At 32.2% G+C, this 72,089-nt stretch overlaps 2 protein-coding genes and 2 pseudogenes across 2 annotated transcripts; 2 read left to right on the plus strand and 2 right to left on the minus strand.

Annotated features, from left to right (window-relative positions):
* Positions 1 to 22,218: 22,218 nt before the first annotated feature.
* Positions 22,219 to 22,778, plus strand: LOC114367377 (annotated as a pseudogene).
* Positions 22,779 to 24,572: 1,794 nt separating this feature from the next.
* Positions 24,573 to 27,076, minus strand: LOC114367323 (cytochrome P450 71A26-like). The gene is made up of 2 exons (XM_028324483.1): positions 26,048 to 27,076; positions 24,573 to 25,353 (listed from the first exon to the last, which is right to left on the minus strand). The coding sequence occupies exons 1-2, from the start codon at positions 26,996 to 26,998 to the stop codon at positions 24,742 to 24,744; spliced, it is 1,563 nt and encodes a 520-aa protein (XP_028180284.1). The 5' UTR covers positions 26,999 to 27,076; the 3' UTR covers positions 24,573 to 24,741.
* Positions 27,077 to 36,988: 9,912 nt separating this feature from the next.
* Positions 36,989 to 39,301, plus strand: LOC114367058. Its single transcript, XM_028324145.1, has 3 exons — positions 36,989 to 37,336; positions 38,688 to 38,764; positions 39,112 to 39,301. Exons 1-3 carry the CDS (start codon positions 37,093 to 37,095, stop codon positions 39,184 to 39,186), a joined length of 396 nt encoding a protein of 131 aa, XP_028179946.1. The 5' UTR covers positions 36,989 to 37,092; the 3' UTR covers positions 39,187 to 39,301.
* Positions 39,302 to 58,072: 18,771 nt separating this feature from the next.
* LOC114368384 lies at positions 58,073 to 60,006 on the minus strand (annotated as a pseudogene).
* Between the last annotated feature and the right edge of the window lie 12,083 nt (positions 60,007 to 72,089).

Here is a 72,089-nt window from a genome sequence, read left to right on the forward strand (position 1 = left end):
AGGTATTTTGTCCACGACTGCAACATGCCTCGACTTACATACGGGAACTCCATGCTATTACCTCGACAGTTCGCAAATGGCGGCACTACCTTCTCGGGTATCCCTTTGTCATTATTACTGACCACAAAAGCCTCAAAGACCTCATGTCTCAGGTGATCCAGATGCCAGAGCAACAACATTACCTCTCCAAGCTTCTTGGTTTTGATTACTCCATTCAATACAAGCCTGGCTCCGATAATGTGGCTGCTGATGCCTTGTCACGCATCCACACCTTGGAGAATCAGCATTTTGTCTTATCCATGGAAAATTTCAAATTCCTTGAACAATTACGACTCTCATTGCAGGATACCCAAGAGTTTTGTGACTTTTTGCATCGGATTCAGGATAACCCCAGCGAACACACTAACTTCTCCGTCAGTCGCGGGTTAATCTTCTGTAAAAGAAAAATTTGGCTTCCTCAGTCATACTCTTTCATCCCTCTGCTTCTGAATGAATTTCATTCAACCCCGTTGGGCGGTCACTTAGGTGTTGCAAAGACTCTGCGCAGGCTAAAGATAATTTCTTTTGGGCATCTATGAGGGGGGTTGTTCGAGACTTTGTCTCTCGATGTCTCGTCTGTCAACAGGTCAAATACGAGACTCTGAAGCCCGCCAACCTTCTTCAACCTCTCCCTATTCCCTGCACTATTTGGGAAGATTTGTCAATGGACTTTATCACCGGTCTCCCTCCTTCCCACGGGCTCTTCGTTATCCTAGTCGTGGTGGACCGCTTCACAAAAGGGGCACATTTTGGTGCTCTACCGGTGACATACACCGCCCACAAGGTTGCCCTACTATTCATTGATATCGTCTGTAAATTACATGGCTTTCCAAGAAGCATTGTCTCTGATCATGACCCGATACTTATCAGTCGCTTTTGGCGCGAATTATTCTGCATTTTTGATACCAAACTGCGCATAAGCACCTCATACCACCCTGAGATGGACGGCCAAACAGAGGTGCTCAACTAGGTCCTTGAACAATATCTCCTAGCTTTCGTTCATGATAAGCCCTCGCAGTAGTTTTTCTTTCTATCTCTCGCGGAGTGGTCGTATAACACGGCTTGCCACTTAGCTACTGGCATCTCCCCATTTGAAGCTACTTATTGTAAGGCCCCTCCTTCACTTTCACAGTACTTAGCAGGTACCTCCCTCATCGAGGTCGTGGACTCTTTCATGGCGTCAAGAACCCAACTACACTCTTCCCTTCAACATCGCCTCGCCAAGGCACAAGCCGCAATGGAAAGGACAACAAATTCTCACAGTCGGGACGTCCACTTTGATGTCGGAGATTAGGTTTTCGTTCGGCTCCAGCCTTACCGCCAAACTTCCCTTCAGCCCGCATACTCCAAACTCTCCAAACGTTTTTACGGGCCTTTTTGTATCTTGGAACGCATTGGCCATGTCGCTTATCGGTTGCAACTTCCCACTTCCTCCAAAATCCATCCGGTGTTCCATGTCTCCCTGTTGAAGCCATATCGGGGAGATACACCCGCTACTTTGGATCCTTTACCTCCTCTCCAGTCTGATAATCATTCCATAGTCGAACCTCTCTCTATCCTGGACTAGAAATGGGATACTAATTACACTTCCCCTGTTCGAAAAGTCTTGGTGCAGTGGACAGGTTTGGCTCCGGAGGACACTACATAGGAAGATTGGGATTCTATTTGCACCTCCTACAACCTTAGGGAAAGGTTGTTCTACCAAAGGAGGGTATTGATAGCAAAAACAACCCACCAAGCAGCAAACCCACAAGAGCACACAAGAAACCAACATTATCTTTTTTATCCTTCTGTTAGTTGTGCCTGTGCCAGCTGTCATTTTTTGTTATCAGCATCTTTTCTGTTAGAAGGCCATGAGTGCCAAATCATCCATACAGAACACTATAAATATACGATTCTAATATGAATAAAGGGCAAGGAAAATATACTTAGCTTAATTCGTAGTCTCTTGGTGGCTTAGTTGTTTCCCCTATCATTATTTATGTATATTAAATGATTGTTTATGATTAAAAATATATTTTCTTGTCGTCTAAGAGTCATCTAAGGGTGGGTTATTTATGAGTTGCTTAAAACTCTAAGGGTTGTGAATTTTTAGTTTTTAATTTTCAAATACAATTCTCAAAACAAATGTCTTTGACAAAAATAAAGCTAAACAATTTTTAACTCATTCTCAAAATAATTTTACTTTCATTTCCAAAATCATAAAAAAAGATTTGTGAATTTAGATTTTAGTTTCAAAAAAGCACACACTCCCTACGATGGGTCATGACTCTTCCTTTTGTCGTCGTTGTCATCTTTACTACTGTCATTATCATTGTTATTATCACTAATGTTAATGTCGTCACTATCATAATATTGCTTCCACCATCACCGCCACCTTAAATACCACCATCAACACCATATAAGCACCACCACCAACATCACCAACTACCACCATTGGTATCACCGTCATTGTCATCGTCATCACTCTCCCCCGCCACTAGCAACACTTCTATCTCACCCCATCAACACTATCAATGTCATCATTGATATCATCACTACCATCAACACAACCACTATTATCATGGTCGTCATCGTCGTCATCACACAAAAACACCTTTAAGGTAATTTTAATATTACATGAAACTTAAAACTAAAACTAAATTTTAAAAATTAAAAATTGTTACTTTTTAAACTTTGAAACTCAACTAGTAAAAACTGCTCCAAAAGGGACCCAAAATATGGTTGTTTAAAATTTTTTTACCATTAAAATTGTATGTTATGTTAGGCGGTTTAAAATTAAATAATGTTGTTTCTGTAAGCAATGGTTGTTTATACTTAAAAAAAAAATCTTCTCATTTAAAATATTCATCTAAGGATGGATTATTTAAGAATTACTTAAAATTATAAATGCATATGAGTTGCTTAATTATAATGTAAAATTATAAAGAGGTCATTTAATAGAAGATAAGAAACCCAATCTAATGGGTTACTTAAATTGCATAATTAGAGATACTTGATAAAGAAATTATTTTTCTGCGCAAAATATCGATTGCATCTAGTTCACAAATATTCATGTACATTGTATCAATGAAAAATACTTGTAACTATTAGTAGTTAGAGTATCTGATAAATGTTTCCATTGAGTTGAATAACCACGTGCATTAATGGATTTTTAGCTACTCCAATGGATTAATAGCCTGGTTTGATTTTTTATGATAATAAACACCGTAAAAAAATGTGCCAAACTCTTTACACGTAATTTTCGTTAAGGAAGATATAGAAGCGGCTGCATAATTTAATACGTGTTTTTTACAATTATTTCTTAAAACGTGCCTTTTTATATAAATTTAGTACGTTTTCATAATTTTAAATTTTGAATTGAAATATCATAAGTGATACTAGCTAGTAATCATTCCAGCAAAAAAACAAACAAACCAGCTAGTAATCATGAAAATTTGTGTGAAGGGTCTCTTGTTTTAATTTCTAAAAAGACAGCGCGCATGCACTCTTCGATTCCAAAATATTTTAAAGACTACGCCAAGGATTAATTAATTTCACATGGTTTTGGATATAAAAATAAAACTCTTCAATTCGATTGTTGGTAGAACTCTGTTTTGTTTTTTATATATTAATCTTTTATGCATCAATATCTATTCAACTCCTTTTTTCCACTAAAAAGGTGTTAAAAGAATTAATGAAGTCAAAATTTAATCATTTACCTGCATGAATTTTACGCTGCCGTCCAGCTAGCAGTGATCATCTTATGTTAGTCATCTGATATATATCAGCTATAATATGATACTATCTATTTCTAACTATTATATTTGTATAATCTACGTGTCACTCTTTAGAAGCTTCAATGTTCTTATTTTGATTGGGTCCATTGAAAGCTTGGCTCATCCTGCCGCAACTCGTATGCAACACCAGAAAGCATCTGTTAATAATCGGAGTATGAGTATGTTTTTTTCTCTCACATCACATATACCTCTTTTTAGAGGTAATATTGTTCAAGCTTGTCAAATATACTTATGAATACTTTTCTGAACAGAAATTCAAATTCATCGTGTAATGAGGAATTGGCCTTTTGTATTAAATTTAACCTATATTGGCAATGTTTTTCACTAATGAAAACAAAACAAATAAATAAAATAACAATTTTTTAATCAGTAAAAAGTAGATGTAAATTGGTACAAGGGTAACAAAACCCATATACAAAACTTGTGAAACCACACACCCTACTGTCCACTTCACTGGTTATTTAATATTTTGCTCAACACAGAGAGAAAAAATATTTTCCTTCATAATAAAAAGTTAACGTCTTATTATTATTTATTTGTAATTATTTTTTAAAAAATAAATTAAAAGAAAACGAAAAATAGGATAAAAATCTTTTGATTTTATCCCAGATTCTATCCCGATAATTGTGAAAATCATCTCACCATAACTAAAGAAACAATTTCACAAAGCAAATTCTACAATTCTTTTTCTTTTGTTTGGGAAAACAGTAGTTGATCGTTGTTGTGGCAGCTAACACTTGTTGATATTTGTTGTGGCGGAATACTCTCTTGCTAACTTGATTACAAAAATAGACAAAAAATAATTATTTACTTAAAAGATGTAGTTTAAAAACTATTTGCGTACAATGAGTGATTTTGATTTTTTATGTACGTTGTAATTATAACCGAATTAAAAAGATAATTTTATATTATAATTATTACTGATGTAAAAAAAATAAAATCATTCATGTATCATAAATCATTTTTTTATTTTTACCAATTTTTGTAAAAAAAAAAAATCTCTCCTCTCGCCGGTCATTGTTGCTCTATTGTTGTTCAACGGTTTAAAGTTCTTAGTACTATAAAGCATTTTCCATTTGTAAAAGCGTTTGAGAATATTGAGTTTGGGACTACATGATTCTCGTAAAGGAATCAACAAGTAATCATTCACTAAAAGAAGCGCCACGTGCGTAGATTGAGGGATCTCACGCTTTTTAAGGATTCTCTTGCTACATGAAAATATTGGAACTCCCAGACTTTCCTATAATTGATACCAAAGTTTACCATAATCGTGATGAAAATGGCGTTGAAATTTTGTTATGTTGGTAATGGAAAAAAAAAAAATATATATATATATATATATATATTAAAAAAAAGCCAATCACTACCTTACTTTGTCGAAGAAGCTGAAACTGAAAATAGATGCTTGCATGATCCATTTAACCGAATTAAATCGGTGCAGGGAAGGATATATAATACTTTCAAACTTTCTACGAGGTCAAATTTAAGCATTCACATACAGAGCACAATGATGTATTTAAGTTCTGGATAGGACTGCGCATGCATTAGTTTTATTCTTTCGTCCAAAATGGCTTTCTTAAGAAAAAAATAATTCAATGTCATAAATTAACATTTATCTTCTGCCAGTTATTTGATATCATATCATAAATTTCAAAACGACTTTCTTTAAGAAAAAAAAAAGTTTGAATATGCTATATATATATAATAATCTACGTGTGACTCTTAAAAGTTTCAACGTTCATTTTTTACTTTTCACCATTGAAACCTTAATTAGTCTTAGGATAGATATTATTTTGATTATAGTTAATTCAGGATGATCTTATTGTAAGTATAGTTAATTTAATTATTTTAGTTAGTTACAAGTTAATTATTCTTATAACTAATTATATAAATTATAATAGTCAACACTTTTGCATGCTAATTCTCATTATATGCTAATCAGATTTTCCTCCATTTTTTTGCTCTTCAGCTTTCCCTACAAGTTTTCTTTTCATTCGTGACGGACATGGATTATGTGATGGTATCAGAGCACTTGAAGAGCTTTGCTGCTCATCTTAATATCCTTTTATTCTTCTATATTTGTTTGATTTCTTCCTCTCGCTATCTTTCATTATGAGTAGCAATTAGGAAGATCAGTCATTAAACATTCACATATAGTCCATATTATCTTCATGCAAGAGAAAATCCTCTAACACTACCGGTTTCTCCCGTTCTCGATTCTTCGAACTATAGTTCATGGAGTCAATCGATACTAACAACATTGAGTGCAAAAAACAAAGTTAAATTTGTTGATGGTTTAATTCAAGGATATGAATCAAATCATCCTCTTCATGCAGCTTGAAAAAGAAGTAATAATATGGTGGTTTCGCTACAAAAAATAGTGTTTTTTTTACGGCAAAAATCGGTCGATAACACTATAAATCTGTCACTAATTTTTGTTTCAGACGGATTTTCGACGAAAATTCGTTAAAAAAATGGTCGTAGGAGATAAAAATCAACTGAATTTTTCATCCGTGGAAAATTTCCAACAGACAAATTCTGTTGAAAATTTCAGAGTGATATTTTCCGTCAAAAATTTTCCACGGATTATTTTTGACGAAAATTCCGTCAAAAATTTCCCATGGCTCATTTCAAACGGATGTTTTTGGTCGCAAATTTTCCACGTATAGTTTCCGTCGGAATTTCCGTCAAAAAAATCCCATGGTTTATTTCCGACGGATTTTTTTGTCGCAAATTTCCATCGAAAAATATTTTTTTATAAATATTTTATTATTTCTATTATTTTTGTTTTTTTATCATCAACATGTGGCATGTGTTCACCATCATCAGTCCAAATCCAATAATTAGGCTTGAACCCATTTTTGTAAAGGTGAACCTTTACAACCCTATCTTCTAAAATCCTAGTGCAATCACATTTAACACAAGGACATCTAATCCCCCCATCATTGTCATAACAATCATGCTGACTAACTTTGCTTACAAACTCTTCAACCCCCTCAACAAAAGATTTTTTCAAACTGCTTCTACCACTATAACATCTATCGTACATCCAACGTTGATTCCAAAGAATATTGTTCATATTTTGGATATTTAATCAAAAAATTAGGAACCTTGATGTTTAGTCATGCATACTCTTAGAGTGATCTCTATTATATATTAGTAGCAAGAATTATGATCATACTTTAGGTAGAAAAAAATGACATACATATAATGTTTGATTTTTTAAACTCACAAAGTATGGAATATAAATAACATAACCACAATCAGATACATACTTAACACATTATTTAGTATAAAAAATTTCAAACAGGTACAATAAAAAATTTCAACTAACCTAAATAATAGAACGTAAGTGAAGCGATCACCCAAGAGAGACTAACTATGAACCTAACAGTAACAAAGAAAAAAAAAGTTTAAAAACTAATGTCTATATATTTTTAACACTTTATAATTGGTAAAGATTGATTGAAATGAAACATTGTAGTAAATATTTGGCCTTTTTCAATTATAAATCAACACAGCATCATATATGTTAGTTAGCATATACAAAATGAAAAATAAAATAAAAGTATAAATACAATAGATGATATGAGGTAATTAAAAAAAGACCATAAAAAGTGAGAAGTTTTAATTATGTGTTTACAATAATAGTATTTAACTATCTATTATTGTAAAAATGTCTCAATGCAACTCTAATCTTCCAAATATATAGTTATTAGTTAAAAAAAACTTCAAAGCTAGAGTTGGCAATTTTAGGATACAAACTAAAAAATCCATGAATAGAAAAAACTCAAAAATCCAAATATTGAAAGCTAGAGGTTGTGGCCATTAGGGTCGCACCCATGATTGTGTTCCTAAGTGATTGAACAACCAGAATGTTCTTTTTGTCATTGTCCTGCCAAAAAAAAAAACATCATTCTTGAATTATTATATATGGTACGTATCATGTGCTCTTTCTTTTTTTTTTTTTCCAATATTGAAAACTACTTTGTGTCACAATTTCGTGTACCGCAAAATTAGTGGAAGAAAACATTGTGTCATGTGATGACCCTTTAGTTTGAGGTTAAATAGTACAAAGTAATATTGAAAAGTGCAATGCACTTCTTCGTGCAGTAAGCTGGATCGTGATCTACTTATATAGCCTACGCGATTAATTGAAGACCACTTAGAAAACAGAAAACTCAGACATGAGATAAGACAAATTTAGAAAAAGTCAAGAGTCTATAACTTTGTGCCTTGATTATCTGGCAACCATTTAACAATGAGATAATATTTTTTAATAGTATATGGACATCATGCATGTGAAGTGTGAACATGTCTAATTTCCATCTTTTTTTATATAATACTATTAAATAATTATTTTTCATTTAATTAATAATTTTATACTTATTCTATAACTTTGTGCCTTAACTATCTACCAGAACCTAATAACACAGGTATGGATCAGATTAGCACACAAGGTTCTTTGGATCAGATTACTTATTTCTCTTGGCACTTTGTTTTAGAAAATATAATTCATAAATTCAAGAAGTAGGTCAAGTTACGTTAAAAAGGATTTTACTTTAACAGTTTTTAGTTTCAAAATAAGTGTTATATTACTTTACATAAACTCAAAAAAATTAATAAATAGATAAAAAGAATAATAATTTTAAAATTTTAACCTTAATAAATCATAAAAAAATAAAATTAATATTAATATTACATTAAAAAATTAAAATCACACTTATCTGAGAAATATTATAAAAATAATAATTAACATTATATTAATAAGTTAATATTACACTTATTTTAAAATAATTTTTGTTTTCAAATACGATATTTATTTTGGAACGCATGAAATAAGTTGTAACCTCACATCTTCACCTACATTTTTAGAGTTAAATAGATGTTAATTCTTTAAATGAGGTAAATATAATCTCTTTTGTAAGTATTTTTTGAATTATGAGACTTTTTCCTAAGTTGGATTAGAATTTCATTCTCTCCTCCAAAATTTTATTGTTCCAAAAATAAAAGAATATAAAACTAATTAAGATTCAGTTATGGCCTAGGAGGACAAAGAATGAAGTTCTAAATTCTAAAATTCTTATTCTATTATTCTACCATTTTACAGCTCAAACATGCTTGATGCTATTTCTCATGGCTTTTGATATTTTTTAAGATATGCATATTACATTGAATAATAGATAACTAATAAGGTGATCAAATGCTAATAATTAATCCTAAGAAAAATAAAGAGAAGTTAAATTTCAAATTACATGATTATATATTATAATTAAAATTGACAGAAGTCTATAAAACAATTTTCATAAACATATAGTAATTGAAATTCACTCTGACACTCCCAAATTTTTTGAAATTTTAAATTAGGTAATCAAAGTTTATGTGTATATACGTGTGTCTGTGTGATATCACACTTGTGTAAGACCAACTTTAATCTTGCAGAAGAACTTTATTGGCAGCTTCTATGGTTTTAACTATAATTGATCTGGCCAAAGCTATATGTGTATCCAGACCCCTTATTCACAAGTTAAATAGTTAGTAACAGCATTAATTTCACATTCATCTACCTGCAGTTCTTTACTGATAGCTGATTGCAACAAATACAAACCCTACCTATTGTTTGAATTGAAATATATAAAGGCTATTATATATATCCCACTCGACTTGTTAATTCATATTGATTAATACTCCATATTGTGTCAGATAATGCTCGTGTCAGAGTCTTATTAAATGATGGCAACGCTTCTCCCAACAGCTTTTGCTCCCTCATTTAATGCAATGACACAATCACCACCACTCATGCACCTTCTCCTCCTCCACTACATGGACTATTATTTTTACTTGCATGTGTTTAACCATTTAATTGCTATTACTTTTACCATAAACACTTAATTGAGAAATATAATCAAAATATTCTTTTTCTGGTTCACCGTTATATTACCTTGCCTGCCAACCACCTGCGAGCCAAAGCATCGGCACCACAACCAACCAAAGCACCGGCACCATCATCAACCAAAGTGTAGAAGCATACGAAATTTTGATGATATCAAAGATAAAAGTTATTCAAGTTTGATCAAAGTCAAGATCACAAGAATTCAAGAGAAACGATGAATAATTAGTCCATAATATATTAAAAGAATTCCTTAAAAGAGATTGCACAGGTTTGGCTTTAGGTTAGTTTTTCAAAACATCTTATAAAAGTTTTTAAGCAAAACTCTTTTTGTGAAAATCTGATTTTCTCTCTGGAAATCAATTATCAGAGTCTGTAATCGATTATCAGAACCTAAAATAAGTTTTAAACAGTTTTACAAACTTTTGAATTTGAATTCTAAATTGTGTAATCGATTACACAAAAATTGTAATCGATTACCAGAGAAAAAACTGTTTTAAACAACTTTTAGAAATTTTGAATTTAAATTTTAAAGTCTAATCGATTACAACAGGTGTGTAATCGATTATCAGACACAAAATTTTGAATTTTAAATCTGAAGAGTCATAACTTCTCAAAACCAACTGTGTAATCGATTATCAATGAGGAAATTTTAAAATAACTCCCAAAAGTGACAATTGTTCACAAGATTTTGGAAGGCCATCAAAGGCCTATAAATAGGTGACTTAGGTTCGAATTTCCTGAGAGTTTTTCAGAAAAAATTGTTTTATCCTCTCAAAAGAAAGCCTTGACCAAACACTTGCAAAATCTATAAGGATTCTTATATGATCTTCAACTTGTAATATTCTTCTCTTCAAGAGAGAAATAATGTTCTTACTCAAAGCAAACGATTGTTGTGAAGAGACTGTGAGTCTCTTGAGTTGTAAAGAATTCTAAACACAAGGGAATGGTATCCTTGTGTGGCTCAGACTTTGTAAAAGGATTTTACAAGATAGTGAAAATCTCAAGTGGGTTGCTTGGGGACTGGACGTAGGCACAGGGCGTGACCCAACCAGTATAAAAACTGAATTTGCATTCTCTCTTCCCTCAAACTTCTTTAATTTATTGCATTTTATTTTTGCTTCTTTAATTTGTTGCATTTTATTTTTTCTTTGAAGAAGTTTTATTTGAATCATTCTTTACTTAATTTATATTAAGTGTGCATATTATAATTCAAGAGAGAATTAAAATTTAATTAGGGGTAGTGTTTTAAACTTAATTCACCCTCCCTCTTAAGTTATTGAGGCTACTTGTTTAACACAAAGCACCAACAACCACTCACGAGCCAAACCACCCAAGACAAATCAAACAACCACCTGCGAGCCAAACCACCCAAGACAAACCAAAGCACCAGCACCATCACCAACCAAACTGACATCAACCAAACCACCAACACACCATTTTTTTAGATAACAAATTCAGAACAAAAATAAGCAAAATGTCTTCATCTTTATGCACAAATAAATCATCCAAGCAATCAACACCAAGCATGAGCTCTCATGTTCGACTAAATGACATAAAATCATCCAAGCGCGCAACATTTTGAAAGCAACACAAAGGGCTATGGGCTTACCTATTGGCGGCATGGGCTGACAGTGAAGGCGCAATGGAGGCACGACTGTCGCAGTAGTAAGACTGAGGCACGGAGAGGAATATCACAAAGTGAAAAAATAGAGGTCTAGGGTTGGGGTCTTTTAATTGGGGATAATGGAAATTTTCGACAGATCTGATTCCTTCGGTAAAATCCGTCGAAATTCAAAACTTTCCGACAAAATTTATTCTTTCGAAAAAATCCGTCGGAAAGTCCAATATTTCTGACGAAATTTTATCCATGGGAATTAGTCCATCAGAAATATCTTTTTTTTTTTTTTGTAGTGTTCTTGGATAGTCCTTTCAGTTTCACCTTTAATCAAACAAAGAATTCTCTAGATGGATGATGCAGGCACGAGACATATGGAAAGATCTAAAGTCTAGATATTCACAAGATGATTTGTTAAGAATCTAAGAATTGTGGCAGGACATAGCATCTATCAGACAAGTTGATAAAGCAATAACTGATTATTTAACAAGATTGTGTATTATTTGGGATAAATTAGAGAGTTATTGGCCTAATCCTTTTTGTACATGCAATCTAAAGTGCACATGTGATGCTCTTGTTAGTGTTATGGAAAGAAAGAAGCAAGATCGAGTTATGCAATTCCTTAGAGGATTGAATGATCAATTCAACACTCTCAGATCCAATGTATTGATGATGGAGCAAGAAAGACAATTTAATAACAATGATATGATAGGAAATAATAGCTTGATCAATGCAACAAGCACAACTTCATCGAATTCAGAACTTCAAGTACTTACTATGGCAAAGACAATTATACAGTTGATAGGTATTTCAAGAAGAATGGTTTCCCTGAAAACTATGGTTCTAGAGGAGGAAAAAGTAACCAGAGTGGCTTTGGCAGAGAAAATTCCAGTGGGAAAGGAAACAAGCTTTGTAAATACCGTGGTTTCATTAACCACACAGTTGATGAATGTTACAAGAAGCATGGTTATCCTCCCAGGCATAAATACCATAAGTCTCAAAGCTCAAACATCAATAATATGAATGTGTTGAAAGAAGAAGGAGATGGTTATACTTCAAAACAAAATCAAGATGAACAGAATACTTAAATGAAGTTGACTTCTCGACAATATAAGGCTCTAATGGCCTTACTGCAGCCACAGAGCTCAAGTCACAACAATTCACACGTGAATCAAATTAGTACAATCACTTGTTCCAACAATGCACATAAAGGTAATGTCTTATCCATTACTTGTAGTGTAAGCAAGACAGATCCAGATGAATGGATACTCGACTTAGGAGTCACTAATCATGTCACAGCTTTTCCTCATTTAGTTTCTTCTTGTAAGAAGATAAATCCCATAATTGTTAAGCTTCCCACTGGCCAAATAGTCACTACAACTCATGCAAGCACAGTGGAATTTTCTCAGTTTTTATACTTAAAGGATGTTCTATCCATACCTAGCTTTCAATTCAATTTGATCTCTATATCTAAGTTTCTTTCTTCATTGCCTTGCAAGCTAATTTTCATGAATCATAAATTTTTTATCCATGATATGCAAAACTTGAAGAGGATTGGTACAATTGATATGGTGGAAGGTCTTTATAGGTTAAAGATGTTTCCTCTCAAGCCTCTTAAGGAGTATACTCTTAGTTCTATCACGTCTTATGCTCTTGTTGTTTCTGCTAGTGTTTTAGCTTTTTCATGTAATAAAATACCTATGGACTTGTGGCACTTTAGGCTTGGCCATCCATCTTCTAAAAGGATGTTATTGTTAAAACAATTTTACCCTTTTCTCACAACTGATAAATAGTTTGTATGTCATACTTGGCATTACTCAAAACAAAAAAAAAAGCAATTTTTTCCTTCTAGTGTATCTCATTATTTGTGTGCTTTTGTTCTTATACATGTTGATATTTGGGGTCCTTGTAATGTAACATCTTTAAATGGTTACAAATATATCCTCACTATAGTAGATGATCATTCGAGATTTGTTTGGATTTTTCTTATGCACTCAAAGGCTGAAACACAAAAACACTTACAAAACTTTGTTGTCACAGTTGAGAGCCAGTTTGATATAAAGGTGAAAATGATTAGATCAAATAATTGATCAAAATCATTCTAAGATAATTATATGATGAAACTGGAATTATACACCAAACTTCTTGTGTTGAAACTCCTCAACAAAATGGAATTGTAGAAAGAAACCATCAACACTTGCTTAATGTTACTAGATCCTTGTTGTTTCAATCTAATTTACTTTCCATTTTTTGGTCTTATACTTTAATTCACTTTGTTGTTCTTATTCATTGCATACCCACTCCTTTTCTTGGTAATAAAACACCCTATGAGATACTCTATGGAACCCACTATGATATTACTTCTTTAAGAGTGTTTTGGTTGTTTATGCTTCTGTAGTACTATAATTGCCAACAAAAAGAAGCTTGATCTGAGGGCTTTCACTTTTTTTTTCTAAGATTTAAGCCTAACATAAAAGGAAATGTCACCCTTGACCTTAAGATCATAAATGTCATTTTTTATGAAGATTGCTTTCCTTTCACCGTCCAAAATAAACCTAATCCCATTACTGTCTTACCTGTGTCACCTTCTTCTCTTAATATTGATTAGCTTGGTGACTTTCCCTCAGAATCACCAACTGATCATCATATTCCTAAACCTGCTACCATTGTTTCTAATCCTGATACTTCACAAAGAGACACTCAGGCACTTAGAAGGTCAATGAGATAGATACAAATGCCAATCAAGTATAAAGACTTTCACATCACATATCCATCATCAATTGTTACCCAATCTCTCAACAGGTACTACTCTTTATCCTCTTAGTTTTATCCTTTCTTATAATAAACTATTTACTTCCTATCAAAAGGTTATCTTGTTTGCTACACAACAAGTTGAACCTCAATCATACAATGTAGCCTTTAAAGATCCTAATTGGATTGAAGTTATGAATGCAGAGATTAAAGTAATAGAGGTTAATAATACTTGGATCCTTACTAATCAACCACAACATAAGACCGCCATTGGATGTAAATGGGTCTACAAAATTAAGCATAGGTTTGATGGTTTCATAGAAAGATATAAAGCAAGGCTGGTAGCCATAGGCTACCCTCAAATAGAGGGCCAGGACTATTTGGATGTTTATTCTCTAGTGGCCAAGTTGATTACTGTCAGGATTTTATTGGCTCTAGCTATTGTAAATCGATGGTATTTGAAACAACTAGATGTAAACAATGCCTTTCTACATGGTGATTTGAATGAGGAAATGTATATGGTTCTTCCTCCAGGTATACAGTCAGATAAGCCAGGATAGGTTTGTAAACTTCAAAGATCTTTATATAGTCTAAGGCTAGTCAGTAGGTAATGGTTTGCCAGATTTTCTTCATTTCTAATCTCACATGGGTACAATCGTTGTACATCTAATTATTCTCTGTTTCTCAAGCATGAATCTAAACCCATTACTTCTCTATTGGTTTATGTTGATGACATTGTTTTTTCTGGTAATGATTTGATTGAAATCTAAAATATCACATAATTATGAGACATTGCTTTCAAAATAAAGGATCTAGGTGATTTGAAGTTTTTCTAAGCTTTGAACTAGTTAGAACTCCTGCTGGTATCAATCTCTATTAGAAGAAATATGCTCTAGACATCCTCAATGACACAGACATGCTTGGTTCTAAACCAATGTCTACTCCCTTTGATTATACAACTAGGCTCCATCAGCTTTTGGGTTCCTCTCTTTTAGCTAAGGATGCTTCTTCTTACAAGAGATTAATTGGGAGACTGATTTATCTAACTAACACAAGACTAGATATTACTGATGTTGTGCAACATTTAAGTCAGTTTATTGCTGAACCTACCTCAGCTTATCAACAAGCAGCTTTCAGGATTCTTTGATATATCAAAGGGTCCCCAGGTGCATGGATTTTTCTTTTTGCAGATAGTAGCATTCATCTGAAAGATTTTAGTGATTCAGATTAGGCTGGTTGTATAGATACAAGAAGATCCATTACTAGTTATGCAATATATCTTGGTAATTCTTTGATTTCTTGAAAATCTAACAAACAGGCTACCGTATTTAAAAGCTCCTCAGAGGTTGGGTATAGAGCATTCACTAGTGCCACTTGTGAGCTACAATGGCTTACTTTCTGATAATTGGTATGTATAGGTATATTTTGGGATTAAATTATATAGGAATTGATAATTTTTCTATCTTATTTCTTCGTTTTTACGTGAATAATTGGAAATTTAACATCAATTAAGTTTTTGTGCAAAAAGTGTAAAAAGTTGGTGAATTTATGGTGTTTGATGAATAATTGGCGCAGAAAAACAAAGTAAAGCCCAAGAAGTAAGTTGAAGATCTGGAGTTGCTCACTTAGCCAGTCTTAGGCCCTCCGCATGATAGGCTCAATGGGCAAAGCACACTTAGTAACATGGCTCCATGTAGAGGTTGTAGGCCTTGGATATTCTTCATTACTGGAGTCCTTTGCTTCTTGAAGATCAATGACAGTAGAATGGAGAAGGAGAAAAGGTGATTGGAGACGCCACTTCAAAGAGAATATGAGTCAAGAACAAGCTCACCACTATAGGAAGCCATGTATAAGAGCTTGAAGGTAGGAGAAGATGAGTGGAGGGAGAGGGAGAGAAGGGAACAAAATTTTGAGAGATAGAAGAGGCGGAATGAGGTCTGAACTTTGAAGTCTAATTTCTCAAATGATCAAATTTGCAAAAATGCACACACAGGGCCTCAATTTTAGCCTAAGTGTCACACAAAATTGGAGGAAAATTTGACTTTCTATTCAAATTTCACTTGAATTTGAATTTGAATTTGTGGAGCCAAATTTGAAGTCAAAATTTCACTAATTATGATTAGTGAATTTTAGCTATGGTTCAGCCTATTAATCCAAGATCAAATACAAGATTCTCTACTAAGTGTGCTTAAGTGTCATGAAACATGTAGAGCATGAAGGACATGCACAAAGTGTGACTATATGATGTGACAATGAGGTGTAGCAAGCAAATGTTCACCTCTCCCTTAGGCTAGTTTGAAATTTTATTGGATTGGACTTCTCTCAATTCAATTAAATTTCTCTCCCAATACACGCATCAAATAATGCACTTAATGCATGTGGAATTACAAAATTACCCCTGATACAAAACTAGCCTAGGTGCCCTAAAATACAGGAGCTGAAAAATCCTACATTACTAGGTACCCTAAACTTGTGTAGGACCCTTCCTATACTATGGAATCCTAAATACAAAACCCAAAAAGTAATGAAACCCTAATCTAATATGTATAAAGATTAGTGGACTCATACTTAGCCCATGGGTCCAAAATCTACCCTAAAGCCTTCTCTTGCATCCTTGACCCAATCTTCCTGGAGTCTCTTAGCCATGGCTTAGGTGATGGGTTCGTTCCTTGGGAGGATTGCATCACTTAACACGAGGAAGTATGGAGAAGTCTGAAACGTGAAGGCGCACTTAGTGCGAGACACGCGCTGAGCGCGACAATACGGTCATACTCGCCAAGTGCACTTAGCGCGAAGGTTGCGTAAAAATTAAGTTGATCTGCACTTATAAAAAAATGAGAGAGAAGAAGGAAAAAAAACACACAAAAATTTTAAGAGAATACAATTCCTTATAGAAGACAAAGGCTAGAAGAAGAAGAACAAGCAATCATTAGGATTCATTTCATTCCTCTATTCATTTTCTTATCTATCCCCTTTCCTATTCACTATTCTCTTACAATTGTAAAGTCTCCTATGACAATGAGATGTTAAAACCCCTTTGTTGGAAGCTTAGCAGCCAATTGTTCTTGATGTAATTTCTCTTTCTATCTATTATGAATATTACGTTTTCATTATCCTTTCATGAGCTTAATTTTATTGTTTATGGTTTAATCACCCATTTGCATGGTAAGTTTTAGGGGTAGCATTGGGAAGTGTTATTCTCTAAAAGAACTAGGAGAGGATATCTAAATAATTCATCACTAGGGATATGTTGATTTTATTTAACTTGTTTATACATCTCTATTCTTAATGAAATTTAACTATTTTATCTCTTAAAGAAATTTGGGCGAGAAGATAGATAAATTAGACTCTTTCATTTGAGAGATCTTGGTCAGAGTATATGAGTAGATGCAGGTGAAAATTAAAATAATCACTAAGAGAAAAAAATACTAATATTACATTAAGAGTAGCTTTGGTAGACTATGTTTTCAATATTCTCATCTTTTGAATCAACTTCTGCAATAATATTGATTTCTCTAATTTTTTTCTATTTTTAATTAATTAATTTACTTTTATGTTTATTTTTCTCTCTTGTTTATTTTAAATTAATTTTATGCCAATTTAATTTACTTTTCTACCACCCTTTTCAAATCAATTTATTAATTAAATATTCATCTACCTAAGTACAAACAAAGTTCCTGTGAGCTCGATCCTTGATCTTCCATTTTAATTTTACTACTTGGGACAATTTGGTGCATTGTCCAATCATTCAACACTTTCCTACTTGAAGAGTTCAAAATAGTTTTTCATCAAGTTTTGTATTGTGATAATCGATATGCTCTTCACATAGCCGCAAATCTAATTTTCCATGAGAGAACAAAGTACATTGAGATTGATTGTCATCTAGTTCGGGAGAAGATGCAGAAAGGAACTGTGAAATTGCTTCGTGTCACCTCTGCTAATTAACTTGCAAACATATATACTAAGGTTTTGCTGCTTGGTGATTTTCAATTTTTGTATTCCAAGCTAGGAATGTCCAATATTCATTCCTAACTTGAGGGGGGAGGGGGATCCTAACATAGATATTATTTTTTATCATAATTAATTCAGGTTGATCACATTGTAACTAGAGTTAACTTAGTTAGTTACAAGTTAACTACTCCTGTAACCAACTATATAAATTGTAATAGTCAACACTCTTGTAAGATAATTCTCATTCTATGCTAATCAGATTTTTCTCTATTTTCTTTTCTCTTTAGCTTCCTTTGTAAGTTTTCTTTTCATCCATGATAGACATGAATTCTATGACTTAGCTCACATCCAACTAACAAAGCTTGATCCAATAAATAATGATGAGATTCATATCACATAATGATCCATGAATCATGCTGTCAATAAGAATCTTATTAGTGAGAGATTTATACATGTTTTCGTAAGCCTTTGACGAGTTTTAAGACATACTCTAACCTTAATAAACCCTCAAAACATAACTCGTCACCTAAACTTTCATGCAGAAAAGAAAAGAAAAAAAAAAAAACCAACTTGAATAGTTTTCATGCGGAGAGATCGACAATGAATTTCAGTTGTTTGATGATGCGATGACTCAGGCTGTGTTGTGTAGTGTTTCTTTTCTTTAGTTTGCTACTTAACGTTGGATTGAAGTCCTCACCAGCTACCTTTGTTTGTGGAAAATATGTATATGTACACTAGCTGACTGTGCAATATCATTAATATTTTCTTATTGTTGAATAGTACGAGCTATTTTTCTTTTCACACCCTTTTGGATGTGGACAATCTAGAAGTAAGTAATGATTAAATATCACCATCTATCAATGACAGCTGCATAAATTTCGTAAAGGAATGATATACTATCAAATATCAATTAGTCCAAAAAATAAAATAAAAACAGAAAGAAAAGAGTCGCGTAATGAAATTTTCTATACGCTTATTTCTTAATGCATTCTTTCAGTAGTTGATGATGACAGTGTCTCGACCCAAAACTAAAATGATTAAAGTTCAAATTTTAACTTTATCGTAAAAAAAAATTCTATTAAGCTCTTATAGCAAGAAACGTGACACGTGTTGGTTAAAAAATCTCGCATATTATTGTTTTTTTTTAAATAAAAAGGATATCTATTAATTTTTATTTTAAATCTAATTTTTTTATTGGCCGACATAGGCGATGGCTTGCTAACAGTCACTGCTATTCAAAGGGGGACTAGACTAGGCTAGGGAAAGTAGTTCTTTGACTGCAACAGGAAGTCAACAGAAAAGGGTATGAGCTGGGGTAGGCAAAATAAGTCATATATGGATGCTGTAATGTATGGTGTGAATCTCTGAAGATATTACTGTTTGATCCTGGATTGTTTTTTTGGTAATGTCTTCAGTAGGTAGCCCTTATTGATGGGTCTCTGATTTTTTAATCTGGTGTAAGGGGGATCCTGCTTTGATCTTTTTACAAAATCTATGCATGATGTACTAATTGATGATCTTTTTAATTGAAATATCATAGGTGATAATCATGATAATTTGTGTGAAGGCTTTCCTGTTTTAATTGATGATATATTCATGAATATATAATACTTGCAAGCTGCGACTATTAGCAGTTAGAGTATCAGGTAAACGTTAATCATGGGCTCTTCCAAGAGAGGTGTTGGGAGGTAATTAACAATCTTTCATAGTAGTTTGGAGTAGAATATTAAGAATTTTGATCGTTTCTTGTTATTTGAGTTTATTTGATTTTATCTCAATATCTTTAGCTTTTGATGTATATCTTACTGTGCCTTTCATATATATTCAATTACTTGTGGTTGAACTGATGGATTAAAAATTAAGGAATATTTTTTTAATAAATATTTAATTTATTTATTTATTAATTAATTTTTTGTTTTGTGTTGAATTTTTAATAAAATAATAATTTCATTTTTATTTTTAATATTTTTTTAGTCATGATAAATTTGTGAATTTTTTTTGTGCTAAATAAATTTCATTGCTTATTATTAATCGGGATTAAAATAAAATTTATTAATTTATCAAGGATTAAAATAAAATATTAATAAAATAATTATTATTTTATTAAAAATTTAATGTAAAAAAATATTAAACACCAAATACAAAAATTAAATATTTATTATAGATTAAAAAATTACTTAAAGCCAAAAATTAATTGTAACATGACCTTCGGATTTGCAGTGGAGTAGATTGACGTGCGTGGAAGTTGGATCTAATACATAAGTAATACTTGTTGCTTTTTTTAGTAAACCTACAAAAATGTTAAATAAGAAGGATTGTCAACAACTTTGAATTTTCATGTGTCACGTTTCTGGAAGTTCTTGTGATATAGATTCTCTATTAGGAGTAATACTCCTAGTGTATTAATTTTGACCTTATTAATAATTATTAACAATGATAAAAAATATTAAAATTTAAGAATATTATGCATAAATATTAATAAAAAATAAATACTTACAATATTTAATAATATTTAATAAGAATAAATAAAAATAATAATGAAATATTTCACAGAAATTATAAAATATCTTATAAAAAACGAATAATTTATTTTAAATTATGCCTTGTATTAAGAATAAGAGGGAGTAATAAATATAAGCTATAAAATTCAAAGTTTCAAAAATAATAGAAATATGGCAAAAGTTTATAACTGAGTAAATTAAGAATATTAAAGTTATTAGTTATCAATGACGTTTTTTATTTGTAAAAATCAACAAGATTTCAAAAATGAAAAAAAAAAGTTTCATGAATACTAAAATTAAATAATAATATTTTTTAATATATATATATATATATATATATATATATATATATATAAGTGAATAAAAAATTAAGAAATAAATAAAGTTAATTCTATATAATATGATTTTTAGTGTTAGTATTTTAATATTCAAATAATATTATTTATTAAATTTTTATCACTTGAAAAAAATTATTTAATAATTTAACTTTCTCTTTTTTTCTTATCAAACACTTAAAATTAAAATCTTATCTTCTGCTCCACTCTCTCCCTTTTTTTTTCTTCCCAAACCAACTATATACTCGAGTTTCAAACCCTTGGCCGGTGGAGTAGCAAAATAGGACGTTTGATTTAACGATAATCATTGAGAAAACCATGTACAAAAATTAATTGCTTTGAGTTGAACATGCCACCAATCCAAACAAGCTAATAATACACTACAACATACAATTTATTTGTTTTAAATGCGCCATATTTATTATATATATAACAAAATTATATACTGATGATGAGTGAAGGAAGAAGTTGTGTTAATGATAGAGAAAGTTAGGCAGAGTTGTTCTGCTTCCATGCAAGTAAACTTAACAAGTTTGTTATGTGAAGTTACTAATGTTGTGTGTAGGTGTGTTATTGGAAGGAGATATGGTGGGAGTGAGCTTAGGGAGCCAATGAGTCAGATGGAAGAGTTGTATGGGGTTTCAGTTATAGGGGACTATTTACCTTGGTTTGATTGGTTGGGAAGGGTTAATGGGGTGTATGGTAGAGCAGAGAGAGTGGCAAAACGGCTTGATGAATTTTATGATGAGGTTGTTGAGGAGCATGTTAGTAAGAGAGGCCTTGATGGGCATGGGGATGTTGATAGTGAAGACCAGAATGATTTTATGGGCATTTTGCTGTCGATTCAAGAGAGTATCACCACAGATTTCCAGATTGATAGGACATTCGTCAAGACTTTGGTCATGGTAAGAAGATATAGTTCAGTGTTTGTACCTGTGAAATGGTTGATGTACTTATTGGTCATGGTAAGAAGATCTATCTTAGTAATGTATTCTTTAAAACCCATTTTTTTAACATTTTTTATTGATTAAAATTAATGTGGATTTCACTAGTTAGAGGTGAAATTTCATCTAATACAAAACGTTTGTAAAGAGAATTAGTGAACTAAAGAATGTGTTGATAACATTGTTCCATCTATATTATCTCCGCCACTTTGGCATAAAAATTAAAGTATCAAAGGACTAGAAAATTAAGTCTCGTGGCAATTACATCTCCCTATAATACAATGTATTATTCTATTTTTATGTTTTGTTTTTATTTGTATTAATCCAGTTATTATTTGCAAATTGTAACTATGAAGCCAGGTTTCTCCACCCTGAATTGTAGTATATTCCGAATTCTGATGGGAGCTAGTTCAAAAATTATGGTGATAATGGCATATATTAACAATTGATGTTAGTTTCTTTCAATTCAGCATGTTTGTTGCAGGAAGTGATACTACCCTTGGAGTCCTAGAGTGGGCTATGACAGAACTCTTGAGGCACCAAAATGTGATGCAAAAACTACAAGATGAGGTGAGAACTGTAGCTGGTTGCGACAAGAGTTACCAAAGTGATGGGTTATGACATTGCAGCTGGCACACAAGCATTAGTTAATGCTTGGGCAATTTCAACAGACCCTTCATATTGGGACCAACCTCTAGGGTTTCAACCAGAGAGATTCTCAAAGAGTTCAATGAATATCAAAGGACATGATTTCCAATTGATCCCATTTGGAGCAGGAAGAAGGGGTTGTTCAGGAATAGGCTTTGTCATGGCTTTGAATGAGTTGGTCCTTGCAAACATTGTGCACCAATTTGATTGGTCAGTGCCAAGTGGAGTGGTTGGGGACCAGACACTTGATATGTCTCAAACTACTGGATTGACTGTTCACAAAAAGTTATCTCTCGTGACTCTTGCATCACCTAATGTGTAACAATAATTTTTTTATTTATAAGAATCGAATTCAATATTAGAAGGTTTATAATAAATGATGCACATTATTCAATTAACTGAACTCTTTAACTCATGTGTAACAAATTAAGAAGGGTAATGTTTTCAAAATCTTTCTGTTATCTATGAATTATGTCAAACTTTATCAATCTTGTTATTAGAGATGTTTAACTATTTTTTTTCTACTCTAGTAAAATATATGTGGAGTATTATTCTCAAAATCTTTTCTATTTAACTTTAGCTCAGTGGGAGACAATTTGAATTTTAGACACATCTTTTGCCTAGTTTAATTGCTATATTTGGCACAAACAAAGCAGCATCAAATATATTGCATTTTAAAGTTATCATCCAGGAAGCATGCAACATGAATGAATAATGTGAGTGGATCTTTATAAAAGAATGCAACAAAATTTCTTTTTTGGGTTGAAGATTGGAGGAGGATCTATATAGTAACAAGATTTTTAAAAGCAATCTGTGGGAAAACTTGCATAATTAATAGATTCAGAACACTGAGATTAAAAAAACAGTAAGCTCTAGCCACCATTCCAGGGATCATAAATCAGTTCAAACCATGTTTAATTTGCATATGCTTCACCTATCTCTTCAAGAAGAGCAGACAAACGCATAAAAGCCTTTTTGTGAATTTCGAAGGTTAATTAATACTGCTATTTAGTGGGGCGAAAATAATAATTTTGATGCAAATTCCTATGATCGATGATAAGTTGGTCAAACTTGGTAGCTTAAATTCTTAAATTAGAAATGTTTAGAAAAGAAAAACGCTCCTACTATGGAACAGAAATGATTACCCCATGTGTAAGGATCCCCTGATTCTTAATGACCACCACCATATATAGTTTGTTTGTTAATTATGTGTATGTGTATAAAAACGTTGAGAAGAATCCACTTCAATAATTCTCATGCTTAAAAAATGTAATCTATTCATTTACCAGTTTCCTGTTGAGTGATACTTTTGTACACAAAAGAAAATTTCTAAAAGTGTTTTTTGTTTTAAATTTTTTTATAAATTAATCTTTAATAACAAAATTTATCATCAGTGAAATATATCCATTAAGGTCATATAAATGAGTTCAATTTTGATGTACTTTAGGTATATACATATTAAGTTCAAAATTAATTTTCACATCACTCTCTATGTATTTATCTTTTTTTTAAAGGACTCTGTGTTTATCTTAAAATAGCAACAATAATTCAAAAATATTTATTTGATCTTTTTTCATGAAAAATAAAAATATTAAATAAAAACATTTATAACCAAAAATAAAAGAAGTTCTATGCAATGATAAATCTCTAATTATGATTGACGCGGTATATTAATCCACCCATAAACCTAAAATTGAGCTAAATAGCCCATTCTCTTCAGAGACAAATAAGAACCGCAAATAATTTTTCCTGTTTCATTTCATGAGCATGATGATATAATTAAATATATACATTTCCATCCACAAACCCCACAGCAATCGCAACCGTTATGCAAAGAGAGTAGTACTGATAAACTCAGTCGCCAATGGAAAAGATAAACTATACACTGTATTTTCTTAGAGTATATGGTAAAATATACGGGTGGAAAAATGAATGAAAAACAAAAAAAAAAAATTGAAGAGAGATGGAAAGAACAATCGGGGTAAATCATTGATTTTATTTTTAGTTTTTTGTTTATTCTGATAATGCAATATTACTAATTAATAACACAAACAGCTACTTATTTTCTATTGTTTATGTTATGTTTGAAAGTTTCACATGTGTTCTCAAGATATAATTCATATATTTTTTAAACAATTTCCTTAATATCAATTAGTTTTAAACTAAAATCTAACATGATATAAGATACAACTTATTCATCGATTGTACCACTTCACTTTTGATGTCAATTGAAATCTAACATATTGTTGGTGATTTTATTTGTAATATTTCACTTGTATATTTTGTCACATATGAAGTGATGCAAGTGCCACAAGAGGCAACCTTTTGTGAACAGTCAATCCAGTAGTTTCAGACATATCCAATGTGTGATCCCCCACCACTCCACCAGGCACAGTCCAATCAAATTGGTGCACAATATTTGCAAGGACCAACTCATTCACAACCATGGTAAACCCTATTCCTGGGCAACCCCTCCTTCCAGCTCCAAATGGGATCAATTCAAAATCATGTCCTTTGACATCTATTGAACTCTTCAAGAATCTCTCTGGTTGAAATTCTAGTGGTTGGTCCCAGTACAAAGGGTCTGTTGAAATTGCCCAATTGTTAACTATTACTTGTGTGCCAATTGCAATGTCATAGCCCATCAATTTCGTATCTTGCATGGATTCCCTTGGAATCAATATGGGAGATGGAGGGTGCAATCTAAGAATTTCTTTAATGACTGCTTTCAAGTAACGCATGACATTCAAATCCTCCTCAGTTATGTGAGTCCTGCCCCCAGCCACACTTCTTACCTCGTCTTGTAGTTTCTGCATCACATTTGGGTGCCTCAATAGTTCTGTCATAGCCCACTCTAGGACTGCAAGAGTGGTATCAGTTCCTGCACCAAACATATCCTGAATTGGAAGATAAAAACACCAATAGTTAATAATTTAAAATATGCCAATATTATCACGATATCGAAAATGCTGGACATGTAGTACGTAGACCTATAACGTGATTGGCGTATTAGTTTTCTGTCTTTCCTATCCAATCAAGTCCAACACTTACCATGAAAGGCCAATGCTAGCTATCCTTTTATTGGTTAAAGATTTTTTTCGTACAAATTCTGCTAAAACTTTTCATGACATTTCTTATCTTAATTTTGTGCAAGAAAGTGGGGCCCATAACATAATACATAAGAGAAATATCAGCCACACAATTACATTTAGAGTAATGACAAGTTGATTCGAAAAATGTAGTAAAGTTGGGAGATTCTACTGTATATTGTAAAAAAGTTTTCTTTTACAAATATTAGTCATTAACTTATCATAAAAAATGATAAATATTTTACAGTAATATAACTCAAAAGATTTAAAGAACATTATATAAGAATTATCACTTATTTATGGTCTCAATCAATTTCTACTTAACATGTATTCAAAAAATTTAAATTATAACCAAAATTAATAATACCTAATTACACATTGTATACCAATTAATAACAACCATGCATGTAATCTAGGGAAACCAATAATTTTCGTGTTAAGGAGTATAATACACTCGTCTTATACTAGTATAGTAGGCACAAACAATGATAGATCTTCTTACCATGATCAAAGCCTTCATGATTGTCCTATCAACCTGGAAATCGGTGGTGCTGCTTGTTTTCTGAATCGACAGCAAGATGTCCACAAAATCATTCTGGCCATAACCATCAACATCATCATCACCACAACCATCATCATGGTCTCTCTTACAAACATGCTCATCAACAACTTCATCCAAAAACTCATCAAGTTTTTTAGCCGCTCTCTCTGCCTTACCATACACCCCATTAACTCTCCCCAACCAATCAAGCCAAGGTATATAGTCTCCCAAAACCGAAGCCCCCAACAACTCTTCCAACTCGCTCATTGGCCCTCTAAGCTCACTCCCCTCATACCTCCTCCCAATAACACACCTACACACTATATCATTAGTAACATCAGAAAACAAATCAGTTAAGTTCACTGGCATTATGAAATCAGAACAAAAACTCTTTTTAACTTTCCCTATCAATAAAACAACTTCCTCTTCCCTCACTCTACGAAAAGATAGAACCTTTTTGGCACTCAGAAGATGCAAGACGCAGATACTCTTCACCTGCCTCCAGTAGTGGCCATATGGAGCAGATGCTACGTCTCTGGAACCATACCAGAAGATGTCAAACATCTTACGATGTGGTCTGTTGCAGAAAACGTGGTCCTGGGTTTTCAGAACCTCACGCGCCGCTTCGGCGGTTGAGACCACGAGAACCGGTACCTTCCCGAAGTGAAGTAGCATTAAAGGGCCATAGGACTGAGCTAGAGATTGGAGTGTGCGGTGATGTGACATGCCAAGTTGATGGAGGTTTCCTAGGATTGGGAGTTTTGGAGGAGATGGGGGTGAGTTTTTTGCTGATTTGGAATAATTCAGCTTTGATAAGAGATTGAATATGGTGGGAAAGGCTAGGAAGATGAACAATGATAGCATAGATAGGAAGAACCAGAAGGAGGATGTTGCATTCAGAAAATTCGACATTGGATTCTGCTTCAAGGTTATGATGATAAGTGGACTTAGTAAGATGGTAATAGTATGTGTTGGTTCATGTATATATATTGCAGATTTTTGTACACTCAATTTAGTTCAAATATTCTATTCAACTTTTTTTTTTCTTCTCACTTATATATAATATCTTGAATTATAAAAATTATTTATCTCTTTTCTTTTTATATTTCTAAGTATCTAACGAGAAATTATTAGATTGTCCTAAACTACCGGTTACTTGTATGTGATTCCAACTAATAACTATACAACATAACAAATTTTAAAATTTACAAAAGAAAAAAAAACATTTATATAGCACTTGATTCAATGTTATAAGACTCAGAAGAATTATCAATTCGGTTGAAGCACTAGATTATTCGATTAGGATTGACGTAATGAGTCACAAGTGAATTTGCATGACTTGATTTATATTTAAAATATATAAATAATTTTATGACATGTAACTTTGTATACTTAAAGTTTAATAAAAAAAATTAACATATATAACTTTGTATACTTAAGATTTAAAGTTTAATAAAAAAAATTAACATATTTAAAAGCATAATTATGAAATTGTTTAAAATTTTCAACATGAAACATATTTTTTGAGAATTTAGTATAAACAACCTTAAGTTAAAAGTTAAATTATATATCATTGTTATATAATGACAAACATAATCTAATACACACACAAATTAGTTAAGAAAAAAAATAATAAATTTATCATCTCAAATTTTAAGATGCAGTTATGCATGATAAAAAAAAGTAAATATATAAACAACATATATAAGTGTAAGATATAAATTGAACTTTTTTTAATGAGTGATGTTGTTTTATTGTAAAAAAAATAATCAAAAATGCATCAGCTGCCAAGTTATTGGTTCAAGGTCAGGTCACATCCAGTCGAAACAGGTCACATTTGTAACTAATCCATAAGTGATCTAGACTGGTTGGATGACTGGTTCTCAGACCAATAGATCAATCTGACCAATCCAAACCAAGTCCAATAACTATGATGATTTAACATCACCTAATAATTTTTGGTATCTCACACACTTAAAATGTTCAAGATCTTTCTCTATGTACATAAACTAATATTCTATTCACATCCAATCTATTCTATCTTTTTTCCCTTGATATTTCTCTTTTTATTTTTCATCGGATCATTTATCATACTATTATTTGTTTTTCTTTACTCCTTTCCTATCTTCTTATTTTTCTAAATTTCACCCAAATGCATCCAAAATATGGTTGATGACCGACAATTGACATGCAACGCGTGTTGGGAACTTGTACGTATTTGCAAAAGTCATGATGTATAGGGACGTGTGTAGCATTGCCAAAACATCGAGGACCATAATAATTTGAAACGTGAAAAGTGTTTCTTCTACATTGAATAATCTAGACTCTGGAGAAAAAAAAAAAATCGTGAAAAGTGGACATTCGGTTCGGACAATATAATACGTACAGTAATGCTTTTAGATACAATACTTGAAGGTTAATTAATTCACTCAGCACTTTTGATAATTTTGTAGTCATTAACTGCAACTATCAAACACACGAAAAGTTGATACTACGTCAGTGTCATTTTTTCCTAACATAAACCATTATTGGGGTTACTGTTCAGGATACACATGCACCTATCAATGCCAAATGAGTCGTGTATATTGTTTCGTTAGACTTTTTCAAGGATTTATAACAGGTTTAACGTTCAAACAATCACACTGGCTAGGCTGGGATAGCCACTCATATCTCCCACAATAATGAAAAAGGGATTGTACACAATATACTATTGTTTTTAGTAAATGATTAATTTTTTTTTCTTTTTTGAAATAAAAAATGTGTAATGGGAATGGTTAAAATTGTAGTTCCTTTAAAGTTGGCTTCTGTAATATGAAATTGTTCCTTATTTTGATTGAATTTACTGGGTGTGATATTGCATATTTGTAATGGATGAAAAATTGCTCCTTGATTTTTGATGAGTTGAACCGATAGAAGGGTAACCGGGGAAATTATTCTGAAAATTAACCACTAATAATCAGAGTGTTTCAGACATGAGACATGTAATTCCTTGAGATTGGTGTGATAATTGATGCATCTTCGTTTGTTAAGAAATTGGTCCATGGGTGCGTGAGTCCTGAGTGAAGAAGGGAGTATGTGACTTGTGAGACTACAAATTTTGAGCAATCTCAAGGAACAATCGCAACGTACTATTTGGAGATCAATCCCAAAGGGAGTATTGTGCTCGTTGGGTCCTGTTCACTGTTGGGCTATGTTGAAATTTGGGCTTAAGGAAATACACTCTCCTTTCCTTTTTTATTTAAATTTTACTATTTACACTACCGCAGTTACTAAATACACTCTCCTTTCCTTTTTTATTTAAATTTACCTAAATAAACTTCTATTTATTCTCTTTTTTGAAATATCACCTCTGCCTAAAATTCTAGGACAAACTTATCTACTACTTTGATGAATACACTAAGCCAAGAATCCCATGTCTTGGCCAGGAAAATGGTCATGAAGGTGACGATCGATGCAAACCCTCATTTTCTACTAATTGTATGTTTTATTTTTGAGTTGGGGGTTGAACCTTTTTTCACCCTAAGTATAAATAGTCATTTTAAGGATTTTGAAAAGGACACAAAACCTTAGGGAGTGATGGCTTTAAGCTCAAGATTACTCAAGTTTCTTCTATTATTATTTGATTTTCTCCATGGTCATGCTTGAGTAGTAATCTTGTTTAGGATTGAGCATAGCCTTTTCACATTTTTAATGGATTTGTGTTCTTTATTTTTATATACAAAGTTTGTTTTTCTCCCATTGATTCTTTTCTTATTGTGTTTAATTGAATGAATTGTTTGATTTTCTCTCTTGCATAAGCTTAGATGTTTTAAGAAAGAACTGATGGTGAATCTAAACAATGGATTCATAGGAAAAGAACTTAGACTTAAATTACAAAAGTAATTGTATTCCTTCCATGATCAAATAAATTAATAAAAAAATATAATGAGTCTAATTGAATGTTGTCATCAAGTAAAACTGGATTCATTTAGATACATCGTGTTATGAAATGGAACATGTAATACATAAGGTTAATTCAGCTTCAAAAATAGAATCAATTGAAACATATAAGTAATAAATATTAATTCATTAGTCCTCATTGAGTGAACAAGACACTGAACAATTAATTGTGAACAAGGTTTGCTAGGACCAACTCATTCACAACCATGGCAAACATTATTCTTGGGCAACCTCTCCTTCCTGCTCCAAATGGGATCAATTGAAAACCATGTTCCTTTGATATCTATTAAACTATTTAAGAACCTTTATGGTTGAAACTCTTGAGGTTGATCCCAATATGAAGGATCTCTTGTAATTGTCCAAGCATTAACTGGTATTTGTGTGCCAGTTTCAATGTCATAGTCCATCACTTTGGTATCTTGTATGGATTCCCTTGGAACCAATAAGAGAACTGGGGAATGTAATCGAAAAGTTTCTTTAATAAAGCATGCTACTTATAACTAAATCCTCCTCAATTGTGTGAGTTCTATCACTAACCACGTACTCCTCACCTCGCCTAGCTTGTAGCTTTTGCACAAATTCACAATTGGGTGCCTTAAAAGTTTTGTCATGTCCCACCCTAAGATTACTACCAGCAACAAACATATCCTGAAAGAAATACCAATCTTAAATTACCTTTGAATTTTTATATGATAGAAAATAAACTCAACATGCATAAGGACATGAGTCAAAATTTTTGTTTAGGAAGGTGGTGTAAAAACATACTACAAGTGAAATAGAAGGCATTTATAACTTCTGTTAATCTGGGCTAGAGAAGGTTTTGCAATGTATTCCTTAAACTCTTTTCAATGTACTCTTTTATCATGAAATGAAATTTATATGTAAGATTTATTAAATAAAAAGTAGGACCAATGAAGACTCATAACATTGATTGGATCCAAAGAAATATGTTGAAATTTATATGCTAGTAAATCTCTACTTTAATTCTTAAGTTTGTAAATGTCAATAGATTGTTCACCAAGTATAGCTCCCATTGTGAAGGGTGACAAACTTGCTTTGAGTCAGTGCCCGAAAAATGATTTTGAGCGGGAACACATGAAGAATACTCCATATGCTTCAGCTGTTGGAAGCCTTATTTATGCTCAGATTTGCACCAGACCTGACATTGCATATACTGTTGGAGTTTTGGGAAGATATTAGAGTAATCCAAGTATTGACCATTGGAAAACTGCAAAGAAAGTGACGAGATATCTTCAAGGGACAAAGAATTACATGCTCATGTACAGACGGACAGATTGTCTGGAAGTGATTGGCTACTTCAATTCAGACTTTACTGGTTGCGTTGATTTATGAAGATCAACATCTGGTTATATTTTTATGTTAGCCGATGGAGCTGTATCTTGGAAAAGTGTCAAGCAAACCTTAACTGCTACTTCCATTATGGAGGCTGAGTTCGTTTCCTATTTTGAGGCTACCTCGCATGGTGTATGGTTGAAGAGTTTCATGTCTGGCCTTAGAGTTGTGGACTCTATTTCCAGGCCATTAAAGTTGTATTGTGACAACTCTGTTACGGTGTTTATGGCTAAAAACAACAAAAATGGAAGTCGAAATAAGCACATCGACATCAAGTACTTAACCATAAGAGAACGTGTTAAAGAGAAGAAAGTGATCATTGAATACGTCAACACTGAGTTGATGATTGCTAGTATTGAGAGACTTGATATATTGTGGTACATGAAAGATATTACTCATCATCAGAGGACCTATCGCCATGACTCATATATTATGTTTCTTGTTATGGTTGATGTTGAGTTAAATGGACCAAGTGGGAGAATGATGAAATTTTTGGATGGGTCCACATTCTCTTTCCACTATTTTTTCCAGTTGCAGTTTTTTCGAGAATTTGTTTTCTGAATCTGGTCCATTTTCCTCCCACGTTCAACCCTTATCTCTGTCACATTCAGTAACAAACTCACGTCCCTATCCTCAAACCTACTATCTGATACAAATTAGTTGAGCTTTGAGATGGACACACTCTATAAATAGGATGTGGTGTTCTCAGTTTTGTATTACCAAACTTACTTCTCTATTTAGAAAAATACACCATCTATTTAGAGTGAGTAAGAGTCTGGAAAAACAAAGTTGTCTTCAGGTTCGTACTTGCGTCGCTTTGTGTTTGATCTGCAATGGCTAGAAATACGCTTGTACTCCTTTTTTAGCTTCCGTTGTTTGATCTGAATATGACATTTAAATTCATTTACATGTTTAGATGTTTAGATCAGTATGTATATATTTTTACAAAGACGTCAATCGTGCACCTTAAGTACTCTACAAAACCTTCAGCAGTACCTGATGTATAAAATATCAGTTTATCTTTTGTCACATCCTTTCTATTGGTATTAAGATGAAAATAACTGATGTTTTTATAAAATTAAAGTATATTTATGAAATGAGAAACTAGAACAGTTAGCTAGCGATTTGAATCCAAGGTACCAATCTTGTACGTACCAGGATCAAAGCCTTTATGGTTGTTCTATCAATCTGAAATTCCATGGCGTTTAATTTGTCTTTTGCATCCACAACATGTTCACCAAATCTGAAGGGAACCAAAATCTGGACGTTTATTTCGGAAAGGGGAGGTCGAGTGACCAACACAAAATTTGGGCCATGCTTGAGCTGCATATGCATTTGATGCTTTCTAGGCTATTTTCACCTTCCCTTCTTTTGACATGGGGCCTATGCCTTAATTGGTTGTAATTTGGAGTATAATATAACAACAGAGAGGATAATAAATAACTATAGAATTAGATGAAAAAACATAAAATGATAATAAAACTGAAAATAGAATAATAATAATGATAATAATAATAATAATAATAATAATAATAATATGTGAAACATTTAATTTAAAGAAGAAACCTAAGTCTTGCAATAAAATCCAAAGGGATACTATCAATAATTGTTAAAGAAAGAATTATAATGACCACTAAGAGATACATTAAGTGAAAAACAATTCACCCCAAGGAACAAATCATCTTTTTAGACTAAGTTAAATGCAAGAATAATTAAAACTAGGTTTAAATAATTTTTTAGTTCCTAAAAAATAGGTTTTTTATTTTAGTCATTTGAATATTTTTGTTTTAATTTTAATTCTTGTAAAAAAAAGGTTAAACTTTAATTGTAGTATTTCAATTATATCACCATTGACATGTCTATCCACAACTATATAGTAGTAATAATTAGAAACTAAAAATAAAGGTGATAGTTGTTCATTTACTAATAGTACAATTAACATTAATAAATTTATCATTAAAAGAATATATAGAAATATAATTAGAAAAAATACTAAACTAAAATCAAAATACATGTTAAAATATAATAATAGAAAATGTTATAAGATATAAATTTAGTGCAGTAAAAATGTGATTATTTGTCATGTTGGAGGACAAAAGAATATTGAAACTTGAAAGCATGGGAGTTGAATTTCCTCTCCTTTTATCACCTAATAGTTTTTTTTTAGATGAATTTTTATAGCATGATAGTTGGTTGTTATTTTTATCTAATTGTTAATTATTAAATTTTTTTACAAACAAAAAAAATCAAACATTTTCCTTTTTTTCTTATTTTTTATGATGAAATCAATCTTATAATTTATTTCGATAGTTGGTTGTAAAGAAAGCGGTTTATGTATATGCCAGCAAGTTTGCTGTTGTTTGGGCCATGGAACGAATTTTTGGCTAACATCAATTCCCCTTCTTTACTCGGTCATTTATGTATTTATGTTGACTGTATGCATAACTATATGTAGAGGGATATTTCAATTTGTAACATCTTTCTGAAACAATATATAGTGGGATATTTTAGATAAAATCTAATTTCAAACTAATTTTACTACTCATTTTGTATTTATCCTTCATAAGAAACTGCAGCATAAAGAGAAACAGAAAATTCATTTTTCTCCCCCCTTAATAATAATAATAAATAAATAAATAAAATTATAGCTTGATAGAATTTATTAAATGAAAAGGATAGTGACAAAGTGAAACTAGAAATGGAAAGTGGACCACAGGAAGAAAGAAATAAAAATGGTAATGCAAGGGTTGGACCACAGGAATTTATTAAGCAACAAGATGGTACTCTCACGCTTACGTGGACAACAGCCACTTGCCAGCATCTAAGCATAGCATAGAAGATTTTTTGACAGATAAATGTTAATAAAAATAAAAATATGTGAATTTTAATTTTTAAAAAAACATTTATTTATTTATTTATTTATTGATTCTTTAACTAACACCTTTAAAAATTGATTATTAAAATTTAAATATTTACTATACTAAAACATAAAGGATTTTGTTAATCGTCGGATTTAGCAAAGAAAATAAAAATATTTTAGAAAATAAAATAGTTTTCAGACATCATTTGAAAAATTAATAACTAATATTGTATTAATTGTAAATTCATTACATATGTATTTTTCTTTTCTTATTATGACATTAATTATTAACTTTTAATCAGTAATTAAAATATATTTTTCCATCTACTTCTTACTTTAGAAAACAAATACTCTAAGGATAATATTAATTTACTTCATTAGTACCTTCAATTATTTTAAAATAAATGTTAAATCATTTTTATATTTTAATAAAATGAATATTTTTAATAGAAAATTTTATTTTATTTTCTCAACTAATATTTTGAAGACATTCGTTAGTTTATTAACTAAAAATATTTCCATGGTATTATTTTTTCTTTTCATTTATTTGTTTCATAACACAATTTTTTATTTATTTATTAATGTTTAAAATTTTCAGATAATATTATTTTTATCAATTTATTTATATTTATATAGAAAAGATAATGATAATAATATCAATATATATATATATAGTTAATTAAAATAGAGGATTTTTTTTTGTAATTTACGTATTATAATCTTAAATAATGATCAAAATAAGAGTTTAATAATCTTATATTGTCCATATAATTTTTTACACCTATCAATTAATTAAAAATTGTTTTAAATATGATTTTTAAAATAATTAGTGTAAGTCAACAAATGGTTTGTAATTGAGTTACTGTATAAAATTGTTTTATGTTATAGTATGTACACAGTCTTTTAAAAAAAAAATAGGAAAATCATTTTAATACATTGTATATTCTTTTTTCCTTTTCTACGTTAATCCCCAAAATATCTCCCTCTCACTCTCATGACCGTCAGAGATATTTTGCAACTTTTGCACATTTCGATTCAACCTTGCCCACTCGACTCGACTATGATATCCGTTCGCTACTCGCGCTTCTACTGGCTGCCAGTTGCCACCAATTAAAGGAAATGAAGTTTCAAAAACCATGTGTGATCAACACTAACACGCTCAAACACAAATAATAATAATAATAATAATAATAATAATAATAATAATAATAATAATAATTTTAAAATAAAAATAAAAAAATGAAAGCTTTCATCCAACACTGGCATGGCAACACATAATAGATCATGAATAATCTATATTTATATAGTTCAAGGTATCGTTTTCAACTACATTTTAGATAATCACTAAGAACACTATTTGAGATTAAATTGAATATAATTACTAACTTGTAAAGTTTTTTATTATGCTATTAATTGTTATTAGACCAATAAAAATGAGAAAAGAAAAGAAAAAAATATGTCTTTCTATTCTACTAAAACTTTCTCATAAAATTAAGACTTGCTTTTTCTCTATTCTACTTACAAAAACTTTTGACTCTATTATTTCTTGAAATAAGTCGACTTAATTATCTTAATAAATATATAAAAGCTAATATATGTGTGTATTAGATCGTTTTATTAAATAAAAAATCATTGTAAATCAAAATGTATTTAACATTTTAGTTTATATTTAATGTTTCACTAACAGAGTGTAGTAAGTATTTAACTTAAAATAATCTTCTTTTACTATTTTTATTTTATTTTATAATACATCTAACGACATTATAGCATATAATAACTATATATACTTCTTTAGTTAAATAATCATGGACTTATTTATTTATGAAACAATATCATTCAATGAGAATATTAAATATCTTTTGCTATAAATAGTACTATAACTATATTGTTTCAATGCAACAACAAAAGAAATATTTTAAATATATATTAGCTGCATAAATTTCTTATCTACACTATAATTTAATTTGGATAAAATTTATAGACTTTTAATTACAGTATCAATTTTTATCATTAAAATTTTTCCTAGACAAGACTATTAAGTTTATAAGTGATTATGGATATATTAGAATAAAAAACGTTGAAAAGTTAAACATAAAATAAGTGTAACATATAAAAAAAAAAACTTATTTTATCTCATTAAATTATTTATTTTCTTATATTACAATTTCTTATTAACAAGTTTATCTAAATTATCTCTATCTTAAATTATAAAGTTTGACATAAATTAACTAATACATGCTATTTCTAGGATTTAATATTATATTTTAAAAATTTACATTATTTAACTAATATATTTTATGCTTTTAAAGATTTTCGATTTATATACTTTATAATTTCAAAAATTTTCCAATTAAAACTATATTGTATATACACATCTTCACTAATATATATAGATAAAATATTAGAATCCAGCAAATATCATGATATTTTTTTCAGTAAAACAAGGACAACTTAAACTGCAGTTCTTTACTTGTTTTCTGTGGATAAAATGTAAATTTGCATTAAAAGTAACATAAGTACATGAAGTAGCAAAGTTTTAAGAGGAATGCTATTATCTAATATTCTCTTTCCAGTTAAAACTGATTGAAAATTATAAATTTTAATATGTCTTATTTTAAAATTAGGAGAGACACATCAAATAAAGCGAGTACATAATAAAATTATGTACAAACAATATACAGGTGTCGAACCTTCAAAGCGAGTACACCGTTTCCATACTCTCACCCTCATATATATATATATATATATATATATTCCCCACACTCGATCCTTTAACTTAACTCAGTGAATCCTCTCTTCTCATTTCCTAGGAATCCCCTAAGCCACCGCAGCATCGGTTCCTCCACCCACCGCGATGGCGCACGTGCCGGCGAGCGAAGCGACGGCGTTCTGGACGGACGAGAAGCACGTGCACTTCCTAAACTCCATGGAAGCCTCCTTCGTCCGCACAATGCTCCAAAACGAAGGCAACTCAAACTCCTCCACCACGCGCTACTCTCTGCGCCTCGACCGTTATCTCCCCGACACATCCGAATCCACCTTGGATTTGAAACCAAACTCTCGCTGCCACCGCACCGTAAAGCACCATGCACCCTCAGGTACGTGATCGCAGCCTCCCCGCGCATCTTAGCAACCGTTATTATTGTTGCTTTGGGGTTTTGATATTTTGAGCGAACAAATTGTTGGAACTGAGGGTGTTGAATGTTGACTGTTGATTATGATAAGGCCGCGTTTGGGTACACATTATTATTATTATTATTATCGGTTTTTGCGTTTGATGAAAATTAACGGTGCTGGCGGTGGACCGGTGGTTGGGTTGGTGGTTTTGTTTTACTGGTGGACGCTGTTCTACTGTCTAAAGTTCTTGAACCAAACAGCACGTAATCAAGTGGACCGTCGAAATTGAAAACATCGAATATGCCCCTTAGATATTTGTAGACAGTAGTAACGTCCTCTTTTTTCTTTCGGATCTCAATCCTCTACATTTAAGCCATTTCTTATTTATTTTTTTCAATTTTTATATCAAAAAATATAAAATACTACACCGTACACTGTTCAAAAAAATTACGATTTTTTTTTACAATATTCAAATGTTTTCGATCTATGAACAAAAAGGGTTTTCCATTTTCACAGTATAACTGAAGATGTATTAGTACTTATTAACGATTCAATTATTAATTACACTGAGAATAATGTGCATTATAATTTAGAATCTATAATTTTTTTAAGGGATTAGAATCTATAATTTTAATCATATAAAAATAGATACTCTAAATTTATTACAACATTACACCGGTAGCATAATGTCTTGGAGCTAAGATTTTTTTAATACCCTAAATTTTCAAACACCTAATTATAATTAACTTTCTTCATTTTTTTCTATTTATTTTTTCCTATAACATTATAATACTCATGATCATATATACTATTTTTTTTTGTTTCTCTCTTTTACTGGCTCTCTTATAACAGAATGGGTGTCTAAAAATAATTTTTAAGTATGGGATTGCATGTTAGCGAATATTCGGGTGTGTGTATATATATATATATATATATATATATATTTTTTGTTAAATAAAAATTATATTTAAAAAAGATAAGTTACTATTTACATGTTTAGTTTAGTTTAATTAATTGTAGAGAAGTGGTCGGCATACTTTTTAAAAGATAAGATATTATTTCTCGAAGCTTAAAGTAAACCAAACTTTCCTAGTCTATTTTTGATACTTTATTCAGGTAGTTGACAGATATTTTGTTCCAGAAAAGAAAAAAAAATCTTTGAAATTTCATAGCCATGGTTTTAACGTATTTATTTATTCTCTGAAAAAATCTCACGATCCACTTCAGTTTGGGGTCCCTGTTTTAATTTTAAAGATAGTTCACTTTTTGACCAACATTTTTTCTTTTTCCATTCTTATAATTAATTAATTTGGGGACTGTTTCTTACAACAGATTCAATGGGTCCAACAACCAGAAGAACAAGGATCAGGACGAGATCATCTCAGCCCTGCAATTCGTCAGAGGACCAGGTGTGTTTTGGTTTGTAAAGATGAAATACTGTAGCGTGTTTCCGACCGTTGGATCACGATCCAACGGACAGAAACATCATTTTTTATCATAAGCTATGTTACTTCCCAAACATATACGAACCGTATTAATTAACCAAACACATTCATACATGTGGAAAGATCTTAAATACAACGGATACTCCTCACATCACATGTTTTGCTCGATCTTGTCTTGTACATGCATTGTTCGAATTATAATATTAAGAAAGGGAAGGATATTTTGACGAGATAGATAGATCGATCATAGATATATATATTATGGGTCAGGAAAAGGACTAATGTGTTATTTCCACGTGTCCCTCACACAGGTGGTCCCACAAGTAGAAAGAGAAGGTGCAGCAGCAGCATGCAATAGTGACGATCATAAAAGAGCAGAAAATTAATGTTTAGTGTACCTTTTCCACCAACCTCCCTACCCCTCTTTCATTTTTATTCTGGTCGTTTGTTTAATTTTTACCATTTATTTATTTCACCTCTGTATTTTTTTTTTCTTTCCTATCCTTTTTCCACTATTCTCTCTTATATATATGATTTTTTAAACAAAACTAAATGATAAAATACGATATTGTTTTTAAATTAAATTTTGAAAAACAAAATATTCAATCATGATAATCCAATTTTTTATTAAATACTAATGCACATCAATTAAGATTAGCATTTCTATATATATCGCAAAAGAAAGCAAGGTTTAGGGAGATGTCTTGGATTGGAGATATTTTATGAAAAAAAGAATATTTTATTATAGAGGTGTGGGGGAGAACAGTTGAAGAATATTAAATTATGTGAACTTCTATGATATTTTCATAGCTGTATATATCATATGATGCAACTATTAATTAGTGAAAAAGTTTTTACCCGGTTAACGTACTAATCGAAAATTATATATGTTTAGTACGATTTTAATTAGGGTAATTATATATAAAAACCAATAAATCTAATACGATATTTTAAGATCGGATGATACTATAAAAATAATATTGTATTGATACATACTCGTATATATTTTTTCTCCAATTAATGTTAGAATAATTTTATATAATAATAATAAAAAAATGATATCATAAATTAATCAGAAAATCATGTTTAATATAATTTTTAAAATAATTATTATAAAAGTTAATAAATTTATTAACTAATAAATTATATACAGTTAATATTAAACAAGGCACGTGAATCTATGGGTTGTGATTAGTACGAAGTGGATTAGATGGAGGATAGGGACCGGGACATGAGAGGAGTTTTCAATCTTATCTGTATGAATATGTTGGTAGTAGTGGATGGTTGGTAAATGTTTTCGAATCAAAATTCCGTGATCCATACTGTATAATCTTCTCTTCTTTTAGAATAGTCCCATCTCATCGCCAACTTTGCATGATTGCTCCTGATGTGAAGTCATATTCGTCCATTCATTGGATGAAATTTTAATATCTATATATGTGCTTTTGGGAAATCTGTGCTATTCGATCGATTGGTTTATATTACGTAGTTATCTACAAGTGGTAGTTGAAGTTGAAAAGTAAGTGTTTACTTGGTTTGTAATATAATAGAATTAACTTTTCTCTAGATTATTTCAAATCGAAATAGTTAAAAAAAAAAAAAGCGTAGTGAAAACATTAAGAAACATGAACACCTTTTGTGTACTCTTTCTTTATTATTATTATTTATTTGATAAGCAATAAATGATTTTCCAATGTCTTCATACTACTTTCATCAATGTCCCGTAGGTCAAATATCAGTTCTTTAAAAAGAATGAAATATCGGAGATTAATTAGTGGAGGGTTGTTTTATCGTAATTTGTGTTTCAATATTTTCGAATTTAAAGACTGCAGTTTTGTTAAAACTTGGGAGTTTTATTGTTCTTAATCATCTTACTTGAGTTTGAATAGCAGTTCTTAAAGACATCTAGTGTGAATTTAAGTAATGTTTAAAAATAGGTGTTGGATTTAAAAATATCAAGTTATTAACACTACTACAAAAAACACAACCTACATTAGTTATTTTAAACATACTAATGTGGTTACATGATGTCATTGTAACTCATGTTGTAAAAAACTAATGTGTTTACGATGACGGTTAAGCACGACGATCTTAGAATGTATTGCGTATTCTAAGACGGTTATTTGTACAATCATTTTGGAATGTAGTACATTCTAAGACGGTTCTCGTAAGAATACATTCTAAATTGATCCTCTTACAGGGACCGTCTTAGAATATACTATATTCTAAAGCAGTTATCTGTACAACCGTCTTAAAATGTCATTTTTTATAAAATCATTTTTTTAATCTCATTTGTTTTTATTGAGGCCAATTCTGTATACAAAGTAAATACTAAAGCATTTTCACACTAATATCAATGATGCAGACATATAAATTTACACTAGGAGACAATTTTCCAATGCCCAAAGAAATACTTGACAAGATAAATATAGCTTAAATTGACCTAATGATATCATCATTTCATCTTTAAACTAGACAGTAAGCAAGGAATATCTTGACCAAGAATTGTGCATTCAAAATTTTCTAGAAACAAAAAACAAAAAAAAAAGAGAATTTAAAAATAGTCTACCTTGATAACATGATCCTGTCTTTCTTGACCAAATTGTTTCAACAAAATTTAAAAGCTGGTGCTGTTGATCAAGTAAATCAGAAGAAGAGGGCAAAAAATGGGTGACCACCATGAATCCACAGCAAAGACTTTTCTGAAAAAGAAAACTCCTCAATTTTTTGGCTCTCCATCTGTTCAAGGAGTAAAGATAATTAATTGTCTAAAAATATTAAAAAATGTGAAATATGGATATTTTCTATAACATAGGACAATTAAACATTATATGAAGAAAAAAAAACTATGAAAATATTTAGTTAAAGGTAAAGAGATAGAAGCTTACTAGGAGCACTAAGTTGGGTTAAAAAGAGGCTATTCCAGGTGGAGAGATCATATGCTGCAAGCGCGCCGTATCGATCATCGATCACGTCAACGTTAACAACAAGGACTCAATTTCTAGGTGCGTCAATGGCGATGCCCAAGGAGGCATTTTTGGCCAAGTGGTGATAAATCAAAAAACACAAATACTATTATTATTATTCACTAAACAAGTACTACTAACTCTCGTAAAAAACACAAATACTACTAAGTACACGAGATTTCTCTTCCAAGAGGGGGGGGGGACGTTATAGGATTTATAACAATTTTATTATTTTGAATATTAAATAATTAACCTCTTTCTTTTCTTCAGTATTATATGTTCTCCATTTATTGAAAAAAAAAGGTAATCCCTTTTCTTCAGTATTATATGTTCTCCATTTATTGAAAAAAAAAGGTAATCCCTTTTCTTCAGTATTATATGTTCTCCATTTATTGAAAAAAAAAGGTAATCCAGGACTAGAACGTGTTATAGTATCATATGTTCTCCAATTTTATTATTATTTTTTAATGGTTTTAGACTTTTAGTTTTTAACAAATAAATAAAATAGATATGTACTAATTATATATCCAGGTGTATAGATTATCTGCAACTGTGTTGAGAATGAGACACATCTCTTAATGCTTGTGGTGGTACTTGCACTACTTGTGACAATTGCTTACCTTATAATATAATATAATTTTTTTATGTGTAAAAACATAATAATATTTGTCTTTTCTTTTTTACTCTAGTTTTAGATAGGAAATTGATTGCTGAAATATAACAGTTTTTAAAATAAACACTATTAGAAAATATGTTTTCTACATCGATTATTTATGACTTTTTACATCGGTTTTTAATCAATATTGAAAGTGCCGATGTTGAATGTATTATCGTTAACATCAGTTCCAAAAAACCGTTGTTAACGTTAAATTTACAATATCGGTTATTTAAATAATCGAGTTGATAATAAGAATTACACAAAAAAAATGTATTAATGTTGACAGTTAACATCGGTTTTTTGGAAAAACCGATATTAACGTAACTTAACATCGGTTTTTTTTTACAGAAAACCGATGTTAACGTATGTGTTAATGATGACAGTTAACATCGGTTTTTTGGAAAAATCGATGTTAACATAAGTGTTAATGTTGACAGTTAACATCAATTTTTTTTTCAGAAAACTGATGTTAACGATTAACATCGGTTTTTTTTTCCCAAAAAAACAGATACTAACATACGTTAACATCGGTTTTTCCAAATAACCGATGTTGTTTTTAAGATTTTTTTTAAAATACTCTCTTTGTTTTTACAAAATAACCAAAATTTAACCTGTAAATTTAAAATCAGACCACACAACATATATGATTTGCATTCTGCTTGGAAATAGGTTTTAGCAGAAAACTAGCTAGTAAACTATTAAAATGAAACAACAAATGTAAAAAATGTAATGCAAAGTACGGTAAACTAATTAAGTAACCTAAAGTTACATAGTTCCCTAACATCCTATGTTTTACAGATGGGGCATGCTTGATGATCTTTAACACTGTAACTGTTGAGATTCTCATATGCTGGAAAGTCATTAATGATACAAAAAAGCATTGCACACATTTCAAAAGTCTCCTTGCGAAACCCATCAAACACTAAAACCCCCTCGTTCCACAACTTTCTTAGGTCTTCAATCAACGAACTTAGGTAAACATCAATGTCATTTCCTGACTGTCTTGGGCCAGATATCATCATAGAAAACATCATGTATTTTCGCTTCATGCACAACCAAGGAGACAAACATCAATGCCATTTCCTAGCTGCATTGTTGTTAAATACAAACGAGCATAAACTCATGCTCATAAATTGCTCATAGATTTGGTCTAAGCGAAAAGATTTCTTACACACTCAAATGGGTAAGTTACCTTGCCATAAACTACCATGATGTTCTTACATATCAAGTGGGTAAGTTACCTTGCCATTAGATACAAAGGCTTGAGAATTTTGGTTTTAGAAACATTGAAAACAATCTGTTTTGGTTCTTTGGATAGTGAAGAAAATTATGAGGATTTTCTAGATAATATAAATATAAACATTTAGTAGGTGGTTTAGAAAAACGATAAAAAACAGTGCAACCCATGTATATATTCAGTACAGTCAAGGATGTGTATAGTACTAACTTCACTGTCAGACATTAGTTTAAACCAGCGTAAATAACATATCTTTTAAGCCTGGAAGTTGATCTCTTTGTTATCCTGTTGGTTTATTCTTCTAGTTTATGATAAGTCTTGTTTTTCTTGTCTCTGCAGCATCAGGCATTGAATGAATCTCCTATTGGACATAACCAGTCCCCTAAAGTTACCTCAGAAGCTGTGGCCATCGCTGAAGATATTAATGACATGTCATTTATCAGTGCACAATCAGCTGAAGTCACCTCATATACAACAGACAAGGGACATGATGGTTTATTGGAGGAAGATGAAAATGGAGCAAAGGATTGTATAATTAAGGATGGAGGTAACTGATGGATTGAGGAATATGTCAAAAAATCTATCTACAGCGGTTGTGAATGTAAGTGACAAGTTTCGATTGTCTCTTAACTGCATAATTTCTATAAACTTACAGGCTGGGAGAAGGCTAAAAATGAAGTGACAAGTTTAAAGAAGCAAGTCTAGGCACTGACTCTAAAAAATTCAACACTTGAAGATAGAGTCGCCCATCTAGGCAATGCACTTAAGGAGTGTGTTAGGCAGCTAAGACAAAAAAAATCTTTATAACTTGGAAAAGGTATTATGGTTCCAAGTCTCTATGTTGATTTCTATTTTTTTCTTTCTTGGAATGAAGGCTGATTAATTTTGCCTAATGCTGATATGACTTGTTTATGTACTAAGTCAGTAGTATATTGCTCTAATTCATATTGATTTATGTAGTCATTTGGACCAAGGGATCATTCAACATTAGGGTTTACTTGCTTATTATCCAGAATAGAATATATCTAATACATGATGTTTCTATTAATAATATAGCTTATCAGTCACACTAAAGGAATAGAATAACATTGCTAGTTACCTCAAACTTGAAGAGTGCAATTGATGAATGGACAACCCAGAAGAAAGCAAACCGCCAAGGTAGAGGTAGAGGTACTCCCTACGCCTTGCAACTAAATCTACCGCAGAGAAGTAACCAAAAGCCAAAGAAGAGAAAATAAATATTAGAACTTGACATCCACATAGAGATATACTTGCCTGAGAGGTAATTTGTTGAATTAAATGAATAGTACTGTCAGTAATTATAATGTCATCAACATACCCAAGGAGATATATAGGGCAAATTGACCAAACTGGGTTATTTATAGAATAACAAAACTTGAAACTTTTGGAAAAATCGGTGGTTGAATCTTAAATCCTATTTTTCGCCTACTTAGAGGCATTTTTTGGAAAAATCGGTTGACCAAATTCCTTTTGGAAAAAGATTCCTCCTTCAATTTCAAGCGTTTTGACATATTATGGACCTCAAACAGACATTCCTATCAAAAGTTACAGCCGTTTAAAGTTTACTTGCACAAACCCTAACTAAGTAAGATAGTCTGAAGCATAGGAGTTAACTATGGAGTATGAGGGTGGTGAAAAACAGCCATATAGGGTTTAACTTAACAAAGCTCATTTCAAGAAATTGCAGAGAAGGAATTACCTGATTGAAATTGTAGTGTTGGTGTTAGTATTGAATGCTGAAGTCGCAGACCGCAGCAGTCACGAACCCTGACGGCGGTCATGAACCCCGACGGCGGTCACGAACCCCAGCGATGACGATGGTGTGGAGGAGACCACAGTGACAGGTCTTCGCAATGAGGGAGAAATAAACTTTTGTTTCTGAGACTGAGCTAGCGTGCGGGGGGAGAACCTTTTGGGTTTTAATTTATCTATAACCCAACATCGATTTTATAAAGAAAACCAATGTTAACATCGGTTTTTCAATAACCGATGTCCAGTTGATGTTAACATCAATTTTTTAAAAACCGATGTTAACTACTTGATGTTAGCATCAGTTACATCGGTTATTTAAATAACCGATGTTAACATCAAGTTGTTAACATCGGTTTTTAAAAAACCAATGTTAACCAACTCAACTTATTTACAAAAATGTTACTGTGCTTTTTTTAACATCGATTTTTTGAAAAACCGATGTTAATCATGCGATGTTAAGTCTATATTTTGTAGTAGTGAAAAAATAAGAAGAAAATTGAAGAGACCTAAAATGATTAGTTCCTAATATATCAAAGATTTAGATTAGTTCGATTCATGGAATTATTTTAACATATATATTAATTTTTTTAACTGCACATATATTAAATTGTTAGAGATATATAGTTCCGTGCGTATATATAGTATAAATGTTTTAGCATGTTAAATCATAAGATAAGTTATAAATTATAATTTATAAAACTATTCTCACATAAGGTGACTTTTACTTTGGACGATTCAGGTGCCTTAAGCTTATAAATTATAATTTTATTGTCTCTCCATGAATTTGATTTGTCTCATGTCACTGTTACTCTCTCTCTCACACTCACTCACTTTCTTATTTATTTTTTTATTTGGCTATTAACTCTTACAAACAAATTACTAGTCAAGATCCACGTTTTTAAACCTTGTCAACATTTGATTTGTTTTTAGTGTAAAAATGCCAAATTGTTTTGTAGCATGTTCATGCTAATCAATTAAAAAGTACCTTTGTGATGCCCGTATGAAAAATATTGGCGTAAATGGAACTTAGTTTCTTCTTTTAGTAAAATTAATTACTGTGTGTATTACGAAACTGGGAAAAAATAAATTCATTTATAATTATTTTAAGATAAATTGAATTTATATTTATAATTATTTTTTAAAAATAAATTCATTTAAATACGAATTACGTACTCTACGTACTATCACTTGTATATTATTTACAAACACTGAAAAATGAATAAAGAATCTACTGTGTCCCCGTTATTAGTATTTTTTATATTATGTTTTATTTTTGTGATAGGTTTACACAGTCAGAAAATCTATAACAGGGACTAGATTAAAACATTAGAAAGTTGCTGATATAAGAATTGAAATGTAGGGCGTTCAAGTATAGAAACTAATACACAAATTTGTCCAACCAAGTTTATGAACTAAATAATTAAGTAAACCGGAACTAATTCTAAGCTAGTATGTTTTCTTTGAAAACTTCAAATGTGACGGTCAGACAAATAAATTAATAAATAATGGTGAAAATTGCAGGTTTTTTTTTTTTTTTTTTTTTTCTGTTTTGGGTGATGTGTTTAAAAAGTCTACCTTTTTCCGCAATATATTTAACTAAATTATAGACCAACATTCCAGAAATTTTATGTCAGTTCTTTATTCTTGTGAAAAAGAAAATGGTGTAATAACTAAATAGGGTTAATTGCATATAATAAATAAAGCTAACTTTAAGTTGTGAAATTACCTCGACGACAAAGCATATCCATATCTTTCGACCATGAGCTTTTGTTGCACCCTTTAAAATGGTAAGGCCCAAACTTCTTATGGCTTCTACTATTTCAAGAAAATGGCTGCATTCCTCACAGAGCATCTACACCAGAAGGCATAATTAGTCACTAAGCTCCATTTCTCATCAGGAGTTTTCTCGCGTTATAATTTTTAATTAATCACTAATATAGAATAAATCAAAACGTCACTTTCAATTTTTAATTAATCACTAATATAGAATAAATCATTATTACTATGGTTAATGTTGGGCAGCATTGCTTCCAAAAGATGTTCTGACAAAATTCAGAAGTCAATTGGCTAGTGCTAATCTCATCTGACATTTCAACAGGTTTCATTTGTGAAGATATTATCGACTAAATCAGCACTAAAAAATGCCTCATAATCTGATTTTCATGCCAAATCATCTAGTTTTGGTAGGTAGTTTAGTAAATTATAATTTTGTATACATGTAGCCAGACATAAAACTGCATATTGCCTAAGTTCTCTAGTGACAAAATTAGGGATGAGTTGTTATTGTTAATAATTTTTCATCCATTTCTTTTTATGTTTTCACTAGATTACATATGCATATTTACCTAGCACATAAAATTAGGATTATAGAAGTATTTAACCAATATCTCAATCAAGAACCAGCAATAACCAAAAGTCATGCCATCTGACAAGTTACGATCCATCCAAACAAAAGAAGTTCAGTGAACACAATTTGTTCAAAAATATCATATTTGTTTAAACCTTATTACCCATATATGATACTCTCTGATATATCTGAGCCTTCAATTTCAGGCAAGCTGCATATTTCAGGCAATCAGGGCCTTTAGATACCTTCCAATATCCACGGGTATAAGATCTTCAATACATAATGAAAACTGCATTCATGGTGGAAGTCAAAAACAAAACAAATGAAGTTTACAATACTATCAAATATGATATGCAAAATTGAAAGAAAAAATGATGCAGGTCGTAGTTGACAGGTGACTAATAACATATAAACATTATTGGATTCTAGAGATATTAATAGAAATGTTTACCCTTTTTTTTGTGAGGCAATGAGAGGGATTGTCACAAGACACACCCAAATAAAAAAGGAACAAAAAAGGCGACAAATAGTAAAGCCTCAAAGTCTGCTTAAGAAACGCATTTGAAGTCACTAGGAGAGGAAGGAAGAAGCAAATAAATGAATAATTAGTTCAATTCATTCTATTATTATTGCTGATGAATACATAGCAAAATTAATTGGCAACAGGAATTTCCAAATTTTTATACCAAGATAAAACTAATCCACTTAGGTTTGGATTTGTTAGTTACCCAATTTAGTTATTTTAATATAAAAGAAGAAATAAAAAAGAGGGTTAGGAATCCACCCATGTCAAAGTACAAAACAGAAAACATCAAAGAAAAAAATTCAAAGGAACAAGTCTTGGATTATGAATCTTGTCCCCTAATAAATCAGATGGTAAATTCTTAGTTCAAGATCAACTTTAGCTCTGGTCATGAAGAGGCTTCCTTACCATGTGCCTGCAAAAACTGTAAATCCATATCTCTAACGTAATTTTTCATCACCTTAATTAACTAAGCCAATCTTGGTTTTACTATGTAAAATACAATGAGTCAAAATCATCAAATGATTCACATTAATCAAGTGCAAAAACAGTTATAAACAAAGAGTGCTTCCACAAGAACAAATGAAGCATAAAAATGTAGCTATTATCAATTTACTGACATGTAACTTAAATAGTAAATCAGACTTTGGAATTTACCCATCTATCTCTAGTCTCTTCCAATAGTTAGAGATAAAACAGCAAATACTTTCAAATACAAGTAATAAATTTTCGAGAACATTCTGGTGTCTTGCGCTTGATATTAAATGCAAAATAAGTTAGTTCTAAGTTGATACTTCCAAGATTGAAAGATCCTTCATGATGACCTTAAATAACAAGAATCCTCACCTCAAAAGACAAGCCAGAACCTGCAACTTGATTATTTGCACAGATCCACCTATGTTTTCCAGTAACAACTACCTGTCCAACGATACTGTGAAGAAAGAATCTTAGGACAAGAGCTACACAAAAAGAAAATCAAATTGTAAATAGGGATAGAAGATAGAACACTAATTTATTAGTTAGCATAAACCATAAGTTTCTTTACAAGTTAAATAAAATTGCTTCGAATTAGGGATAGAAGATAGAACACTAATTTATTTATTTATCCCTACTTTCTTAAAATCTTATAAAGGGGTGTCCTAGCAAGTTCACTGGCACATACACATTTTAATTTCCTAGATCTACACAGATCGACCAAGAATTAATGGCAACTTATTGTAGTAATGAAATCATGAATTTCCTAGTTCCTCAACTCGCTCACGACACAAAACTTGGTTATCCAGATCTCCATATTTCCCCAATTCCTCATATACAACCCTATTAAATAAGGACATGGTTAAAAACTCGAACAGGGTGAACAAGAAAAACAGAAGCATGCTAGAAGCTAGTATGCTATATCACACAGTCACAAACTAAACAAGTGTTTGCCATATGCAAGAATGAATGGCAACTTATAGTTGGATAATTGCCAACTAACCTCGAAGATGCATAAATATTTCCAACCATCCCTTCGATACTACTTCTCACATTTTCTTCAGAATCAATGCTCTTGCTTGCAAAAGACCGCTGATACCTCCCATCAATGCTATCAAATGCACGCTCCTAAAAACCACAAAATTAATAGCCACAACCTCAACATACTAACATCAATTTCAATTTCCGCTCCTAATAATAATAATTTAATAAATATAAGAAATTTCAAATTGTAACCAGTGGAATAGTGCGGAAAGAAAAGGAAATGTACGTACCGGGTTGTGACGGAGGCGGCAAAGGTGGTAGTGGCCGCAGAGAGAATCGATGGTGTGAGTTTGGTGTCGAGCCCTAGATCGAGAGCACTTCGTCCCAATCAATGCCTTCTAGAGTGGAATAGCTCTAAAGCGCTCGTCATACACTGCGAATCACAATTCAGTGTTCGGTGGTTGATGTCTCAGCGTGCGAATGACGCGGTGAGGTGAAGAGTTGCGAGAGATGGAGAAAAAGGAAAGGGAAAGAAAGAGAGATCAATGACAACTGGCAAGTTCGATGAAGAAGCGGAACACTGTCTGCGATGACAACAGATGGGCACGAGAGACTATGGAGTGGCCTGGGGTTCACGGGGGGCACAATGCAACAATGTCACGAGAGCGGTAGCTAGCTAGGGCTTCTTATCAGATTAGCAGTGAAGGAATCGCGATAAATGACTAAGCAAACAAAGACGGGTTTTCGGAAAAAACCGTCTTTGTACCAAAGTACAAAATTACCAGTCTGCCATCCTGCACACTCATCAAAGGCGGTTCTACACAAACATCGTCGTTGTGTTTGACTTTATTACAAAAGTGCCACCGTGAGGCTTTCTAAGACAGTTATCTAGAATCGTTTTAGAATCAACGACATAAATAATAGCTTTTTTAGTAGTGTAAAATTTTGATAAAGGATGATGGTTTGTATGCAAGTGTAAGGATGATGGTTCAACTTGGTATATTTTTATGTTATATGCACATGAATGATGACATGTTTTATGAAATCACAATGTTGAGTCACATTACAACACTAAGGACAAATTCCTTAATTCGAAGGCTTGTTTTAGCCTAAAAGTCTACTTGCATGCATGATCTGCTTGATTTAAAGATTCTATGATGATGGCATTATAATTTATTGTTTCTCCATATTTTTATTATAAAGTTAAGGTAAGACTTAAATATCTTTTTAATCTCTATAAATATGGAGTGATGCACCATGAATTCCAACTTGAATTCAAAAATTGATATTTTGATTGAAATGATGTAGGGAATACAACTTTTAATGTGCATGATAGATTGAGATGATTGAAATTCTTTAGCAATAAAAACTAATAATTTGACTAAAATCCTATAGGGAATACATTGTGCTTCCATGTTGTTGTAATTAAACATGAATTCAACTTTTGTAAAGGTCAAACCACTCGTGTTTACCAGGTATAATCTCATTAAAAATTGAGTTGCTCAGTCTGATTCATTTCAATGCATTTTCAATTGATTAATAAAGTATTCAGACCAACCATAAGTTTGATTCTCAGTTAAACCAATTAGACCTACAAATTTTGTTTGAGTTTTAAAACACAACATATATGAACAAGGATGTGAAGGTGAATCTAGGAACAAGTGAATTTGAAAAAAAAAGGAAATTGTAAAATATTGGAAACAAATTTTTATATGATGAAAATGCAAAACAAGTGAAGTTTTTACATTTTAATAGTTCATATAAAAGGTGCAAGTGTAAGCTACTAATTTTTTTTTGCTTGCAATGATGAATTATATTAAAAGGACAATTAAGTAGTACAAATAAAAACAATCATATAACACATAGGCTTCCAACTGTAGTGCCTATCAAACCAAAAAATTACACACATCAAATTAGCATCAAGACAAGTGTCTTTCAGTGCACCCATCTTCTCTAACCCGAGGCAAATACAGAAAGCCAGCACCCACCAAAAGATAATTAATCTTAACCTATACAATGTAAATATGTATATGAAAAGATACAAAATCTAGGATGGTAGAGATAAACTCAACTACCCCCAAAGCCTAAACAAAACTCAACAGAGATGTTGTCAGGTTGATCTGCCACTGCTGAAATGAAATAGCAAAGTCAGTTTGGTAAGCCTTCAACCAAGACCACATGGAGAATGAGATCTTTTGCCATAATTTATCCAAATCTAGTAGTTGTCCCTCAAAGATTGCATCGTTTTTCTGCTGCCAAATGTTCCATACTATTGAACACCATCCAACACGTAACACCCTATTTTTTGTAAAATAAATAAAAAGAGTTTATTTAAAAACTAATAGAGTTTTTAGAAATTAAATAAACGAGAGAAAATGGTTTTTGTTAATTAAAATAAGGGTTTCATAGTATTAGAAAATAAATAGAGCAAAATGCTGTATTACAAAATAAAGAGATGTTTTAATTGGTTATTTATTTAATGAAATAGTAAAATAGAGTTTCTTTTTATAAAATAATAAAATAAAGAAAACTAGAGTAAATAATATGCTCATAGTACTCTGACTATAAATAGAGATATATTATGTCAGTTTTTACATTTACGATATGTTTCTACGCTTTCTTTTTCTCCAAAATTTGTTCTCCCTTCTTCCCTTCCCTAAACCCTCATTTTCCCCGCATACACTCAAACCTATCCTAGTAAAACTACGATCATGGACTTATTAACCATTGGATTGTCCCAAACTTTGAACATCAGGGTCGAAATTCATTTTCGCACATTCCTACTATTGGGATTTCGAAATAATGTTTGTAGAGATAGAAACGCTACTTGCACGAAGACAGTGAAATTGAGACTCCAATTTCTTCTTCTCTCTAACGCTTAAAAACTCTAGTAAAGCTACCAAAGGAAAAACTTAAGGAATCTTAGGAAATCGCTAGAGACGTCGTTATCGCTGTTGGATTACACACATGAGCCCAATTAGGGGTAAATGATGAGTTTATCGCAATTAGGGTTAGAATGAACATGTGTAGGGATCCTTAGAGGATCAAATTGAAGTTTATTTTAGGATGTTTATTGTATTGTAATTCTGCCTTTACGATTATAATTTCGAGATTGTTATGTTTGATGGACCAATTGATGCCTTGATGTGAATTGGTTGATAAAATTGAGTGCTCTTGGTGTTTTTGACCTATGATTTTGATTCATTTGATTTTGATATGATTATGTAAATTTTTTGATGGGTTTAATCATATGAGCATAACATATTAATATTATTATTGTGTGACATGTATATGATGCATGAGACGTGATAATGTGTTGTCTTGGGATTATGGAAGTGTGATGAATTGTGTGTAAGTGACAAGTTGAGTATGTGTTAAATTGTGAGATCACACATGTATTGAGATGTTATGTGCATTTAGTTGTGAGCTATGAATTGTACAATTACACAACTGTAAGTATTATGATGGGATCCATTGTTTGAACCTGACAAGTTGAATCACTTTGAGACACGACGAGTTAAAATGATTTTGAAAACAATTGACTAATTGTGTGTATTGCATAGTTCATAGGTAAAGTTTGTGTTTGTGCCATCTATATATTAATATTGTGTGATGTCTATATGATTCATGAGGTGTGATAACATGTTGCTTTGAGATTATAACATTGTGATTGAGATTGGGTGTATGTGATAAATTCAGTATGTATTGAATTGTAAGATACATGTGTATTGAGATGTTGTGTGCATTGAGTTGTGAGCTATGAATCGTACAATCACACGATTGTAAGATCCTTTAAAGGCGACGAGTTAATGTGCGACGAGTATTGTAATGAGATCCACTATGAGAACCCGACGAGTTAAATCACTTTGATGGACTCTTCGGAGTCTAGGCCTTAGGGGTAAATACACCTGATTTGAGTGCTCCTTTAAGTCTGTGTCGATCCCACATGGTTGGAGCATTCTCGTAAAATAGTGCGACCCTGACTAATCTCCCTATGATTATACCTAGTGAGAGTGACCTGACTTACCCATGTGTAGTCTGTCTTGTCATATACTCCTAGGTGCTCGACGAGGTTTTTCACTGATATGATAACACATTGCATATAGGATTGAGTCTTAGTGTATATGTTGCATAACGTCTATGTAATGATCATTGTGGCTTGCTATGTGATGATGGGTAATGAATTGTGTGAGTATGAGACGTTGTGTTGTACTTGAGATTTGTTGTTCTGAGCACGTGATTAATGTGAAGGTGTGAAATGTGATTTTGTGATTAAATCCTTGGGACAAGTGATGTTACGCAATGAGTGATAAAATGATGTGAATTGTGCTAAGTTGAACTTGTTACATTTATACTATATATATATATATATATATGTGTGTGTGTGTGTGTGTGTGTGTGTGTGTGTGTGTGTGTGTGTGTGTGTGTGTGTGTGTGTGTCTTCGTTTATCTCTACCTGTTTAAGAATGTGATAACTCACTCCCCGTGTGTTGTTTGTGTTTGAATCTTTTGATGATCTCAAATCTTATGTTCTTGGGAGCAGATGGTTAGGTGGATTACTTTAGGGAACCTCGCGCTGGAGAACGTTGGGACATTGCTCTGATAAGATATGACATTGGGGCATGAGTTTCTGTTTTAATTGCATATGTTCCAAACATTTTATTTTACTTTATTTTATTTTGTTACTTAACTTGAGTTCTTTTGTAAACTTAAATGACCTTGTTTTGAGCCGAAAATGTTTCATACCCTTAATTGATAAGTTTTTAATTTGGTGATTAACGTGAATGTAAATTTTTTACCCACGTGAGCTCCTTTATGTTTATTGAATATAATCATTTTATGTAATTTTGCATTTTCATGTATTTTATTATATAAATATGTATATCAGGGTAAAGGATGTCACACAAAAAACCAACATAATTTAGATTTATTGCCTTGGAATCCATGAGAGTTGCTCCAAAAGTGCTCTTTAGCTTAATTATGAAGAATCGAACTAAGGAAAAACAAATTATACTACTTCCACCATATTAAATACCTGAAACACACTAGAAGATGAGTTGAATAGTGTGATAGTAAAAAAAACAAAAATTTTATACGGATTCATTCCAACTCTTGGGTTACATCCAAATCTACTTCAAACCTTGAAGGCACTACTAAAAAAAATCACTTTTCACAATGGTTCTAAGAGGCTTTTTATGTCGATTTTCAACCGTCTTTGAAGTTACTGTCATGGAAAGTCTTGACTTTCCATGACGATTCTCAAACTGTCCATCTTAGAATGTTTATTTTTTAAAAAAATTGAGGATTTTAAGAAGGTTTTCTCGAAAAAAAATCGTCTTAAAAAGTAGATTTTTTAAGATGATTATCTAAAAAATCATCTTAAAATGTCTTTTAAAAAAAAATTAGAGGATTCTAGGATAGTTTTATGAGGACAGTCTTAGAAAGTGGAATTTGTTATTTATAAATTAATTATTTTAAAATACAATATAAACCTGAAATTATTTTATTTTTATTTAAATATAATTAAAAAGTTATAAATATATACAAAGTAAATTTAAAAATAATTTAAATATAATTAATAAGTTATAAATATAATAAAGGATTATTTTTTTTTGCATGTTTATTTACAATTTACAATGATAATAAAGGATATATATAATAACTTGTTTATATAAAAACTGCCTACTTATTGTTATCATGAAAATGATTGTAGTATATATACATTCTCCGCATACATATATATCATGAAATGTGAACTACAAAATTGGTTACAAAAATTACCACTTGCTACCCTCAATAGCATAAAAATGTCTTTCATTTTCTTTTCTAAATACATATATAAAAAGTCATTTTTATTTTCTATTATAAAATGGTGATAACATAACTACTTTAGTGTTTTTTTTTTTACGAAAAAAATAATGAAATCATAGAATAAATCAACATTGACTTAATAATGCTTAAAGCCAGTAAAAAAATGCTTAAATGAATTAATTTTACTATCTATTAAAAATGTTAAATAAAATTAATTATAATAGTTTAAAAAATATTTTTATTTTAAAAGGTTTAAAAAGAAACTTAAAATAAAATGTTAATAATTTTAATGAATTATTCGAATTAGTTTTAAAAGATCTTATTGGCAAATTTTAATCTTTTTGGAAAGATATTATTAATTGCCTAAGTTGGATCATGTACAAGGTGTACGTGAAGTAAATTAAAATCTTGAATATTTGTGATTCAAAAGAGTGAAAAATAAAAAATAGGATATAAAATAAAATTCAGTCTCCAATAAATTATGCAAGGAAAATAAGAAAATAACAAACTTAAGATTAAGAAAAGATTATATAAGAAGAGTGACATAATACATACTCCTTCCAAATCAGAATAAGGAGGCTGCCTTGTCAACATCTCCAAAACTATACACCCTAAGCTCCATATATCAACTGCTAACCTATAACCACCTTGGTTCTTTAGGTTAACAACCTATAAACCAACAATTCAAAGTTAAATCAATCACAACAAAAAGCTCACAAGTATAAAAATCCATTTGCTAGTTGACTGAAACAACTCATAAATCACAAGTGGGTGGAAATACTTAAAGTTTCAAGATTTTGAATCTGCACTCCGTCACAAGAAATCAATGGAAGCATATACTGCAGTAAACTAAATAATGGATGGTTATAGTTTATGTTTACAACAACATTTGGAATATGTGCTACAGACTAAAACTAAATTAGACAACCATATGATTTCATTCCTTTGTAGGAATTACTCCAAGCAAATGATACAAGAACAGGGACAAACCTTAGGGGCCATCCAATATGGAGAGCCTTTGCTTGATTTAACATCATTAAATTTTGTCACCTGAGAAGGTAAAAGACACAAAAATATGAATTATATGCAGCCAGTATTAGGATTGTGTATGATAAGAAGCTGAAAAGATAAATTCGGCGTTGTTGAAGGCTACCTTTGCCAACCCAAAATCTGCAAGCTTGACTTGCCCACTTACATCAACCTGTATATTAGCACACTTGATATACCTTTAAAATTGAATCATTGAATCGAAATGTTCAGAATGTAGCAAATCAATGCAAATTCAAGATATTTAAGAAGTTAATTTCCAAGCACTGCATCCAACTTTCATCTTTTGTACTGATTGAAAGTCAAGCATTTTTCACTATCCGAATAAAATCTGTTAAAGCAAAATTTTTCTTCCCAAGCGGAGAATCATATTCAATATCTGGTTTCTTAAAAATTTTCTCAATATAAATATATGTGCAAATAGAGCTATAGCATATCCTCTAATATAAGAACAAAAATACTATAACTATTTGTAACACATGGCTAGAATGCTAACTTGCAAGAGAGAGAAGTATATGATAGGAATTAATGTACTAGCTAGTCCTGATACTATGAAATTTTTTAAAAAAAAATTATGGTTCCATAAAAAAATTTCATATTTTTTCGTTACTTAACCAATTAGTAATGATGTGATGAATTCTAATTTGTTTCATCATGATATGTCTCTATATATATAAATAGATAGCTCTCAAACACTACCAAGTTCTTGATGAACTTGTGAGAGAAAAGCAAAAACTAGTGTATAATAAATAGGAACATATAATTAATCTAACCTTACACTCACGAACAACCTTGGCGGCCTTGTCCATTTCTTCCTCAAGGAGCTTGAGATCTTCCATGCCCAAAAAGTTCAGACAATCTCCCATTCTCTACCTAAGCCATGGACAAACACCAGAAGTAAACAAATAAAACATGTGCATGCGCATATATATATATATATATATATATGTATATATATATATATATAAATCAAGAAAAAAACATTACCAAAGAGATCGATCGAAGTGATGAAAGATATATATACCTAATCACCTTACAAAGATTCCTATTCACCTTTTTCAGTTTCTTCAAGTTTTCTTGCATATTGTGGTGGACAAATCAACTAATTAAAATATATTATCAATTAGAACTTCCAAAGCAGTAGGTAGCAGTAAATGTGAAGTGGAATCAGAATTCATGCAATCTTTATAATATTTTTTTGGTCCATTGTGAATTTGAAGTTCCCTACCATTTGTCAGGTGCAATCACAATATGTCGAATTCATCTCAAGAAGCAACCTGTTAAAAAACTCAACTAAACTTCTACAATAAGTCACCAGGTATTACTAGCTTGAGCATAAATCAGCATAGAATAAACTATCACCATGGCAGAAGTTGAAATTTTGTGGCCTTTGAGATGAACTGTGAAGTAAAGAAGTTCAAGTAGCTATATACGGAAACAAATTCCTGAGACTTACATTGCCATACCTCCATCAACGGTGAACACCTGTTACATGGAAATTATGGTTTATTCAAACACGTGATTGATTAATTGGACTAAAGAAAGTAAATAAAATCGGTTACAAAAGACTAAGATGATGTTAGGACAGGTTATCATAATAAACTCATTTTTCATTTGAGCAGGACTTGAATTTGTCCAATTACAAAGAAAAAATGGCTAGTTTAATGATAGACCAAACTCATAAGGTAGTTCAATATTTAGAAAACCAACAGGGAAATAAATAAATAAATGACCCTGCCCAATGATGTATTGGCAGCAGGATTAAGAGCCAAGAATTCCACAAGTCCAACAACTTCTTCTAGTAGGCCAAGTCTTCCTGAATCCAAGGTGAAAGTATTAAGCTATTGGCAACGTGTACCACGTGTACATCTTCATCTTCACTTTTTTAAAAATCTTATTAAATGTGCTTCAGAGTTAACAATATTTTGGTCACTCACCTAACGGGATCAATTCCAATCTTTTTTTCTCAATGTCTGGTCATAAATTGGCAGTCGTATCAGATGCAATAAACCCCAGGGCTACTGCATTGATCTATAATTAAATGCTGAGTTTTAATTAACTCTTCGAACTAATAATTAACTTGCCTCTTTGGATGTCAGGACCAAAAAATTACAGTGATGTTTCTGCTAGCATATTCCCTGGCAACACTTTTTGTGAGGCCAATTACCCCTGCCTTTGCAGCACTATAATTGGCTTGTCCAACATTGGCAACCTGACCAATAACTAATGTAATATTGATTATCCTTCCCTGCAAAAGTACCAAGTAAACTCTGATATGAATATTATAGAGCTTAATTCAGCAACCACTAGATGTCATTTTGCAAACCCGCAATGGGTTAATAGCTGAATGCAAAACTTTTTCAGAAATATAACCTAGTAGCTAATCAATAATAATAACAGTATGACATACTAACCTCTAGTAAATTACATAAACATTGTTTGCATGAAAAAAATGATAAAGCACAAAATGATGAATTGACAAAAAGAAGTCCAATTAATGGCTAAAGAGTTCTATGAGGTTGTATTTAGAGTGTGATGTGTCACCTTCTTTTTCATCGTCATAATCTTTGCTGCTGCCTGTAAAATGCAAACCATTAGCTCCTATATTTTAAATTTGAAAGGAAAAGAAAAAACAGCTATACCTGCATGCAAAGAAAAACACTAGTGAGATTCAGATTAATAACTTCCTGCCATTGTGATTTCTTCATTCTCATTAACAAACCATCTTGAGTAATTACTGAACCCATGATATTTTTATTTTTAGTATGGAATCTTAAATTAAAATAAATAACTAATAGCACAAGTGCTTAATTTATTATTTATGCAAGCTACCTGCATTATTTACCAATACATCAACAGTTCCCCAAGCATCAACTACCTGCAGATGTAGAATTGCATATACGAATTAATCACTTAACCACGTAGAATAATTCCATCAATCTAATAAATCAAAGTAAAATATTTGCTCACAGTTCTAATCATAGCTTCCACATCGGCCTCATTTGAAACATCTCCCGCGAAGGTAAGAGCTTGTCCACCAAACGCCTCAATCTGAAAGTAATAATCAAATAAATTAATTAATGTAGTTCAGTCAATCAGCATAATCGAGCTAGCTTAAACACCTGCTCATAAATAACACCAATAAATAGGAGCTTATATGATCAGTAAGCATATAACAATCTACAAATTCGATCAAGCTCGTGGATCTATCAATATGATCAGTATACACAATTTACATTACTCGATACACTACACTAACATAATCCTCTTCTTCACTCTTTACTCCTCACTCCTCACTCCTCACTCTTCACTCTCCTCTTTCTATTCAAATTCTCTACCAGCCACGACAGTTTCTTCAGCAACATCACCATCAACACCGCCACCATCGAGTATGAGACTAAGAACCACCACTACGACCACACTAACTATGTTAAAAACATGAGCACCAGCTCCGCCCAGATGGACGACACCATATTAGTCGTCTCCGGTGCCGACGACCCCATGCCTCAAACCAAAGAACACATCCCCTTAGCCAAACAAGTCAGTGTCCCCAACATGGTTGTGTTCTTAAACAAACAAGACCAAGTCGACAACGAAGACTTCTCCAACTCGTCGAGCTCGAAGTCCGTGACCTTATGAGTTGTCTTAGGCTTCATGCTCTTAGCCCTAGTTGACATCTCAATTTCATGGCTCTGCCTTTGTCACCGTAGTTGACATCAAGCTATAGCTCTGGAGGAGCTCATCTTTGTCGCTGTCGTTTGACATCATTACGCTTCCATGTGAAGGGAAAAAAGACAATGGGCGTGATTTTAGAGTTGAGGGAGAAACGTATTAGGAGATTGGTAGCCTGAAACTACACTTAATTTATGTCACTTTTGCCTACAACGAGTACCCTCTAGGTCACTCCTAAAACTATACTTAATCTCTACCTAAGATTAAAATCCAAGTATTTTATGTCACTAAGCCACTCTTGGATTTCATGAACAATATATGTTTGATAAAAAATATATTCTAATAACTCAAATAGTGTTTACACAATAGGCTCGAATACTATGAAATTTGTTAACTTAACAAAGCTAAGATTCACTCAATTTGCTCAAGTTTCCTTCGTCTAGTGGACTGACTATGTTACAACGCTTGTTTGTTTTGCCTCAGATTATTCTCTTATCATTTGATAGACTTAACACGAACATCTTTAAGCTTTATATAGACTTTAGAGTTTTGATTTGTTGAGAGATCTTAGCTAGCCGCTGTCTAATAGCTTTGGTGCTTGACACGAGGCCACTACTGTGCAAAGAGAGAAAGTGGGGACCACAAACACTTTTTGCAACATATCTTCAAAGAAGTACAATATGTCAGTGTCACCTAATGCTCAGAGTTGACTTTCATTGTATGAATTGAAAGAAACATTAACAACATAAGGCAAAATGAATTAAGAATGTCAAGACAAGACAATTTAAATATTTTCTTTTGTGCTCTATGGCATAAGTTTCTTACCCAACATATGAACGTTACTTTCTTATAATTGTTTTCAATACTTGAGGATTGGGTAACCGTTCCATTACTTTTGTACTACGAGCCAGTGCTAAAGTACTTGTCTTCTCATTATTGGACAATGAAGCAGTATTGTCCAATGACTGATACTTTGCTTATCGTCCATAGCTTTTTGGTTCATGCTTTTCTAGTTGTATCTCAGGGAGAGTGTCTCAACGTTGGCCACAATAGGACAACGATAAAAAAAGATAGAGAGGGAGGTTTTTCAAAAAGGAAGACCAAGGGAGTCGCCACCAACGTTTATTTAAGGAAAATGTCGGAAAAACAAAAAAGATAAGGAATGGTCTATGATTTGAGAAAAAAGATTCAGGAGTCGTTTACGCATGGGGAAGGTGTTAGCACCCATGCGCCTATCATGAAGACGACAACCTTTAATCGAGTGTGCTAAAAATAAAGTGACTTTTTAATTATTTATCTTCCCTTGAGAGCATGAATTATGTTTTTTTATATTTTTGTTTATTTAGAAAAAGAAAACAATTTTTTATTTTTAGAAACAAAAAGGGATTTTACTTCTTTTTTAGTGTTCTTTAGGTTGGCAAGGGGTTTTGCCTTCGCTCTTACGTATCATCAGGTGAAATGAGGAAATCAAAATTATATAGTTCTTTGGGTAAAAAATAGCTTGTGTTTTGGGTTGATTTTATTTTTTTGAAAGATTTATTTTAATTACGTGACAAAGAGTCATTAAGGCGTTGGTCCTTGAACGACACTGAATTTTAAGAAAATAGCGGAGAGAATCGCTTAAGGCATTGGACCTTGAAGTGATCTCAAGTAATGTGCAATTTTTGTGGAGAAAAAGGAGAATTGGGTGATTATTTGTTTGTGGAGAAAAAGGAAAATCTCAAGTATACTTTGTGAAGTCAAGCAAGTTGGAGATCCAGCATGACATTCACAAAATTTTACTCACACGTCATTGAAACACCACAAAGCAAGTCAAAGACCCAACATGGAGTGCATGGAATGCAATTAAGATTTTGGGTTTGTGATAAACTTTGTGAAGTCAAGCAAGTCGGAGACCCAACATGACATTCACAAAATTTGCTCACACGTTATTGAAACACCACCAAGCAAGTCGGAGACCCAGCATGGAGTGCACAAAATGTGAAAAAGATTTCAGGTTTGCAGTAAACTTTGTGAAGTCAAACAAGTCGAAGATCCAAGATGACATTCATAAAATTTACCCATCCGTTATTAAAACACCTCCAAGCAAGTCGGAGACCCAGCATAGAGTGCACGGAACGCAAGCACACACTAAAGAATACTAACACAGAATTGCAAAATAAATGAATAATTAACGTAGCGTTACATAATTAATTAAATGGACGAGATGTGCACTAATAAATTGAATAGGAATAGAAAATAATAAAGTAGAAGCGGGAAATACACTTAGTAGGTTAAAACATGGGAAAAAATAAATAAGTGACAAAATATTTACAACACATTACTAACTAACCAAGAAATGATAAATCAAATTGGAGAATAAAATAAATAATAGAGCCAAACTAGGAAAAGAAGAAGAAGAAGAAGAAGAAGAAGAAGAAGAAGAAGAAGAAGAAGAAGAAGAAGAAGAAGAAGAAGAAGAAGAAGAAAGGATGGCATAAATAGCATTTTCTACTTTATTTGGGCTATGCCTGAAAGGAGTGGGTTGTGCATGTAAATGGGGGGGGGGGGGTGACTAGTAGTATTTATTTAAGTAGGATATTTTTGAAAATGGGTCAGGCCCAAAATAAAAAAGGTATATATGTAAAAAGTAAATGTAAATAGCAATTTTTATTTTGTTTTAGGCTTAAGAAACTAGGCACGTTTCAACTCTTTTTTTTTTCATTTTTCTAGCTTTTTTAAAAAAAGATTCGCAACAAACATTGATAAAAAAAATTTGGAATCTCACCGGCGGCCAAGGGGTTCACCGTGTGAGATGAAACGAATCAAACAATAGACCAAAAGAAAGAAAAAAAAACAATGAAAAAGGAGAAGAAAGGGAAGGAATAGTGATGATACAAATTGAAGATTCTCACAAGCCAAGAGACAAACAGAGTCTTGAGTACAACTGAGTATATGAGATGTACAGAAAGATTTCTCTCCTTTAGAGTAGATGATACAAATTGAAGTTCCTAGAAGAATTCTCAATAGATTTGCAAGAGTTTGGCCAATTGTTATTTAGAGAGAATTTGACAATTAAGTTCTCTTAGAAAATCTCTCTCTTACACTTTTCGAAGTCAGACACACACACACACACACAAGCCCATTGCGCATTTTCAAAATAGTTTGAAGATATGAGTATTTTCAGAAAGTTTTTCTGAAATTTTCTCTCTGGTAATTTATAGGATTTTGGTAATCGATTACACAGTTATATTTCTGAAGAGTCATGTCTTTTCAAAGCTTTTCTAAAATCTCTTCTCTGGTAACCGATTACAGGATTATGGTAATCAATTACATAGATCAAAATTCAAATAAGTTTGTGTCGTTATGTCACCAGTTCAAAATTTCAAAAATGTCATCTTCATGGTCTCTCTGGTAATTTATTACCAGTAATCAATTACCAGTTCAAAAATATCTTACATTTGAACTGATTAAACTTTGATAAAGGCATTTTGATAAAATACTTTGAGGCCAAACTATTGCAAATAAAAATGAAATTCTTTTAACAATTTGACTAAGTCCTTATCTGTGATTTTCTAGATCTTGTTTCTTGACTTGAAACAATCTGTGTTTTCATATAGTAAATTATTTTGGCATCATCAAAACCTGCATGATTCGCAATTTTTTCTTTCCTTGTTTCTTGTTTTTTTTTTGTTTTCTTTTATTTTCTTACTTTTTCCATTTTTTTTTCACAAAACTTGTTTGGATAGAATTAGGATCTGATAGAGATATATATGAACCTGTAGCTTAAGCATGAAAGGTTAATGCATAAAATTTGTACTTTGTTAACATCAAAACCTTAGGCATTTAATTGTTTGGTACAATCTAATGTGACTTGGATGCAACCAGACTTAACAATCTCCCTCTTTTTTATGATGACAAACGATATAAATTTTGACACCAAAAGGATAAGATAAGGAGATTAAAATCAGAGTATTAGGGAAGTTTAGGATGTACTGTCACACAATGCTTAATCTTTGTTTGTGTCTCAAAAGAAAAAAAAAATCTTTGACATTCAACAAACTTGTTAATTATCAAAATATAAAGATATCTTTCAAAATCATAATCAGAGTAGATATTGCATAATTAGAGAAATTATGTGAAGATAAATGAAACTCTCCTTGAGTTCATTACATTATGAAAATATCAGAGAATGTGTAATCAAAGTATACATAGAATATGTGTAGGAAAATAAAAAAACATGAAATACACACATATGTGACCACCAAAACACTTGTTTTATTAAACAACATATGAGTACAAAAATTCTTATTCTACTTTCTCCCTCTTTGTCATTATCAAAAGATATGGGTTCGAAGAGAAAAAAAAGATGATTTAGGACATCATAGTCATCCCTCAGTGGATAAAGGTGGAGGGTTTGATGGTGGTGACTTTGGTGGTGAAGGTGGAGGCACAGGCACAAGATTGTCAGTGATTGTAGGTGCGAAATAAGCGGTTGGAAGTGGCGGATGAGGTTGGATGGTCGGAGGTCTGTTCTCGAATGAGAGGAATATCTACAGGTGGAGGATTGGTGGTAGTATCAACAGCAGTTGAGGATGGCTCATCCTTTGGACACTTAGTCTTTGAGCTCAGTTTTTCTCTCACTTGTTGGTTTGTGGTTGAGTAGGAGAAGAAAGAACTTGTGGTGTTGGTTTAGCCTTCTTCACTTGAGGTGCAGAGGTCTCATCCAAAGGTGGTGCAAATTTCCTCTTTCTAAACACCAACCCATCTTCGTTATCATCAGTCTCACTAAGCTCCCTTAAGCGATCTGCAGTGGATGATGGTTGTTGCTTCTTAGGTGTTGCCCTTCTTGATACATGGGGCATTGCACTTGTTGCCTTATGAGCAACTAGAATGAGAAGTAGATGTTGTGGTGCAGGAGTAGCCTTGGACGAAGGTGCGTCCATTTTCTTTTGGGTTCTTTTTTCAGCTTGAGAGATGTTTGCATCTACCTTGTCCTCATTTTTAACAGTTTTCTCCTAAACTGTGTCTAGTTGGTTATCTCACCTAGTGTTGAGTCCAAACTTCTGGTGAAGTTCAGAAAGAATGGAATCATCCACCTGGGAAGTTTGCTAAAAGGTGCCATCACTAGCCAGCCTCATCTTCAAAATATTCTCTTGACTAAAGGCTTTCTGTTTGGGTAGAAACACCCTGTCAAAGTAAAATTTGTCTTATACATCCTTGGATATGTCGTACAAGAACTTTCTGATGATGCCATGAGCCTCAAAGACTTTTGTTAGGACAACATTGTGGTAAATGTCTTTTCGAATGATTTTTTCCTTCATTACTTTAGTTGCAAAGTAATTGAAGAGAATCTGGGGCAAGTCAAAGGGAGTTCCCTTCATCAGATGGTACAAAATGAACTTGTTGCCATTGGACCAAAAGTCTTTAAAGCCTTATTTATGGATGATAGCCATGTTGACAATTTGCTGGAAAATCTTCGCCTTGCTTAGCAGAGTGTCATATTTCCTTGGCTTGTTGGCCCAGTTGGGTCTCTACAAGGAGTGCCCATTGTGATCTTCAAGTTCATTGCCCCAACTATTCATGAACTTTGTTCCTTGTTGCTCACATCCAATGGCTTGGGCAATCATTTTAGCAATTAGCTACACTAGTATACCAAAAACCTTACCCGCGAAGTATCCTCCAATGACTTCATTTCGGTATACCTTTATAGTCCTCCAGAATTCATGGATAAGTTCAGGCACCACCAACTTGGGATCCTTGAAGAAATGGTGGATGCCACACATCATGAGGTTGGCCTTGATGACATATGCAACATTTTTCAAAGAGTCAATATTGAAAAAGTGTTCAATATGAACTTTGGGTTCTTTGTCCTTCAAACAGACTTTCACAACAAGAATGGACACTGGTGCAAGTCTAACGATTTGTAAAGCTTCACCAGGGAAGCCATCCTCAAATGAAGTAGATGGTGGGCTATTCTTGAAGTTAGGTTCAGCTTGGGTGGCTTGGGTTTGGTTTTGTTTCTTGGACATTGCTAGGGTGTCTAGAAGTTTCCAAAAAGAGGAGAAGTTTTGGGTGCAGAGAGGTTTTTGTGTGTAAGAGAGAAGGTGAAAGGTTTGTATAAAGTTTGACAGCGAAAGTGTAGAAGCAAGATTCATGATGATGATTCAAGTATGAATCAAGAAGTTTTGATGATGACAAAAAGCCCAAAAGAATGACTTCAAGATTGAGTCAACAAATTCTAGATCAAGATTAATTTCAAGATTCAAGAGAAGTTGATTTCAAGATTCAAGAGAAGAAATTAAGAAGACTTCACAAGGGAAGTATTGAAAAGGATTTTTCAAAAACCAAACATAGCACAGTTTTGTTTTACAAAAGGGTTTTCTCAAATTTTTCGAAGTTACCAGAGTATTTACTCTCTGGTAATCGATTACCAGTTTCCTGTAATCGATTACCAGTGATAAAATTTGATTTCAAAAAGCTTTTAACTGAATTTGCAATGTTCCAAATGATTTTTAAATGGTGTAATCGATTACAATATATTGGTAATCGATTACTAGTGTATCTGAACGTTGAAATTCAAATTCAATTATGAAGAGTCACATCTTTTCATAAAAGGCATTGTGTAATCAATTACATGATTATGGTAATCGATTACCAGTGACAAGTTTTGAATAAAAGGTCAAGAGATGTAACTCTCGACATGATTTTCTCAAGGTTATAACTCTTCCAATGGTTTTCTTGACTAGACATGAAGAGTCTATAAAAGCAAGACCTTGACTTGCATTCAACTAATCTTTTTGAACATCTTCTTGAACAACTTTTGAGAAAACTTTAAAACCTTTACTACCTTTACAATTCTTTCCTACTCATCTTTCTTCTTCTCCTTCCTTTGCCAAAAAGCTTTCTAAGTTTCCTTTTTTAAACCTTGTTCTTTTGCAAGTGAAAATTCTGCATAAAACATAAGTGTGCTATATCTTTTCATTCTCTTCTTCATTTGCCAAAAACAATTCAACAAGGACTAATTGCCTAAATTCTTTTTGTGTCTCTCTTCTCCCTTTTTCCAAAAGAACGAAGGACTAACCGCCTGAATTCTTTTGTGTCTCCCTTCTCCCTTTCCAAGAGAATTCAAAGGACTAATTGCCTAAGAATTCTTTTGATTCTTCCCTTTTCCTTAAACAAAAGATTTCAATGGACTAACCGCCTGAGATATGTTTTGTTTCCCCTTACAAAGATTCAAAGGATTAACCGCCTGAGAATTCTTTGTCTTAACACATTGGAGGGTACATCCTTTGTGGTACAAGTAGAGGGTACATCTACTTAGGTTGTTGTAACTGAGAACAAGAGAGGATACATCTCTTGTGGATCAGTTCAAGTGGAGGGTACATCCACTTGGTTGTTCAAAGAGAACAAGGGAGGGTACATCCCTTGTGGATATTTACTTGTAAAGGATTTTACAAGGTTGAAAGAAATCTCAAGAACCGGTGGTTGCTTGGGGACTGGATGTAGGCAATAGTTGTTGTCGAACCAGTATAAAATTCTTGTGTTTGTCTTCTTCTTCTTCTCTACACTTTTTAATTTCCGATGTGCACTTTACTTTTACGCTTTACTTTTGTTTAAGTTACATAACTTAGTAGTAAAACCTAATTGAATCTAGTAACATTAAGAAGGATAAGTTTTAATTAGTCAAGGTACATTAATAATTAATTCAACCCCTCCTTCTTAATTATTCTGAGGTCACTTGATCCAACAGAAAGGTCGAAGGTATTTAGGATAGTGACGATTAAGTGTTTGAGGTGAAGAGGGAGAAAACATGAGGGGAATTTGAAACGAAGTGGGCCTTTTTTTAAATAAAAAAAGAATCCAACCCGCTTTAGGTGACTCATTAGCACAAAAATATTCAAAACACTGTATTTCACTAAACCTGCGTCCAGAGTCACAGTCCATATGTTGGACGCATGCGTGTAGTGCACATATACTTACTAAGCTCTTTGGAGATAGGTCCTTTGGACACTTAGTGACGTGTTGTGATGTGATCTTTATTAGGGGTGGATCGCTTGATACAATTCACAGAATCGAATGATGCCACTTCCAGAGATGGAAGATAAGCTAAGGGTAGACGCCACAAGGGTTCAACCTTGATAAGTCCGGAATTGGTTCGACAAAGAACCCAAAGAGAAGCTCTCACGAATACAAAGGTATTTTTTGAAAAAATGCCAAAAAATTCTTCTTCCTTCAAATGAGTTGAATACATATAGTGTAACATTAAATTACTAAATTAACTGAAATTGGTGCAATTGAAAAGGCATAGGATTCAGCCACCAATTTATTTAATTACAATTACAAATAAAAAAATATTGGATATGGACTTCAAATTAGTTTGGGGCCTTCAACAATCAAGATTCTTGGGAATGCCTTCGTCTTTCTCCACTTGGGCTTTGTCAAGTATGACTGCTACCATTTGTTGGAGGGTATCCTCTGACTGTTTGGTCCTACCCCTGGTCATAGGTCCCTGTATTTGGGTAGCTTTGGGATTCTCATCATTCCATCCTTCTTGGAAAGCATTTTCCCTCAAATCTTCATAATCACCACCTGCAATAAATGGAGTCAAGTCAGCAACATTAAAAGAGGAACTTACTCCATACTCACCTAGAAGATCGATCTTGTAAGCATTGTCACTGATCCTCTCTAGTACTTGGAAAGGTTCATCTCCTCTAGGTTGAAGTTTGGACTTCCTTTGTTCAGGGAACATCTCCTTCCTCATGTGTACCCAAACCCAATCACCTGGTTCTAGTACTACTTTCTTCCTGCTCTTGTTGGCTTACTTGGCATAGCTTTCATTCTTCTTTGCAAGTTGAGCCTTCACTTGCTCATGCAATCTTTTCACATATTTAGCTTTAGCCTGTGCATCCTTATGCTTAAAATCAGACATGTTAGGCAATGGTAACAATTCAAGAGGAGTCAAGGGGTTAAAACCATACACTACTTCAAATGGAAAGTGTTGTGTAGTGCCATGTATGGCCATATTGTATGAAAATTCAACTTGAGGCATACATTCTTCCCAACTCATTATATTCTTTTTAATCACAGTTCTAAGAAGAGAAGACAAAGTTTTGTTTACTACCTCAGTTTAGCCATCGATTTGAGGATGGTACGTGGTGGAAAAGAAAAGCTTTGTTCCAACCTTATCCCATAATGTTTTCCAAAAGTGACTGAGGAACTTGGTGTCTCGGTCCGAAACAATGCTTCTTGGTAGTCCGTGGAGACGCACCACTTCCTTGAAAAATAATTTAGCAACATGACACGCATCATCATTTTTGTTACATGGTATGAAATATGCCATTTTTGAAAACCTGTCAACCACAAAAAAAATGGAGTCTTTACCATTCCTCTTCTGAGGCAAACCTAAAATCAAATGCATAGATAAATCAGTCCAAGGATATTCAAGAACAGGCAAAGAAGAATAAACACCATGAGGCATGACTCTAGACTTTGACTGCTTATGATAACTGCTAAATATGAGTTGTTTTTTATAATAAAAATATAATGGAAATATCTTTAAAAATATTTATTTAGCATTTATTTTTGGCTTAAATGTTAGGAATTGATATTTTTTTATTTATGGCTTGTAGATATGAAAAGGAGGGATCAAATCCAAAAAGATGCAGAAAATATAAAAAATATGAATAAGGAAGATTTTTTGCATCAGGCCAAAGTCCACTCCAGCAACTATAAAAAGGGAGTCATGCTAAGGAAAAAAGACACACCGAGTCTCAGAGCACTCTAATACACACCTAAAGCCTGAGAACTCTTTCGTAGAGAATTCTTTCTTCTCTTTCATCACTTTTTGTTCCCTTTTTCCATCCCTTCTCCTCCATCAATTCCTATACCTTTTTTCTAGTGTAAGGCCCCTTATGGCATTGAGAAGCTAAACCCTTAGTTAGGGTATGGTAGGCCTAAAAAGCCAAAAGATGTATTATACACCTCATCTATCAATGCAAACAAGTGTTTTCTTTCCTATTATTCTTTCTTATTTTAATTTCATGTATCATTCATCCTTGCATAATCTTTGGGGGTTAGGTGCTTGACAGAGGGTAATCCTTAATAGAAATACAAGAAAGGTCTTACATGCATCATTTTTAGGGATTAGTCGCTCGACAGAGGGTAATTTCTAATAGAACTAAAAGGAAGGGGTATCTTAATAAAATCATTGATAGACATAGAGTGATTCCATTATGCCTATGCATCAAAGCAAATATCTAGAATTAGAACTTCATTCATTTTATCTATTGAATCTTTGCAAAGACATTAGGGAGATAGATCGGTAAAATAGGCTTGTCATTATGAGACATCAAGGGCAAGTATTCTAATAGAAGCGGGTAGGAAAAATTCACCTGATTGGTAAAGAAAAATATAAAAGAATACATCTTAAGAAAATAAGGCATGCTAGGTCCTAACATTCTCATCTCATTGAATTCCCTATTATTTATTTTGTTTTCTATTAATAACTATTATTTAGTTACTGTTCTTTTTACTCATCTTATCTTTTCCCTTATAAATTGGAACAAGTACAAAACAAAGTCCTTGTGGATTCGACACTCGGATTTTTGAGTACTTTACTACTTGAGACAATTCGATGCACTTGCCAATGAGTTAACAGCTTACAAACAATGCACTGTTCACAAAACTTATGCACATTATGTTTCATATGTGGCCAATAGAAATGCTCCTGTAACATGTCTAAAGTCTTTTGAACCCCAAAATGCCCCATTAATCCCTCCTCATGGGCTTCTTTCACAAGTAATCTTCTTATGGATCCTTTATGCACACATAATCTTTTTTCTTTGAACAAATAGTCATTATGCCAAAAGAAACCATTTTGAACAGTATGTACACATGTAGAATATTTAGAAGCAAAATCTAGATCATGGTTATACAATTCTTTAATGTGCTCAAACCCAATGAATTTAGTTTCAAGAGTAGAGAATAAAACATACCTTCTTGAAAGTACATCAGCAACTACTTTGGACTTACCTTTCTTGTGCTTGATCACATATTGGAATTGTTCATGAAACTCCACCCACCTGCCATGTCTCTTGCTTAGTTTGCTTTGTCCCTTAAGATGCTTCAAGGATTCATGGTCACTATGTATGATAAATTGTTTGGGTAGAAGGTAATGTTGCCAAGTTTGTAATGTCCTTACCAACGCATACAACTCCTTGTCATATGTGGAATAATTAAGGACAACCTCATTCAATTTTTCACTAAAGTAGGCAATGGGATATCCCTCTTGCATTAAAACAACCCTTATCCCAACCCCAGACGCATCACACTCAATTTCAAAGGATTTTCCAAAATCAGGTAATGCAAGAATTGGCACATGCGTCAATTTTTGTTTAAGTGCAGCGAATGCATGTTCTTGTTTTTCCCCCATTTAAATCCTACATTTTTCTTGGAAATCTCAGTAAGAGGTGCTACCACGGTACTAAAGTCCCTAACAAATATCCTGTAGAAACTTGTCAAACCATGAAAGCTTCTTACCTCACCAACAGTTTTGGGGGTTGCCCATTCTTGAATGGCTTTCACTTTTTCTTGATCAACCTGTACTCCCTGTGAGCTAACAACAAAACCAAGAAAAACTACATGGTCCAAGCAGAACACACATTTATCTATGTTAGCATACAAGCTCTCACGCCTAAGGGCTTCTAACACTCTCCTCAAATGCCCAAGATGTTCATCATGGAATTTGTTGTAAATCAAGATATCATCAAAATAAACCACAACAAATTTTCCTAGAAATTCTCTTAACACATGGTTC

This window comes from Glycine soja, chromosome 9 (assembly GCF_004193775.1).
Source record: "Glycine soja cultivar W05 chromosome 9, ASM419377v2, whole genome shotgun sequence".
Lineage (NCBI taxonomy): Eukaryota > Viridiplantae > Streptophyta > Magnoliopsida > Fabales > Fabaceae > Glycine > Glycine soja.

Bases quoted from the DNA above. Each gene is read 5' to 3' on its own strand.
- LOC114367058 (XM_028324145.1), top strand. From the start codon at position 37,093: ATGGCGCACGTGCCGGCGAGCGAAGCGACGGCGTTCTGGACGGACGAG. The intron at 37,337-38,687 runs GTACGTGATCGC...TTCTTACAACAG, and splicing joins AAAGCACCATGCACCCTCAG to ATTCAATGGGTCCAACAACC. The intron at 38,765-39,111 runs GTGTGTTTTGGT...TCCCTCACACAG, and splicing joins GCAATTCGTCAGAGGACCAG to GTGGTCCCACAAGTAGAAAG.
- LOC114367323 (XM_028324483.1), bottom strand. From the start codon at position 26,998: ATGTCGAATTTTCTGAATGCAACATCCTCCTTCTGGTTCTTCCTATCT. The intron at 25,354-26,047 runs GTAAGAAGATCT...CTTCCAATTCAG, and splicing joins TCATGAAGGCTTTGATCATG to GATATGTTTGGTGCAGGAAC.